At 41.4% G+C, this 72,089-nt stretch overlaps 3 protein-coding genes across 3 annotated transcripts; all 3 read left to right on the plus strand.

Moving 5' to 3' along the window:
• The first annotated feature begins 8,247 nt into the window (after positions 1–8,247).
• IL22 (interleukin 22) lies at positions 8,248–10,736 on the plus strand. Its single transcript, XM_082309161.1, has 5 exons — positions 8,248–8,531; positions 9,324–9,389; positions 9,486–9,629; positions 9,846–9,911; positions 10,331–10,736. The coding sequence occupies exons 1-5, from the start codon at positions 8,334–8,336 to the stop codon at positions 10,442–10,444; spliced, it is 588 nt and encodes a 195-aa protein (XP_082165287.1). The 5' UTR covers positions 8,248–8,333; the 3' UTR covers positions 10,445–10,736.
• Positions 10,737–25,908: 15,172 nt separating this feature from the next.
• IL26 (interleukin 26) lies at positions 25,909–32,443 on the plus strand (the record flags this gene model as incomplete). Its single annotated transcript, XM_082308906.1, has 5 exons — positions 25,909–26,079; positions 26,459–26,515; positions 27,966–28,097; positions 32,206–32,271; positions 32,357–32,443. The coding sequence occupies 5 exons, from the start codon at positions 25,909–25,911 to the stop codon at positions 32,441–32,443; spliced, it is 513 nt and encodes a 170-aa protein (XP_082165032.1).
• A 24,886-nt stretch (positions 32,444–57,329) lies between these two features.
• IFNG (interferon gamma) lies at positions 57,330–60,841 on the plus strand (the record flags this gene model as incomplete). Its single annotated transcript, XM_082309139.1, has 4 exons — positions 57,330–57,452; positions 59,390–59,458; positions 59,822–60,001; positions 60,716–60,841. 4 exons carry the CDS (start codon positions 57,330–57,332, stop codon positions 60,839–60,841), a joined length of 498 nt encoding a protein of 165 aa, XP_082165265.1.
• Positions 60,842–72,089: the final 11,248 nt, after the last annotated feature.

Genomic DNA, 72,089 nt, shown 5'->3' on the forward strand with positions numbered 1-72,089 from the left:
CCCAATTTAGAGATGAGAATGGAAGCCCCTGGTGTCTCACACATCATCATGACATTATTTTCCGTCTAAACAAATTTTAGCTTTTGCCTGAAGTGTTCTAATTGAATTTACTTTTGGACAGGAGTATTTAAGGGAAATGCAGAGAAAATACCTTTTTTGAGTAATGCTAGTGCAAAGCTTCTGAAGGATGCTCTTCTGCAGTCTTCAAGGCATATACAAAATTCTTTGTGCCTTCTTTCTGCTACTGTTGTTTATGGAGTTCAAGAGGGTTTTTTGTTTTGTTTTTCTGTATGTTTCAGACCTACCTTCAAACATGTTTCCTGTTGTGTTTTCCAGCAAACTGAACATGGAAAAAAAGTTCAAAAGTGCACCCGTTATTAATAATGACAGTTGCGTGCTGTACGGTGAATGTGTATTGTTTTCTGTCAAGGAAATCTTAGAAGCCTTGAAGTGGAGAGACCAAGTAGATAAACAAGGAGGAAGGCAGTTGCCAATAGGAGATATATCTAAGGAATAAACAGCTTTGGGAGCTTGTTGACTTAAGGTCAAGATTTACAAAACCAGCACATTAATAACGGGCCCAGTCAATAAATGTTGAATTGAACATCTTCAGCTTGTGTTCCCAAGTTGGGTATACCTGCTGGGTGAATCTTGCTGCTGGGAGTTCACAGCTCTCGACCGCCTGTAGAAGTAAATAAGCTGGCTCTTCCTTGCTGACCACTGCCAGCTGGGAAAAGGCCTTCCTTTGCCCAGTATTCCTGCTCATAAAGCGTTCCCCCAGCAAGACCACGAAGAGGAGACTTGATTCCAGCCTGTTGCTTCTCAAAAGCCTTCACGTCTTGCCAGATAATAAGCCTGTTGCCTGTCTGTGAAGGACGATGCTTGGTGGTCCTGTGGCATCTTGTTTGGGTGGAGGACTGAGAACTGCACAAGATTCACCTGGAGACTGGCAGCCCTTTGGGAAGGTGAGAACGGCCTGATAATCTTTACAGCTTACACACCTTTTGTTGGATCAGTTTATTCCATTCATGGGGCTGGAATAAAAGTACAAGAGCAAAAGCACTCATTTGCTGTTATGAGCTTGCTCTTTGCAGGGAGAGTTTGGTGGTACAGTTGTGGCAGCAAATCCTCCTTAGTGCAGACAGTTCTTCAGTGGAGGGGAAAAGGACAACGGAAGCTTCTCACTCCCTGCTTTCTTCAGAGGTCTTCTGGTAAGCGTGCATCAGCTTTGTAAATGTGACTGACTCATACTCATGCCAGCTTACCTCTCCTGAGGTAACTAAGGCAGTGACCTGTGCAGGTTTTGAGTGGGCCTCAAAGTTTTTCCTTTAAACTATGTTTATGTGTGATATACACACATATTATATGTGTGTCTGTGTATGTATATACATATGTGTGTGTATATATATATATATATATATTAAAAAAATAGGGTTTTGTTCAAGCTGACTTTGTTTAATACTGTCATGTGCTGGGGTGTCTCCAAAGCACCTACTCTAAGACTTGAAGTAGAATAGGAATGGCTGACAGGATCCAGAAAGCCTGCACTTGGATTTCTCCCTTCCTAGATCCCTTTCTGGTCGCTGGGTTGGCATGACACACACACGTACAGGCATCTGCGGACGTGCCCTGTTTTGGGCACCGAGCTCTCGCTCTGAGGTGTCTTGCGGGGCCAGGGGAAACCTGCCGAGGCTTGGTGCCCCCCGGCTGGAGCAAGTCCGTGAGTTCCCAGAAGAGTGCTCTCGTGAGGAGTGTGCTCCTTGCGTTTCCAGTGGGAAGCTGGCTCCAGCCTGTTTATGTATTTTAGCTTACACGACATGTGGCTAAAAACAGATAACCCAGGAAAACAGCATCCTAATTGCTAGGCTGTAGCTATTTTGTTTGGTCTCCTTTTGGCCCCATAAATCTCACATTCTTGACAATAGTCCCACTCCAACAGGAAACTCACTGACTCAGAGGCTCTCCTGGGAGATGGGCAATAGCATAACCTCGGGCTGGGGAAGGGCTGGGACATGGGCTGTTGACTTCCTAGGGATGGATACTAACTAGAAGACTACTGTTAACAACATGGGAACTGTCACCTCCTTCTCTAGCAGCTCTGTTGTACAGAATAGCTGAGCAGCCAGGAGCTCACCTTCAGGAGATGAGGCTGAGCTCAGAGCCTCAGTGGAAGTGCTGGTGTATGGGTAGTGTCTGGGCACAAGTACTTCACCTTAAATAATGTTGCTTCCCTTCAAAATGACTTTATTTAACTACTTGAGATGGTGTGGATTTATTACGTGAGAAAACTGATGGTACTTGGTAAATCAAGGTACATAATGCTGGGGCTACTTCTTAGTCAGAGTAACTGTTTGTCACTGAATTTTGGATTATAAACCAGCGTGCAAAATTCTGTTCCCAGTTAGAGTGCTTTTCTTTAAGATACACTATGTCAGTAATTCCACTTTGCCATGTCACTGAGTCACTGCTGTGCAACCACACCACATTAACAGGAAGCACAGAAGTTTCGGTTCACCTGATGTGACTATTTGCAAGACATAGTTGGATATATGTAGGTCACTATATAAAGTGACAGAGTCTCATAATACGTGCGTGATTTTACACTCTGAGTTAAAAGAACTAGCCATCTGGTGGAAGGGTTAATAGTGGTGCCTTTGGTGGCATGAGGCTGCATGCACTGAGATGGTCTTGAATTATCTTTTCTCCCGTCTGCATGAGCTAAGTGACGGCTCCTATTGGCAAGTCTTATTAAAACTTTTGTTTATGCTTTACTAATGTCGGCAGCAGTTGTCTGCAGAGGCAGGACCACTGGCCTAACATCTATTGCGCTTCCATTCACACTGGGGTTTTTTTGTTTGTTTGTTTTCATGTTAATCACTGAATCCTCCTGGCCCCGCAATAAGTTACCACATCAGTGGTCCTGGAGTAGCAGTGGTAACGTCAGTAGTATTCGTATAATGTCTCAACGTGTCTCTGGGTGGCTTTCTCTCGGACCTCTACTACACCGGTATATCTGAGGAGAGAATATAGTTATTTAAACCAAGGGTTTTTTTTTTTGTCCCAGAATGTAATTTAAAATTGAGACCACAATGAATTATTAGTTTCCTTCCACTTAGATTTTTTTATGATAAAAAAGACCAATTTTATGAAGTTTATTATATAGCATCTTACACTTAGAAGACCCAGAAATTATGTAAGACAACCAAGTGAAGGTCAGAAACAAAGATGTTTGATGAAATATCAGATATATAAGCAAAAGTGTTACTGTCAGAGGAAATGTGTTACTCACTGTGCAACAAAAGTGTTACTGTCAGGGGAGGGAGGTGAATTGCACGTCCTCTGCAAAAAGTCTGAGTCAGCAGTGTCTGTACTGAGATCTGACACAAGAGTCTTTTCCAAAGTCACCTAACGCTCCCAGGCTAAGCAATTTTCATGATAATACTACTTCTCCTTCCAAAAGATTCACAGTGTCTTACACAACATCAAACCTGTCATAAAAAAAGCAAAAATATAACCATCAAATGTTATATGTCCTCTTCCAATATCTGTGTTGATATAATTTCCTCCATAGAAAATTAATCCCTTCTGCCATTCCTAATGATCATGCCCAGAAGACGCTTGCCTCTGTACTACAATGTTTCCATCATGAATGGCTGAATTACAGAAAAGCTTATTTTCAAGTTTTATAAAGAAGAATCAACTTCCATTACTGGTGTTTTCATTGCTGGGTAGAGAGCTGTCTAAAATAAGGCTCTGCTGGAACTTGACCTGAAACATGTTTTAAGTCTCCTTTAATCTTTTCAAGCTTGAAAGTCTAGGCAAAAGCAGAGAACTGAGATAAAACACAACGAACTAGCTCACAAATGAGCTGGAACAAAGTGACGGGGATGACTGTGACCTGAAAGCTGAGGATGTCTCCAGATAGATTGCCTGTTCAGTTTTAGGCATTATGTGACCTGTGGTTCATTTGTATAGATGCTTAAGGGGGGAGAATTTCATCGCCAGATGAAGGACCCAAGAGGACGATATGCAGGCTCGCTCTTCCACATGCCTACTCTTGACAAGGTTTCTAGCCCAGTGTCCAATCCTGAAGATGTTTCTAATAATGCAATATAATCCTAGCTGACTGAAAATGTATTAAAGTTCAAGAAAATTCCTGCGTGCCAGCGTGCTGGTGATGGTACACAACAGAACATCAAAGTACAGTATTGGTTATTCACCTGTGGCCTCATTCAAAGTAAGAAGGAAGTGTCTGTGGCTTTTGAGGCAGACGTGATGTAGAGTTCCAGTCCTCCTCAAAAAATCCTCTTGTCTTCAATATGGGTCAAGAAGTCATTGTCGAGAATATTCAACCGCTATGGTTTCTTAATGAATTAGGGAAACTCCATGTAATTACACTTTAAAAGTTTATTGGTGAAGTCAGTGATAGGATAGGTGTTTAACTCTTGGAACGGCACTAGGGAGAAAATACAATTTGTGAACAATTTCAAAATTTTAAAAAATTAATTAGACGTAAAAAACAATGCAGAGGGTACTTCATAGAAATTCAGAGGTCTTTGGTAGTTTCAAATTAAAATAAAAGCATCGCAGGTATGTTTTCTTGTAAGACTTTTACATTTCAAATAGTACTACTAGCCTCAAACATTAAAAGTAACATTAAACTTATAAAAAGTGATAAAATTAAAAAGGAAAATTACTTTTTTTACCCATCACTCTTCTTCTTTCCCTTCCACCCCCTCCCTCCCCCCAAGTTTGGAGAGGTCTTTTTTGGGGGGTTGGGGGTTTTTTTTGTTTGTTTTGTCATTTTTTTTTCCCAAGAGAACATTTTATAAAGAAAATCTTGGGAGTACCGTGTATCATAAGACATCAGTAGTTCAGGCTGAAAGAGAAATTACTAAATTACCAGTTCCCATACCACTTGCTAGAATGCTTGACAATGTTGATGTAGGAAAGAATTAGTGAGAAAGGCTGCTCTTTTAAGATGCATTCGTCAGACGCAGTTTTTCCACCCTGTTCTTTCTCCCCGAAGTAAGACCCACCAGTGATGGTTTCAGCCAGGGTACCACATTTCAAATGAAATGCAGCTTTCCTTCCAGTGATCTCTTCTGCCAGCTCTACGGTTCAGAGCAGCCTCTTTGGAGAGGAGTGTCTAGGTAAGCAGTTCCTCCAAGGTTCACCTTCAGTGCTGGCTCAAGCCCTTATTTTTCAGAAGTTTATTGTATTCCCTCCTCAAATAGGAAGAAACAGAATTCTTGCTCAACTGCAGCAGAAAAGCCTCCAGTTCCTTCTTCCCTCTCTGAACTTCAGCTGAGGACTGGAGTAAGATCCAGTGGTAGGACTGCGCAGGTGTTTAGCCCCATCTTTCCGTGAGATGTAATGCCGGACGTGTATCTCCCACCCAGGGTGTGGTGAGCTACCACAGAAGAAGAGATGATAACACTGACTAGTCACATCCTTGTACAATGCAATCTCATAACAGGAATAGCAGACCCTGGGAGCGGGAGGCCTATCTCCACTTCCAAAGGAATTCTATTGACATGTTACAGGGAATAACTGCAGCCATGACTGTGGCTATACCATAACTCCGTGGTACATCCAGGACCAGCAGTCCTCTGCTGGATGGTGGCCGGGAAGAAGCCAGGAGTGGACTGACGAGCAGGGGAACCATAGAGTCTGCTAAAATTAGCATCCAGCAAGATTTTGAACGCTCATTTTTGGGCTGGACCACACGCAACAAGCTAGAGGGATAGAAGATAGGTCGTTATAACTCACAGCTGCAATCAAAAGGTTAAATAATGTGAAGGCTTTAGAAATGTCATAAAAAGGGAATTTGTGAAATATGAATTAACAAACTTACAATGGGCATTTCAGCATTTCAGTGTCATACCAGAGGCAGGGAGGTAAACTAAGCAAGTGAAATCAAGCTTTTTTAAAGCGTCAGGAGGACATCATGGCACAGCCAAAAAGTAGTATGACTCAGGGAGGTGGCTAACAACATAGATGGGAGAAAGAGAGCCTCATCAAGTCTAACTAAACATTTTCTGTGAAAAAGGTATGTATGTCCATGTGTATGGTTTCTAACACTAGAGAAGACAGAGAGAAAAGATCCTCTAACCACTGCATAAAAGAGGGCAGAAGAAAGATTCAGCACCTCATCCCTCTGCCTGATGTTGTTTAAATATCCGTCAGGAGGTGTGGGAAGCTTGGGGGCAGGTGGGCTCCTCGCAGCGGTTTGAACAGATGCGAGCGGCACAGCACCTGCTTGCCCAGGTCATGAACACTTTCTGTGGGATCAGAGCCACAAGAAGAGGTCAGGCAAGCTGGATCCGTGTCTGACAAGAGTAAGTGACCAAAGGGATGGAGAGGTGGCATCCAGAAGCGCGGGAGGACAGAGGGTCTGGTCCAGGAGGGGGGCTGTGTTCCCCCCCTCAGGGAGGGTCCAAATGCCCATTCGCGATTTTGTTCTTGGGACTGGGACTTCTGCTGGATGAGCTGGTGGAGAAGTGTGAGAAACCTCAGTTAGAAGCAGACTTTGGTTACCATACTGTGTTTAACACCTGGAGAGGAGTTTGTGGGATTGCACTTCTGGGGAGGCCAGTCCTTCAAAACAGCCTCTCTGTCTGGATTTCTCTCAGTTTGGTCTTTAATGTCTGCCTTTTGACTAATATAAGTCAGCCTCCCATCTTCTCATTAACCCGCTCCCCCACTGGGCCTATTGGCCTGGCAAATGAAAAGTTTATGGAAAAGAGTTTATAAACGTGTTCTTGAATAGCTTTGTGGTACATTTTGGGTGTGAATTAGGTTGTCAACATCCTGGGTCCGGACGTGCTTTCTGCTGCCCACTGCAGTCAGGATGCTGTTGGAGGCTGAGCATGGGAATGGGTGGGATACCCTGAGAAGGGGCATGGAAAGGGACATGCTGATGATGGCTCCAGGGTGAGGGGGTGCAGCTTCAAGGGTACAGAGCTGTGCATAACTGATGTGGCAGGTGTCTGAGCGCAACTGAGGCAGGACTGAGGCATGGAGAGATGGATTCATGCTGCGGATGCATCGGGGGAGGCTAAAGCAGAAACCTGCTGCCAGCCAGCCTTTAACTGCTTCCTTTCAGGTATAAGCAAAAGAGCTGGGTATTTCAGCCCAGAGGGTAGGGCTGATTATGGCTCCTGTCCAGAGAACCTCAGCCCTGAGGGGTGCAGCCCAGTGCCAGGGATGCCCCTGTTCACTCTCAAGAGGCAGAGCTGGAGCCTTGGTTTTCCAGGTTCGATTTCTCACATTTGTCACCTGTGTGCCCTGTGGGTATTAAACAACTGGGAGTTTGCATTTGTACCAGTTCTGTGTCTTCATGCATTACCATCCCAGCTGGGTTGGAAATTACTCTCTAAAAAGCATAGTTTCCCTTTAGCACACTGCATAATATTTCAGACTGAATGCAGCACTGCCTTTATGTTAGCAGAACAGGGTCAGGAACATGGAAATCACCTGGAAAAGTAATTGTATGACCACAGCTCTGGTCATTATCCCCAGTTACAGCCTGGAATATAGATAATTTTTTGGAAAATGGGAATTTGGAGATCAGGGATGTGATAAATGCAGTGTTGGTCCTACCTGGTTTCTGATCTCTCAAAGAGGATTGCACAGTGATGGGCAGATGGCTGGTGACTCCAGTGGGACATGATGTGGGAAAGGGTATTTGCAGGGTAGGAACTGTAGGTGGTCAGTGCTTTGGGTCTGGTGCAGTATCTGGCCACTTGTGTATACCAGTCAGCTCCAGTGGAGCACCAGTCTTTTACCACAGAAGATGAATAAAAATTAATGTAAATTACATTATCTGCCATCAAATTGCCAATCCAGTTAGTGTGTTACAATCAGGACAGAGGGCACAAGCCCATAAACTTCTCCAATATTTTTATGCAAAAAGAATTCAGGATTCCTGCCCTGGTAAAAGCCCCTGCTTTGCCCCACATTAAAATTTGGTTTATTTTATAAGAAACTAAAGATTGCAATGGCCTTGAAGTTGTATTTGTGGGTTTTGTAGTGGTTAGGTAGTTCTCAGAAGAGGATACTGGAAAGTAAGAGACTTGCTGATGTCATTTTTAATTTGCCACCAACACCCATAAAAAAAAAAGCCGAGAGAGATGTTGGTGACCCTATATAAGGTGCACCTTACCTCCTGCAGAGCACATCAAGAATCACAGCAAAGGTAAGGCTCGCAGCCTTTGTGCCTCTCTCACTTTGCCGTGCCCTCTCTCCCTGATGCTAACACTACTCTCTCTGATCAGTGCTGAGTTCTGTAGCTGCAACCTGCTGGGACAGACGACTTTGGATCGTGAGCCATGGCCTCCCTGCAGACCTTGACCAAGAGCTTCTCAGGATGGGTTGTCTTCTGCTGCTGTTGCTGTCTCCCTCTTCTTCTCACCAGTCCTCTGCCTCAGAAAGGATTGGCTTCTACTGCCCATCATGCCTGCAGGCTCAGGAAGATCAACTTCCAGCAGCCCTACATCAGGAATCGCACCTACACCTTGGCTAAAATGGTACAGTAACCCACGTGTCCTTCATGACAGGGTCTGAGGACCTCCTCCTCTACCAGCGCCCTGCTTTCTTGCCTTCAGCATTCCTCTCTCTTTCTTATGCCTTTGTCCAGAAAAAAACGTGCATTTGCAGTAAGGCAGAGCTTGGGCGTGTGGAGTGGGTCTGTTGCCCGCTGGTTGTGTAGCCAGGGGAAACCGCTGCCTCTTCTCCTCCTGCTTCCCAAGGGAAAGGCAGCCCCTGGCACAGCGCAGCTCCTTCTCTGGAGCAGCTGCTGCTAGACTGGGACGATTGTGAAACATGAGCTTAAATTTCTCTGTTTGCCCAGTCCACTTGGAGCTGGGCCTGCCCGTGACTCCAGCCATGGCCAGGCAGCTCCTCAGTCATTTTACAGTGCTCTGCTTGGGCTGGTTTCTTGGCTGCTCTTACCATGGGTGGGTCCCCCCTTGTGTACACCATCGAGTGCTGCAGCACCTCCCAGCAGCGCTGCAGGCTGCTGTGAGATCGGCCACCTGTGGCATCTGGCTTAGTCATCATAACCACTATGACATCTGATGTTTAAGAGGGGGACAGGAATTCAGACTTCTGCTTATTTATTTTCCAGTGATACTGACCTTGAATCTCACCCAATTAAGGGGAGAAACAGATACAATCTCCAAGCTTATCTACTTGTAACAGGCTATGGTGTTCATTCCCTCATTTCACCCGCACTACTATTGATGAAAACCTTAGGGTTTATTATTCATTTTTAGGTAAGGTTCCAATCCCCACCTGACTTTTCCTTTGTTCCCTCTCAGGCCAGGGTCTCAGACCAGGACACAGACAACAGGTTCATTGGGCAGCAGCTCTATCTTAACATCAAGGTAAGCCTTGCACCAGGAGGCTGCTCTTTGCGTCCTTCTGCAGCACTTGTTGATCTATTGCCATGATTTAACATGACCTCTCACTTGCATACATAGGAAAACAACCGCTGCTACATGATGAAGAGGATTGTGGAGATTGTAGTGAAAGATGTCCTCCTCACTGAGGCCAAGGACCAGTACCCATACGTTGAGGAGGTGGCACAGTTCTTGGCATCCCTGACCTCGGAGCTGAGCGCATGTGTGAGTAGCATTGGGTTTCTTTCCCTTCTCGTGACTCTTGTTGCTGCTCCTCAATCTCAGAATGCTGCAAAAAGCAGCCAAAGGCAGTGATATGACAACAAATCTCGGAGTTCAAAATATCAAAGTCGAGGTTAATAGAAAGGTGTGAAAAAGGAAAAAAAAGCGCATTGTTGCATACAGCTGCCAATGTTATGTATGGATGTTTTCTTTTTTTAGAAATTCACAGGACACAGAGAGCACATTGAAAACAACCTGGAAGAAATGAAGAGCAAAATGAAACAGGTACATTTTTTCCCAACATTTAAAAAGAGCAGTTCCAAACCCCAGTCTTTGAGTTGGATTAAGGCTGACCTAATTATGAAACAAACTCTGGAGATGATTATTTAGAAGGTGAAGCCTGCAGGGGCATTAAAGAGGGGATTAGTGATGTTTCCCCTTCCAGCCCTCCTTCACTTGCCCTGTTAACTCTCTGCATGTGTTATGGTAATTTAAAATTGTCCTTCAGAAATCAGGTTGCAGGTAACTGTATATGCTAGACTGGATTTGAATGAGCTAGTTTATATTTTATGGTATAATGACTCTAATAGAACTACTTGAAAGAATAAGGAGAGTAAATTCTTGATTCAGTTTCTGTGACAAGCCTAATTTTAATTTTCTGAGAAATAACGAGATGCTAAAACTTACATTCTGCTCTTTTCTAGTTGGGAGAAAATGGAAAGACTAAAGCCATTGGAGAACTGGATTTACTGTTTGACTACATAGAAAATGCCTGTACTGATGCCCCAAAGAAGGGAGGGAACAAGAAGAAAAACTGAAAGAATTTCAGATCAGGCTTGAGGAGATGTCTCCAAAAAAATCTTGCTATAACTCAGATTAATTAACTATTGTGGACCTCCCCTCCTCCCAGATGCAGTAGATTTTTTACCTGTGCCAAAACTAGCAAAGTAGGTGGGCACAGACAGGAAGCATGTTGCTGTCTTCTTTGAAAATGAAAACTCCAGGACAGTGATTGAGCTCCGTTTCAACACAGGGCATTAATTATTTTCAAAGGCGTGCTCCTGTCCTCCTCCTCTCCATTGGAATAAGGCAACTGCTTCTGTGTTTTATAGGCTGAGATTTGACACCTGTGAATCAGCTTTGGTCAATACAGGCAGTGATACGTAGCCAGGATGTTTTGAGCCATTTACTTGGAAATCTCTCTTGTATATGTTGCCCCCTTCTGACCTGTACCTGAAAAGCTGGTATTTCAGACTAATTCAGAAATTATTTTTGTCATTCATATTTAATGGTAACTTATTTTAAAGTAATAATTATACAGTACTTCTATTTATATAGATTAATTAAAAATATCGAAGGAAATGTATTTATGAAGCTGTACTAGAGGCTTTTAAGCGAACTATGAAATTAAAACTGCTGTGTGATATTTATAGGCAAATGGATTGTTTTATAAATGCTTACTCTTTAATTTATTATAATAAATATTTTGGTCCTCAAATATTGCCATTTACAGAGCTTTTCTCTTTTACTCAAACACAAGGGCAATGACACATATTGTGCCTGTGGGGCTGCTGGGCCAGTGGCTGTATTCTTGTATCCAGAAAGGACACAAGCTTGATCTGGGGACATGCTTCTTCACCATAAGGCTGAAATTTCAACTTACCGCAGGGCAGGGCTTAGCGGGGGGTGTGTGGGTCAGCCTTTCTTGTGGGGGGCAGTGGGAAAAATAGCATCAGTCCTGAGAGTCATTGGTTTGGTTCATTGATTCTGCCTCAGTACGCCCATAGACAAGATCCCATCTTGAACAGCTGCTGGTGAAAAGTCCCAAACTGTCCCTCCTGGGTCAGATGAGATGGAGACAAACAATCAGGCAGCAGTTGATAACCAAAAACTCAGAGTTCTCACTGGCCCGTAGGCAGGCTGAGCACAAATGGCACGCTGCAGCATCAGGGATTTGAGAGCACTTCAGAAGAGAAGTGCTTGGTGCCTACTCTCAATGCAAGCTCCCAGACAGAAAAAATCCAAAGTCACTGAAGAGCAGTTTAATCCATCATTATCAGGTCCTTCAGCAACATCCTCTGGGCAAAGACAGAGGAGTTGCTCTGGTTCAGCCAGGGACATTGGTGAAAAGAGGTGAAAAGCACCCAAACAGTGAGAAAGCCAGAGGAAATATATAATAGTGGATCGTCAGCAACTGGTGAAGACTTCTTGAGCAAGGCTTTACCATTTCTTCATCAGGGAAACAAGCATCCTGTCTGCATCTAAAAAAAATAAAAGTATGTCCTCAGATAAAAGACTCGGGGCAGCAGTGCAGGTGAGGAGGGTGAAGTTTTGCAAACACACCATATCAGGGACATTCATATGAAAAAATCTTGCTAAAAGGATATCTAGAAGACACCCCATGAACAGATACTGTAATATGGAAAAATGTTGGCAGGATATCTACCTTGATCTACCTTGGTAGCTTCATCAATTAAATTCAAAGAGAAATTAAAGTTAGTCCAAAAACAGCTAGTCTCAACATGTCTTATACCAGCTGTTGAAGTTAGACAGCGTTGAAGTGGGATTAAACTAACCCATGTTGTTCCTGAACCAGAGCGATTTTGAGATAAAATTGTCCATCCATACCTAATTTGAACGAGGTTTATGCGAATGGAAATTATAACACTTTCTTGCGGGAATTCACGTACTAGACTGGGATACGATCCATCTGGGTGATGGATGCCTGTTACCTGTCCAACTAGATGCGAACAACATGGTTTACTTTGCTTCACACTCTCATTTGCATCTCACAACATATGAATTACATGCCTGCTCACAGTCAAGGCAGAAGTGACCCAACAGGGACAACCAGCCAGGATTTGGTACCACATTACAGTGTCAGGGGTTTAACCTTTTGCTATATTCAGCAGGATATTTATTTTCTTTCTTGTGGGATAAGCAATGATGTTGTCAAGAGCTGTTGGCCAACATCCTTTTTTCTCTTATCACTCAAATTTGTCACAGCTGACAGCAAAGGGAGGGAAGTTAAGCACCGAATGGGGAGTTCATCTCACTGACCTTTGACAGGCACAGCCTATCCACAAGTTACATGAGGCTCCCTTTATAGTCAGTGGAGGATAACAGGAATTATACAAGTGTCATTCATCTCAACTACATTAGAGGTTTATAAAGACTGTGCCTTTGGACAGAATAACATAACTTTGCCCTAAAAGTACCTGTTTTCTTCTTTGATTATAAATAGAGACTAGACCATGAACCCTGCTGTTCCTCGTTGATGTCATCTCTTCACAAATGGATAATTAACTTATTTCCTTCTTCTACTTCCTTTAGGCCTCTTCCACATTGTCCTTGTTGAGCTGCCCTACCCAGAAATTTCAAATCAATCTCTCAGGCTTTCCACACTGGGGCTAAACCCAGATGAAAACCTATTTGTCCACAAAAGTGTAAAAACCGTCAACGGTTTATTAACTTCTCCAACCCTGAAAACCACCAGCTGGAAGACTCTACCATGCAAACCTCATGAGCTGGAGCCCTGGAAATGCCACACAGCAAATTTTGCAGAATCGCCTTCATGGGTTTTCTTGCAGGGCGCTTGTGAGTGTGTGAAGGATGGTGGGTGATGCTCAGATTTGAACAGACAAAGGAAGCAGAAGTCAGAGGAGGTTTCCCTTACAACCAGGGGAAATGTCTTGGACAAACAATTACTGACCAAAAGGAAATAAAGATGTAGTTTCAGTCAGGCAAGCTGGGTTTCAATTCAGTCAATAGTAACAGCTCAAAAAAGGAAAATCATGCTGAAATGTTTCGTTCTGACATTTTCTAAATAAAATATTTCAGTTTTACGCTTCAGAACAGTGTTTTGGTTTAGAATTTTATGTACATTTTCTTTCAAAGGTTGAAAAGAGGTTTGAAAGCAAAACGTGCTGTTTCATTTTGAGTTGGACAAGTGCTTTGGGCTGACCCAAAATGAATTTTTTTGGTTTAATTTTTCGGTTGGGTCACCGAAGAGAAACTCGGTTGTTCACACAATTCTAATTTCCGTTGCCCTATTTTCCTTTCCTCACCCTGCCTCCAAGTCATGGACTATTTGCAATTCCCAGAGGTCCGTGACTTGGCACTGTTAGGGAAGGCACCTGCTCCACATCCTTCATTGAGAACACCTCTGTTGTAGAGGCTTGAGGACCTCTTCCCAAGCAAAAATTGACAGTCGCCTACCGCCAAATTTGCATTTTGTTGGCTCTTCCTCCGCGTGCATTGGGTGACCAGAACAGGCATTTTTTTTGCTACACAGATAATTAGAAAACACTTAAACTACCTCTGAAACTTGATCTTGTGAAGACAGAGGAACCCAAAGCATGAATAGAAGTTTCCACATCCTGCTGGGTAAGTATTGGTGACAGTTTAAGAAATGTCTCTTAAATACTTCGCATGGAGTGTTACTCGGTTATGAAATTTACATAGTCAATGTCTGAATATGTACTCCTTAAGTGACCTAGAATAATAGAGGCTTGATATTTCCAATTTGCTGCTGGAAGCGTATTCTAGACAACGCAAAGAGCTGAAGCTATCCTGATGGTAAACCAGCGGCATGTGATTATGTCAGCCTGTGCTTTAAAGGACAATTAGCTAAACAATTAGCCGCTTTGAAGAAGGTATGGACTGCACTGAACAGCAGTAAAATGCCTGATAACCTTTTTAGTCACAGCCATCATCAGTACCCAATGGATGTTTGTAAAATTGGTGTAATCTGGAGCAGAACTGGCCTGCGAATGTGAAGCAGGATTGGCAGAGACATTACAGTCGATCTCAGGCTGATGAATGGTGCTGCCAGGAAGAAGGTAATGACCATGGAAAGAAGGAAAACCTACAATGCAGTTCTGGGGGACCCAGAGTATTTTTGGCAGTGCACTACCTGATGACATGTTACGTAAAGTAACATATTTAGGATGGAAAGTGATGCAGGCTCTCAGGGGATCCAGACCAGGATTGTACGCTGGCTGTTTTGTTAGGAAGTCTTATTTGGGTGAGGTAAATTGCAAAATACAAACTATGCTAAGGCTGATGACATTTCTGAGGCTACACATGCTTCTTAACACATATCCATTTGTGACACCTTTTTCTTGGTTAACACGCAGCTGCAGACCTTATCAGATGAACTGTATGAATTTCACCACTAGCAAAAGTGTTAAACAACTATGTAAGTGAAAAGATTTCTTCTGAAGTCTAGGAAATCACTCTCTCTGTTTAACCTTTAAATTCCAAATCCCTGGCCAAATTGACAGATATCACTTGCTATAATTTAATGTAGAATTCACTGATTAATGGTTTAGAAAAGAAGATATTCCCACATCTTTCCTCCTCTAAGGAGAAATTAAAAAAAAATATTTTGAAAAGAACTGTCCATTTATCTTCAGTGAATTAACTCATGAAACCCAAATGTAAACATTTTTTGAGTATGAAGGATTAAGGCACAGCATTAAATATTTCCAAGATCAGGCGATTTTTCTTCTCTAGGATTGAATAAAGAGAAAGGGCAAATCTTCTAAACTGAAAACATTTTCTGTTTTGCTCAGGGCAATGTGAATTGAAATATTTTGAAAAAACAAACTGAAAAATATGTCTTTGACTAGCTGACTTGAAACTGTGGTATGGTTGTTACTGCAAGAACCAGTAAGGTTCTTCAATGGAAATTGTAGCCCTAGTTTCAAATGACTGAATGCAAAATGATATTGTTTTCCAAAAACAGCAAAATTGCACTGATTTAAAGTTTATTTTGTCTTATTAGTTTCCAAAAGAGGGTCATTTCCGACTCCTACAGCACATTTAAGGGGTGGTGATGATGTTCATTAAACTGTGAAAGGAATGGGGCATTCATGTATCTGTGGTAAGGTCTAAAATCATGAAGATGATTGACTTTCTGATTTGTCTTTTGCATTAGCCCTTGATGTGTAAGAACTCCACAGTGGATTAGCTCATCGGGCATCTGGTCTTGCTCCACAGAAGATAGAAGCAAAACTATTGACTTCAAAGTGTATAAGATCAGGCTTGTCATTTGTGCATGTATCAAGTTTATACTACAAAGAAAAGATGAAAGATTTCAACACAGATGTTAAGATGGAAGTGATGAATTGGACTGCTCCAATGAAAGGCTTGTTCCAGAAAGTCCAATATATTGACACTTATTGGGGAAGCAGAGGTTCCAATATAAAGATTAGACACTGCTTGTCATTGCAGTGACCTTTTTTTGGTTGGTCTAGAACTATCTAGGCTTTGTCTTAGGTTAATACTTCTTATCAAATATGTCTCTCAAATTTCTGGTTTGACCAACCTTTCTCCTTTAGTAGTTATCCTTTATAATGTGACTCCTGCCAGTCTTGAATAGCAGAAGAAAATTCAGATTCTCTGTTTTTTTTTAATATTTTATCACAAAAAAAAAAGGGTAACTGAGATTTTAGGTAGATAATCGCAGATTTAGGGATTATCATCAACTCTGATGCTCATTTTTACTCTGATAAGTCAAAAATGGAGAATACTTGTTTGTCAAGCACAGCATTTGACAAACAATATGATTATTTTGTAGGCATTAACTTGTCAACTTCAACACAGCGATCATTGCTCCTTCATTAAGTTTAGAAAAGCATCCTGGTTTGACGGGACCAATGTGTGTCTTAGAAAATGCAAGACAGTTACTTGCATATGAAATGTCTGGTTTAACTCGACCTGTGAGGTTGAAGCCTCCAAAACAGGGAGCTGCTCAACTTTAGCATCATGCTCTCATTTTTAATCTGTCAATGATTTGGTTGTTACATGACAAGGACTTCTGGGTAGTGAGTGGGAACACAAAACAAATCAGTGACCAAGACTCTGATCCTACAAATTGGTAAAACACACAAATTTTCCTCATTTTGATAATAGCTTTGTATGAGTCATCTGCCCTAGCTTTGGTGCCAGAAAATTCTGAGGTGCTGCCCACAGGTCCCCGCAGAGCCCATTTCTAGCTGCATCAGCAGCAAGGGTGTTAGGCAGATGAGGGGTGGCGTCCTCGGAAGGCCTGGTCCCCTCCATCAGCCCGGGTGATGAGTACAGACTCAGACATCCAGCCTCCCATGGCCTATGGTTGGGCACGACAAATCCAAGGTGTGGACTTCAGGGTGTTATGTTGCTCATAGGTCAAGCTACTGTCAAGAGAAAGAACCAGAAACAAGCAGCTTTATTTATGCCATTTTACTTTGGAAACCTTTTGGCAGTAAGAATGTAAATTTAGATTTCGTTTTTCATTTCTTAACTGTTTTCCATTGGTACTTTTTACACTACTTGCAGTTATGATCTTCAGTTTATGTTAGTAACCCAGTGACACTGGAAATGAATAAATACTAAAGAATGTGTTTTAGGTGAGATGAACATGTGAGGTTTCTCTGAAAATAGGAAGAAGGGAGCAACTCATCTTTTCTACACTTCTGAAAAGTAAAACAGAGAATTTCTTAGAGCCGCAGCATGAAGTTTGGCTGGGAGAGTTAGGTTTATGCTGTAACCTCATTATCAGAACTGAGATAAGAGAAAGGTTGCAGATTGATAAATTATCTGTCTCCTGTTCTTTGCTGTGTGGCTACAGGAGTATATGATAAATGTTTGTTTTTCAGAAGTGACAGATTAGTAAAAAAAAACCTCAGTATGTTCAGAGGTTTGGGCAAACATTTCACATCTGGGATACTTTTCAGGGCTTGCCTGCAAGTTTTGAAACAGGTTAGCTGAATATCAAGGCAACAAATCTGATTTTTATGGAGCTGCTAAGCTGAATGAAGGGAAATCTGCTAGAAAAATGTTCCTTCCCATGGAAAGGAATTCTCATGTGGAAAAATTTGCTTTCAAATAATCTAATCTAAACCTGGAAATGTGAAGAAAAAATTTACAACCCTTGAAGAGCTTATTTGGTGTCTGGTATTGGCTCAAAATTCACTAAAATTTGCAGTGAGACTGATGATAAAAGCTTCTTCCCAAATAGGTACAAGTACTGAAAGTTTTTATTAGAGATGGGAAACAAGTCATTAAAATCAAGGCTGCCATGTGATTTTCCCAGTCCATACAGCGGGATATAGATTTAACCTCTTTCTGCTGATGTAACAAATACAAATAATTAGAAGAATGATGGCAAAGGAATTTTTTTTTCATTTTTTTTGTAGCAAATGGTAGCTCTGAAGCTTTGATTAAGACTGGAAGACTTTTTCCATTGGATTTTTTTTTTTTTCCTGCTGGTAGAAAATGGGTTTTGTGAAGAAATTAATGTTTTTGCTGTTTTTCTACATAAGTGTTGATTTTCTCCTGGAAACTCAAAAATTGGAAAGCCAAGTACTGATATTAAATTGTAAAAAAAAAAAAAAAAAAAAAAAGTTTTCCATGGTTGTTCACTGGAAATTATGGGTTCATGTTTTAAAAAATGAAAAGAAGTTCTTTTCATATGGAGAACATCAACACCTTTCTAATTAGTTTCACTTCACTCCTACAAGCATATTAAATGATCTAAAATTCTGTCACCGTTACAAAATTAATCAGATGTATGGGAGTTTGTAAAGTCAATGCACAGGTCTCTAATTGTAATTTTGCACATAAAGATTCACTAAAAACTTTGCTAAATCTACAAATATTAAGAGATGGAATATTTCTGATATGTTTAAGAAGCTCTTAAAGAAAGTGTTTGTTAAAACATCTCTTCCATAATTTAAAACATTGTGCATGTTTTTACATATTGTGTTACAGACTAAATAAAGAGTAAAGTCTAAAAATAGGCTAAAGAGAGAAACTTTAGACAAGCAAGCTATCCAAAGTTAGATATAACCAGTATTTTACTTTTTCCTAAGTAAGTTTCTAAAATAAATAGGAATGTAGGAAATGCGAACTTCATTATTATGTCCTTGGTTTCTAGATCTAACCACTGTCATCATTAATATCTGCTGAATTAGATTTAATGATATTAATTGCAAGAAGCAATGCTATCTTTTAGATGGTAACACAAAGTTTCCCCATCATTTTAATTGGAAAAGAACCCCCAAATTTCCCTGATCTAAAGTGAAAATCTCAATGCATATTTTGACATGTGGCATCGTTCTTTCTCTCTAAGTGCTACTTATATTTTGTGATATTTTATTTTTCTATGACTTTTAGGAGTCTTTACAATACAATCTCTTTTTTATAAACACTGCCAACAAGAAACCCAGATTTTACTCCATCCTCAGAAACTTCTCTAGTGCTCATTTATGTTGCCTGTGCCACAGGATTTCATATGCTTTGGAAAATGAACCTTTCATGAGTAATTTATTATTCAGCTCCTATATCTTCTCTAGCAAAAAAGTGCCAGATATGATCATATCTGATATATAATTAAATAATTAAATAAGTAAACCTTCCACAAAAAATGTCCCTACTGATGAGATTTATTGAAAGCACCACTTCACAAAGAAGGCAGCTACACAGTGGGAAGCAGAGAAGCCCAGCGACATGAAGTGGTTATTGAACAAAAGCTGGGGAGATGGCACCATGGCAGCAATCTCTGACTGAAGGTCACAGACTTCACAGGGCTTGAGGACTACTTCCAAGGGAAAAGTAACTGAGGGAAGCACCTTTGTTACCAATAGGTTTAAGTTCACCGGAGGCAGAACGGCACCTCCAATAGAAAAATGCTCTGGAATATCATTTTGTTGCCTACCGCGATGTTGCTTCCCTCGCTTCCATTCTCTGGCGCTACTGTTGGAGAACCGAGGTCGCAGCTGTTCTGCGGCAGTCAGTCCAACTATGGAAATACAGTGCAAGCAAACATTTCCCACATAGTTTTTTTATTTTTTAAATGAAAGGCTATTCTTGCCAATAAAGATCAACTATAATGATTTTTTTTAATGTAGTATGTTTTGCTGCTGGCCGTTAACATGGCCGTGCCAGCTGAAAGATTCAATGCCAGTATTGTTCACCAGCACCTGGTTAGGTTACTTATACCTCTGTGTGTCCTAACTTATCACTGTAGTTTCCGAATATTGCCCAGAAATTCTATTATTTCATTACTATTTTAAATTGCATTTCAAAATTTGTTTCTCACAGGACTTTACATTCATGACACAGCCACCTCTGAGTGGTCTGCTCAATTAATGTCTTAAATAATGTCCTTTTCCAACACCAAGAAATCTTTCCGGGATGGAGGCTGTAGTTTCTGCAGCTTCACAATCTTTTAGCCCAGCTCCCAGTTGACATTATTCATAAAAAGCCATATGGGCACCCTGTGCTGGCATTGCCAAGATGCTCAGGGATGTCCTGGATTAAGAATGCAGAGGGGAAAAACCTTTAAAAATTAAATTTGAAAAGAGAAGCAGGCAAGAAGGGTAAAAAAAATCAGGGGGAGAGTGAAAACTGAAAAATGGTGCACAAAGGTAGAAGGAGAGAGAAGTTTTTCAGTATAAGAGTGGTGCTATGTAAACTGACCCACTTCTACTAGCCTAGCAGCTGTGGGCATCCTCCTCCCCCAGAACCAGGCCCAGGTTTCCACCCGATTTGCTTTTTCCTTTCATAGTTTTAGTACAGCCTTTTTATAAAGCCATGATGAAATTACAGGAGAAAGCAGGTCACAGGCTCTTGAACACTCCTCTATGTCACAAGAGAAAATGAAGAGTTTGGAATAGCTGCCTGCCTACGTGGGCAAGCTGAGGTGTCTGTTACTGCCGAGCACATCTGTACACTCTGCAGAAATACCGCTGTACAGGGATTTCCTAGTGTGAGTTTGGCGGTAGCAGACAAATGTTTTCTAAAGAGTTTGGGGACTGAATCACTGTCGTTAAGTGAGATCACTTGACTGGTTGATGGGAACGATGTGAATATACTCGAACACTTTTTCATATCTCTTTCTCCCATAATCTCTTTTCTCAAAGAGCGGGTCTACCCATCAGACTACAAGAATGTGACTAGTAAAGGCTACATACATAAAGGTTTTATGTCAAATTTAGCTCCATGTCTAGCCATGAAGTGACTACTGATTTTAATTACACAGCTGGAGCCATTTGAAGATACTCAGGGAGTGCTGAGCATTCTTTCAAAGTAGCTAATCGTTGGCCATAAAAATTACTACTGCTTTGAAAACTTAAACTCTTGTCTATTTTCTGTGCACAGAGGGAAAATTGTGGGTTTAGTACCTTGGTGATTTCAAACTGGACCCTGAATATAGTATGTAATCCATCTCTGAAAAGACTGAATGTGCTGGGACCTTCATATCAGATGGCTGAAGTAAAACTAGCTTGACAGACAATTGTCAGCCATCTGTCACCAAACCGAAACACAGAACCAGGCCAGCAGCACAGGGAGATCCACCACTTGAACCAGTCTGTGCCATTTCTTGAAGGTGAGAGGAGATTAACAGTATGTCTTATAGCAATTCACATTTGAGGCTTACTCAAAAGATGTTACTCATAAAGTGCAAAGAGATGCAAATGCCCAGAGGAAATGTAATTGGGCTTCGGTTTTGGTTTGGGTTTGGTTTTTTTTTTTGGTTTGGTTTGTCTTCTTCATCTAGGTTTGAGTCTGATTTCTGCTTTACTTAATGCCTTAAAATTTTTATGAAGTTTGTCTAAGGCATAGAGTGAAGAAATTCTGAGTGTGGTGAATATGTGGTCCTGGTGGTGGAGGGCCGCAGAGATAATTAAGGGACTGAAGCGTCTTTCATCTGAGGAGAGGCAGCAAGAGCTGGGACTCTTCAGCCTGGAGAAGAGAACGGTCAGGGTGACCTTATCAATGTGTATAAATACCTGAGGGGGGGAGTAAAGAAGAGAGCCAGGCTCCTCTCAGTGGTGCCCAGCGACAGGACAAGAGGCAACAGGCATAAATTAAAATGCATGAAATTCCATCTGAACACAATAAGACAGTTTTTTTACTGTGAGGGTGACCAAACATTGGCATGGATTGTGCAGAGAGGTTGTGGAGTCCCATCTTTGGAGATATTCAAAACCTGACTGGATACAACCCTGGGCAACTGTCTCTATGTAGCCCTGCTTGAGCAGGAGGGTTGGACAAGGTGACCTCCAGAAGTCCCTTCCAACCTTAACCTTTGTTGCTCATCTACAAAGGCAGCTGAGGAGCACCCGCACAGGCACCCTGTAGTGTGGATGTGTCATGGGAACAAGTGTAGTGATTTCGTAGTTAGGGATGAGAAAGGCACCGGACTGATACCCAAAACTAGGCATCCAACGTTTTTAGCTTTCTTTACACTGTCCCACTTTCAGTTATGTAGGGTTTTTTCCTAACCAGAGCAGTGTATGTACAATATTTAAGCAGGAGCTGCTAGTACCGTTTGTTCACGCTATTCTGTTGTTCCCCTGCCTTTTACGACTATTGAAGCTGATGGTAGTGAATCGTTGGGTGCCTATGTGCTGAGTTTGCATGGGTAATTTAGGTACCCGTGTCTGAAAAACTGGCTCATAATTGTTCAGTAATTGTACAAAATCAATAGCAGCTTTAAAGGTTCCTATTATGATAATTGAAGGTTGCAAGAAACAGTGTTTAAACACTGGTGGGTATTTTGTGCTTACCTATGTGCCTATGTTCATTACAACCATGTTCAGAAAATTGCAGAATTAGTTTTGGATGCTAGGAGCTGCTCCGTTCCAAACTTCTCTCTCCAATGGAGGCTTTAAGGTATCTCAATTTCTTATGTCCTACAGTAGTATTGTCACCCTCAGTTTTATTGGAAAATCTCACTAGACTTCATTGTTACTCATCAAATCACATTTCTGAGCACAAATAATGCAGCTCTTCATGTAGACCTATTATTTTTCAGAAGACCAAAGTGAATTAAACAGGATAAGGGAACAAAAGGAATAGTAGAGAATAGTCTTAAGAGACAGCATAACATTAGCAGCAGCTAAGCAAACATGAGTAACGTTTATAGGAAGTACACAGCTAATTTAGTTCTAGCTATACTAACAGGAAATAAAATAAACAGAAAATGTGAAAGGTGAGAAGATTCAGAAGTAAGAAACTAGACAAGGTTTTTTATGGATGGAGATCAGAAAGCCAATTAAGCTGCAAAACAACCAGTAGATATGATTACTACCTTAAACAGACTAACAGAACTTTGCAGCAGTGCTAGATGTATCTGTTCATTCTACATACGTCAAGAGAATTTAATATTAATAATGTCTACTGAACTCATATAGATCAAGACAATTCCATGGTTCACAATAAGACAGTGAAGGATCTTCTCCAGGCTGGTGGTCTTATGCACTCTATGTGGAGCACAGGTCACAAACAGCCTTCTTTGAAACTTAGTCCCTAGCCAGGGTAAATCAGGCAAGACTTTCTTCTCTAGTAAGTTGACTACTCTGTTAGTTTTTCTTATTCTTTTTTCTTAGTTATTTTCTTTCTCTTTCATTCTCATGATCATAAAATGTACATGTTTTTTATTAATGTAATGCATGACCTTTGTATGTATTATCAGTACTGTATCGTTCCTTAAGTATTCATTGATACTGTACACCTAAAACTTTCCATATGGAGAGAGCATATTTCCTTTGGGGCAGGCTCCTTGAGCTCCTGTAGTTCCCAGCCTAGGTCTGGAAGTCAACATGCTTGGTGCCGTGTTTTGTTGTCCTCAGAGTGGCTCTGGATATATCAGTTCCACTGCCCATAGAAAGCTTTGCAGATCTTTTCTGTCTTCATTGCTAAAAGGGCTGGAGTCCCTAAATTCATTTCTTCCTCTGCTTCATATAACTTTAAAATACTGAATAATACCGGTACTTTGGTATTCTATATTATTTATACCATAATTATGTCTGAGTGCCAAAGTGGCACTAAAATCCAGTGTACAAAACACTATACGAGACCCCAAAAGAAAAGACCATCTTTGTTCTGACAAGTAATGGATGAGAAAGTTAAAGAATATTAGCTATTCTCTGACTAGTAATTAAGTCAGCATATCAAAAAATGTGGAAGTGTAACTCATTTTACAGGATTCAATATTAAAGGGTACCCACCATCCTTCTATGGCAGGAAAGATAGGAAAGCCCTATTTCCTTTTTATTTATTTATTTATTTATTTATTTATTTATTTATTTTAAACATGATCACCATGCATCTGCATCCATCTGCATCCTTTTACACTACTCATTTGAAAAGTTGGCCAATTCAGTAAGATGTTTGCTGATTCACGTGCGGAGGTCTCTAGAGCCCAATGGAACAGTGTCACTGCTGCAGCCCTCTAAGCATGGTGATAGGAGCTCACAGAACAGACAAAATGAAACTTGTGGGCTCAAGGGTTTTCCAGCAACATCAGAAGTTTCAGAGATATTGAAAATTATTGATTTTCTTGTGAAAAACCATTACAGACTGGCTACATGACCCGTTTATTCCATTTAGAGGAAAACTGTTGACCAGGGAGTACCACACCTTAGGGAACCCAAGGCAGTTTTGCATTCTGACTCTGCTCTTACTGTCACCCAAGATCCTCTTCTAAGAACAAACTAGGAGAAAGTGGCTAATCTGCTGTCCACATACCTTGTATGCTGAGGTTAGGTGCACCTCATCTGGCAAGCCTGACAGCATTTAGAGAGTTTAAGTACAGATCACAGTTCAAATGAGCACTAAAATGCATATAGGGCCTCTGGTGGTCTCCATCATCTCCATTTTCCAAAAGTCTAAGCCCTGCTCCCCTTGTTGGTCCTCTTTGTCCCTGGACCCTTCAGCACTTCAGTGCTGGTGAAGCTACTGGGATGCGTGGATGGTCCTATAGTAAAATACAATTCCCAGAGCTGTTACAGGTGGGATCCTTGAAGCTGGATGTGAGTCCAGCTTGCCCTGGAGGCTGCGTGCATGTTTGTTTGTGTAAATGGCCAGTGGGATCAAGGCTGGGTGAGTTTATTATTCAGCTCATCTCACCCTTCTTCCTCCCAAAGCCAGCTCCTGCCCCTGGCACAAGTGTGCTAGTGGTGCCATAGAGAGGTATACAGCTCTGCTGCTGGCCCTGGCAACTCAATGTCCCTTTGAGTGGTATCAGTTGTAGTTTAAATAACTTTCTATGATTTGATCAAGGCCTTCTGTGTTGCTCTTGAAATAGCAAAGGAGTAAAAAACTCTGTCCTGGGTGAACATTTCAAGAGCTTGCTTTTACTTCCAACAAAAATAGTATCACTGTAGGCTGAAGCATTGCTATGCTGGACCAAAAACTGCTTTCTCCCTCTTTTGCATACACCTCAGCCAGTCCCAGGGGTCTTGACATTTGAGTTACATCCTTCTTTGGCTTAACAGCCTCACATTGCTGGTGTCACTTCAGCATTTCCAAGTCTATCCTTAGTGTGATGTTCCTTGTATGTCTGGAATGGTACCTGAGAAACCCTCAGCATCTGGCTGTCTCAGAAATAGGCTCAATCCCTGTTTGAGCAACTCTGTAGAAGAGTGACCATCTGACTCTAGGGGTTTACTTTTACCACATCCATGGTGGGTATGCTGGGACCTTGCACATTATTTCCCAGTGCCTGTGGCTTTTAGCAGGCTCATGAGCCAACTTGACAGCCAGGCATGCCCTGGTCCTTCAACAGAACCCTCCCTGGAGCTCTCCCTTCCACACTAAACAGTCTGCTGCTTCTACTGGGGCAAATTCTGCCCTGGCAAAAAATTAATTACAGGGATTAAAATAGGCAGCAAACTCCTTTGCTACTAGCTGCTGTACCCCTGAAACAAAACAATTCTCAAACACTGGACAGTGAATTTTAAAGGCAGTGCCATCCAACTTCCTTACAGATAACTGATTTTCTAATGCTTCTTGGGATAAATTAGCAAAGATTTTTTTCTCTCCGCGCCATTAGCTTTCAGAAAAGTGCTGCCATAAGGTTTTGTGGAAAAATAAAAAAAAAAAATTCACACATTTGGTATACTTTTTTACGAAACCAAACTAACTAGCTCAACTACTTTTTCCTCACTTGACCACCACTTAAATGAAAGAAGACTTCTCACATGAGAGGGAAGTTCTTCTTTCTTGGAAACCTTGACCCTGCTGCCAGTAAATATGGAGATATCATTTAGAAAAACGTCACAGATGACTGTGGTCAAATTTGTTGAAAGTGGAGCAAGATGTATAAAAAAGCACAGCAACAATACTGATCAGCCAGCACATGAGCAATAGGTTATCTACGTGAGCATCTCAGTGCAGAAGCTGCTTTGAGGGTTAACAAAATTAGGTTAACCTCTGTCATCTAACCAGTCTTGCTGTATCACATACGCTGCTGTGACTATAGAGGCACGAAGATTTGGGAGCGAAGATGAAAGTATATTCTATTTTCAGATCTGGGCGTTTTTTAGTTCTGCTTTGTCTTTTCACTGTGGAAGGCAAAAAGTCACCTACAGGAAAGCATACCTGCCGAAAAGGACTCCTCTCTCAAGTGACAGAGAACCTGTATATCAAGGCAACTAGTTTAAAATCATCTGTTCCTGTAAGTTGATCCCACTAGTTGAAAAGTTTATTTTATTTATAGATGCTTCTTCACCTGCTTCATTACCGAGCACCTGGAAACTTTAATAAGCCAAGTGATCTCTACAGTCCTGAGAGACAGGGTAAAGTCGCTACTCCTTTTGTAAAGATGGGAAAAAGGAAGATGCATAGAGTGGTGGGATGAGTTTGCCCAGGAGTTTGCCACGGAAGAAGTTTGTAGCTAGGTTGATTGGAACACAGATTTGCTGAGTCCTCATCCTACATCTGAGTAAGATGATGATTATTATTATTACTACTAAGTTTTTGTACAAACCAGACTTAAAACTGTGTATCCCTTCCTCTCCTTTGGTTAATTAATACTAGCACATTATATTTTACAGAAGGATCTCATCAAGAACACAAGACTGCTTAAAAAGACAACAAAAGTGCTGTTCATGGTAAGATTTATACTACTGGTTTTCCATTTTCTTACTTTGATTTTCCTTTGGTCAGTAGAGATAGGAATGCATGGTCAAAAGGAATGACAGCCGACCCAAAAATCATGTGTTTAATTGGGAAGGACATTATATTTATGAGAGTCATATGTTTAACGAAGTCTTCTGCTTAGAGGAAGAGTGTTATCTCTGCCCCATAGAAACGGATTTTCCTCTGGGACACAAGGGGAGAGTTGAGCGTGGTACAGGGAGAAAGAGGTGGATTTGGAAACCCTGGCTGGAGGAAATTCTCTCTAGGTCGTTGCAGTGGTGCTCTGCCAGGAGACTTGGGGTAAGGGTGTCTGTCATGTTGGGGAAGGAGCGTGCTTGTGGTAGCACTTGCTCCTCCTGTGAGCGCTTGGCTGCATGCAATCCTCCCCAGCAATGCTTTCCAGGCACCAAGCCATTCACATGAGGGCCAGAGCCACAGCGGCCATCTCAGCAGCTGAGACACCTTCTGCTGAGGGTGTGTGGTACCATGGATAGCCTAGGGATGCGGCAGAGCAGCCAGGACACCCAAGTCGCTGCTTTGGGCTTTGATCTCTGCAGGTGCACTGGAAGAGGGAGATCAGAGTTCCCCGATGCGATTCAGCATGGGAGGGAGACACTAAACTTGGGGTGCCTATTTGTAAGTGACTACAAGTGTGTGAGATATTTTCACTTGCTTAATGCAGAGATCTAGGAGGGCTAACTGAGTCAGTTTATCCTTAAGTAGAGACCTACTGGCCTTTGAACTCCCCTGGATCTCATTGGTTACCTTGGGACTGAAGGTTCCTTGCTTGCCTGTGGGACCTACACAGGGACACCTGCATTTGGGTGGCTTAATCTTCCTCCTGTGGAAATTTTACACCTGATACTTGGCTCCATTGCCTAAAAATAGGAATATAGCCATTTCAAATACCTTTGGGTATCCAAGAGATCCCACAGGGCAGGCAGATATGACACAGGGTGTACAGGATGACCGGTCTCTTCTGGAGCAGCAGTTGGAGATGGGTGGGATATTCTACAGCACCTTGAATGGTATGGGACACTGACATGGAGGAATGGGACAATGACACCCACAGTGACTCCTACAATTTGGTCAAGATGGTCTCACTTAACTCCTCAATTTATCTTCCATTTATTCTTTGTGTGTTAAATAGATTTGTTGCCGTGACTTCTGTTTGTGTTTGGTCTTACCAATACTCCTTTGGCTGCCAGCACAGCCTCCTCTTGCCTTTCCTTCAGAAACCACAGGGGTACATTGAGCTATTTAAGAAAAAGGAAGCAATCCAATGGGATACTAAAATTCATGAAAATGTTTTTATTGATTATATGCTTTCTAAACACATATATTTTTATGAGGCTGAGGTTTTAGGCTGAAGTTGACTTGTGAGGTTTTCATTTGGCAACTCCTTACTTGCTTTGTTTTCAGACAAACTGCAGTGTTCGAGATCAGCTCCTCTCCTTCTACGTGAAAAATGTTTTCAGTCATCTTGGAGTAGGAAGTGACAAGCTGTACTTTATTAGTGCCTTCCAGGTCCTGCAAGCGAACATGAATGCCTGTGTGAGTATATTCCTGACAGCCAAACTAACTTTGTCCAGCTGAAAGGTTAGGGAAGGGCTCCACCACAGTTTTTCTGCAGGTGGAGAGGGTGACTCAGAGTCACAGCGTGTCCCACATTACAGAGGACCCAACTTCCCGAGGGCTTCCCCGCTGGGGCCGGGGAAGTTTAACACCACTTGTTTCCTCCCAGAGTGAGCTTGCGGGGAGCGGGCGAGGTGGTGGAGATACCATGGAGACAAGCCACTTCCCTGCTGCTGATGTCACCTTGTGCTGTCCTCTCAGCACCAAAGCTGCAAAGAGACAGGGTAATCACAGGGAGAAATGTGGCTCCTCAAGTTTCCACGGTGTAACACTGGTTATGCTTTCCTTCTTCAACAGCATACCCACTGGACGTGTGTAATCTTTACTCACATGTCATCTCTGCTCCTCTATACCGAATTTTGAAAGAGCTGGTGGTGTCTCATGAGTAAGCAGGGACTGCAATTATGAAGCATATTGGAGCAGTTTCCATGCGTTGGCTATGCCCGCAGTTGGAGCAGGTTGTCAGGGAGTGATGCTGCCCACTGGCAAGATGTCCCTAGAGTGGACCCAGGTGTCCCAGGGAAGAGGCACTTTTACCAACACTGTGTCATCATCCCACCCTGTGAATAGCAGGACAACAGTTAAAGCACACTTCTGCCCATGCAAATATGCATACTAACATACTATGATGCTAAGACAACACTGTCACTTGTGGATCATTTCTCTTCTTGTCCTATTTTTAAGGGTAGATGAATAACAACAGCATATGCCTTAAAACCTGATGTCCTATGGCTATTTTTTTTCCTCCCCTAAACCTGCAGTCCTCACAAGTCACAGTGTCCCAAAAAGTGGAATGTGACTTAGGGTGAAATATAGCCATGGATATCCAGGCAAATGTCTACAGTAATTTTAAAAAGCGAGGGCAGGATGAGAAGTCAATGAAATGTTAATGAATTAAAACTTTGTCTAATCTGAATTGTGTGGTAGCATGGAAGAAAGGGACATTGGCTCTACATGCACACAAATATTTGCAATGCAAGAATAAGCAGCTTCAGAGATCTCTTTGCAGTGCTATAGCTCAGAACACAACCAGAATATTTGTATAACGTAAAAAGATTCAAATCTCAGTGGGAAAAAACTTTACCAGCATCCAGGGTTTTCATTTAAAACCGTGCTAAACTGTTGCAATTTACAGTCATTATTCACAGCATTCAACACACTGCTGTTGTTATCTGTGTCTGTCAAAATTCCAGATATTCTATGCTGTATTATATATATTACTTTACAGAGAATTCATTCTTGTCTGGAAAACCAATTGCACCCTATACAAGTGCCAGTACACACAGAGGAGTTCAGACTGTCAACTGTGACTGAATTCAGAATATCAGTTATTCTGAAATACCATCAGTGACTGGAGCTCGCTATGTAACTTAGTAATACATTTACTTCTGTGCTGTATGGAGACAAAATGCCGCACATTTCTTAAAGCTCCTGCATTATTTTTCATAATTAGTGCCAGTGTTCTACCCAAAACAAGTCTAAACATAACAATTTACATTTCTGGATCTTAAAAAATGCTATTAGGAGAGAAAAGACTTCCTCTAGTAGCAGAAAAACAATAGCTCTTTGAGAAATGATGGCTTGTCCTGATTTTCTAGGAGACATCCTGTTTCTGGAAACTAATATTTTTTGAAGTATTTGTATTAATTCAAAGCCAACGATATGAAACCACACGAAAGAATAATAGAAACTGTGAACAGAATGAAAGTAATGGACCCTTTGCTAATACTAAGTTTGGGATTTCTCCATCAGATTATTCCTCAATAAATTAGCAAACTCATTCGTCCATCTAGACAAGCTCTTTGATTTTTATTATCTAGTTGAGTTATAAGATGTTTACAGAAAGGATTTCCACCATGGCAACATACTTATGTAATGAATTTGTTACCTTTCAAGGACAAAGTTCTTTATACAATTGAGGGAAACAGTGATATCTTTATATATATACCCACCCCGTATTCTTTCATAAACTGAGGGTCTAATTCTGCCAGCTAGAGACAGGCATGCTATTTAAAAATCCTAACACTATTTGTCTCCAAACCACTTCCAAAGAATTTGTACTATATTATTATTACAATTCTCACTCTGCTAGTTCTTAGTTTTGTCCAAACAAGGAAATATTAATATTTTCCAATGATTTAGGAGCCTGAGCCCTGTTTTTCAAAAACACATGGGTACTAAAATCTCTAAATCCCTTTTCTGCAGTGAAGTCAGGCCCTTTCATTTAGAGTATGACTGCACGGTAAAGAGAACAGATATTTTTTCTTGAACACTGGGAGCATCCACCTGCAGCACTACTGGCCTCAGCAAAAGCCTGTTTACTTCTTCATGTACCCTATTGAGTCGGCAACAGTGCCAAGAACAGTATGAAGTCGCTTCTGAGGATGGACTTATGTTCCTACATCAGTAGCAGATTACAGAAGCTTTTCCTTGCATTTGAGTGGAGTGCAGAAAGGCAATATATTCACTGCAGGATTTTTAACCATTGATCTATTATTGTAGGCAGAGCTTGTAGACCTCTAGCAGAGATTGCGGTGTCGCTCGCAATAAGCAAGCTTACTTGCTTGTTCATTTGTATGCTTGCTCATTTATTTACTTGCTCTTTTTGCAGGAAGAACAGAGTTTGTAATGTGTGTTACTATTCAAGCCAGCATAGTCAGTTAAGGTCAGTTCTGCTACTAAATGATTTCTGTGGAAATCGGCATCGTACAAGCTGACCTTAAAAAAGAAAAAAAGCCCCAAAGTCAAAAAGAACTGCCCTAGTTAGAAGATTTTTAAAGGTTTAAAAATTAAAGTTGTTTTTAATTATACTTTCATCCTGTGAGGTGACTTTAAGAAGCACAAAAGGTGACTTGAAAGAGAAAATGTTTGTTGTTTCTTTTTAAAACCCCCGAGTGAGGTAGAAAGAAGAACTAACCATCCATTTTAGTAGAGCCGCCTCTTTTCATATGAGTTCAGGACCTTTTGCCTTTTCAAACATGTTGTCCTTGTTTGTATGTTGGAAAACATCAGATTTTTCCATTTTTTCCCTGAAAGAATAATTCTCCCCATGGAAAGCCTGGAGAGCTGAGGAGTCAGCAAGCTGTGCTGCTCAGAGAGTTCAGCCAGGCAGCTCCAGAAAGCACAGCTGGACCAGTTTTGGCCATCAGAGCTGGGTGGTGAGGACAGGACCAAGCCCAGCAGGGCACCCCGGGGCTATTCCCATTCCTGGCAGCCCTCTGGGCTGGACCCACTGTGCCTTGGCTGGCTGGGTTAAACCCAGGGTGCAGCCTTCGGGTCCTGTAAGATGAACTGATCGACCCTTTCCTTCCTAAAACCAGCTTCCAACTCAAATCTTGCAGTGATAACGGAGTCCTGTGTCTCTGATATCACCGTGGGGGTAGAGGGATGCCAGAACTTACAAGTAAGACATTGTTGGCTGGTTTGGATGGGATGCCTGGGATCTGTGTAGGGTCTTGCTGGCAAAACTTCCAGTGATCTTAACGGAAAACTTAGCTTGACAAAAGGGTGTAGGATTAGCCTGTAATTGGCCAGAGAGTGGAGAAGGATGGGCAGGAAAATATGGGGAAGCATACATTAACTTTATAAACTTTATAAACATATTTGAAGGATTGCCAAAATGTGCGAAATTGCCCTCTGTGCTTTGCAAAGGTCTTTGGCCCTTAGCCTCGCCTTCTCTAAAGGTTCAAAGTTAAAGGGCCTTGAATCTTAGAGCTAGGCTGCACTGTACAAAAGCTGTGACTGCAACTGATGTAAAGATCCCTGAGATAAATAGAAAGTGTTTAATAAGAAGGTTTAGTGGTACTCATATTACAGTTTTTTGTGCTGTGAACACAACTTTCCAGGAAGCACACAGGTGAAACAACACATTTGTAGTAGCAGGAGGTGCTGAAACAATGCTGCATTCACACATTTTACCAGTAGTCCTATGGTGCCACACTGTGGGTTGGACTCTTCCTCACCACTATGTCTTTACATCAGCATCTTTGCTGCAACAAGCTCTTTTGGTTTCTTCTCATCCCTTCAGCTTCCATGTGCTCCATCCACAAGGTTAACTTCTGCAGTCAAAAAATTAAGGAAAACATTTCTTAAGGTAAGAGCAGGAGGTGCTGGCTCCCAGCTGCACTGTTCAAGGGCTGTGGGTGGTTTCTTTTCTAACATCTTTATCTTCTTGACAGCTTGGAGAGAAGGGAATCTACAAGGCTATCCATGAGCTGGATATTCTCCTTCCCTGGATTCAGGCCTACATACAAACCATCGTATGAAGAACGAGGAAGCAACAGACAACACGCTGCCTCTGTGCTAAGAACAGATCCTTACCCAAAAGGCCTGAAAATCAACCGAGAGCTGGATGTACAATGGACCTGGCAGTAACTCCGTCCCACTGAAGGAAAGCCTCTGTAATACAGTGGCATAAAGAGGGATTTTTCAAGAGCTTTCACGGTTGGCCTGGCATAGCAGCTACGCCTGTCCTGTAGTATGAGAGCAGCCTCCGGAGCAGTTACCGCATGATGTACTTCCCGTCCTGCCTGCCTGCCTGTCATCTGCCTCGCGGGCAGCCCCTGGACACATTGCACGAGCGTAACTTGAAATCTGCTATCGTGCGGATCAGACACAATGTCCCATGTGCTGTGGGCATGATCTGTCCATGCCTTGTGCCACCCTGTGTGATTACAATTCAAAGCAACGAGGACCACTTTTGAAAATCCCTCCCCTAAGCTATACTACTTTTTTTTTTGTTATAGCTATATAACAATATACACAAGCCATTCTACATATAAATAAGAAAATTAATTATATACTGCTTATCATTATTATTAATTTAAGGTAATAATTGATCCCTAATAAACATACTCCAGTCAATCTCAAAACTTTGGTCTATGATTCATGCATGACCTTCAGATGCCACATACTCTACACGAGATCACGCAATGCAGAAAACACAATAAATGGATTGCCTTTGACTAGGATTGCGAAATGATTTGAGAGAGATTTATGGGAAGTTGTTACTCAAATGATGGTAATGGTTGCCAAAGTATCTTTCATACAGTACAGAATGAAGATGGAGTTCTAGTTTTCTCACATTTTTAAAGATTTATCAGAAGAAACTATCTAAGTGATGAAAATATTTCCAATCAGTATGTCTGCATTTCCACAGGAGTGAGATTCTGCAAAATTTCGGTTCTCATAGTGCTAGTATCTCAGGGGCGTTGAATATATCGGTGTGCTGACACTGAAGAACCTGAGCCAGTTCCTCCTCTGTTGTGGCCTTCTACAGACCAGGGGTAGTGGTTGGTCTCTGACAGTGATCTTTTGATTCCAGGGTCCAACTACATGTGCCCTCTGAACAGGCTATGGTCAGCGCACCTTCATTTTTATTCCTTCAGGGACCACTCAGAAATCCTCTGGGGTCCCCGCACAGGTGGTAGCCAGAGCAGTAGGAGGCAGCCTGGCTATCCCCACTCCTGAACTCATGAAAGGGCCACCACTGCTGCTAGTGGGCTGTTGATCTTCATCCAGGTGAGTTGTTAGTGGCTGGTGACGGTTGAGGAGAGAGAAGAGCATCATCTCTTCTTTAAACTTGCAAATCGCTGTCCAGCACCCTGAAGGAGAGAAAGTATGAAGCTATGAGTGAATCCAGCTTGTGACCTGCTTCTGTTGGGATCAGAGCTATGTGCTAGCTCGTACTCCAGCAGTTCCTTACAACCCCACCTCACCTCTCCCTGCCTGCAAACTGTGTGTGACTTGTCCTTTCTGATGCCTGTGAGACCTGGAGTGTGGCTGGCTTTCTTTTCCAGCTTCTCCATAGCTTTGCAATACACTGCATCAGCACTGGCCACTTGTGGCAAAGCCAAAGAAAAGCAATATTAAATTGCAGTGTGCAAGTTACTCATTAGTATCCTCTACTTTGTTAAAAAAAAGGAAGGATGCCATCATTTTGGGAACCTGCCAAAGCATTCAGCAAATCTCAGCAACAGCAGCTTCTGATGGCAATACACTATTTTTAAGCATTGGTGCTTTATATAACAAATTATCTCAGACAGGTGCAAAGGCTTATCTTCAATGAGAACTCAAGGCAATTTCTTTATACTTACATTTAATATGAAGAATGGTGGAATAAAGACATGAACCTTTCAGCACAAGCAATGACCTGTCATACCATTGGCTTTCTAGCTTTGTATTCTAGCAATTTAATATCAAGGAATTATATTAGTTACATGTTGAAATATAGGACATTTTTCTGTTAAAGTACAATGGTGGATGCTCTTGGGAAATACGACTGACTGCCTATGGTGCCGGGAGAGCAATAACAGCATTCACTTCATGCGCTCAGTGTATTCTGGAGTTCAGCAGTCAGTGCCACGGCGCTGGTACACATCTTCTGCAGGGGCCTCTTGATGTCGCTGTGTTGGCTTTAGTCATCACATATTAAACATCCCAGTTCAGAGGAGCTGACTAGGTGTGCCTGTTAATGCATTAGGGTAAACACTGGAGATGTTTTAGTCTAACACTTATGTAAAGAAATGTTCATATGTGGTAGTTTCTGTTTGCTGAGTGTTTTCTCGTTACCACGATTTCACCTGATTATGTATATCCCACAGGTTTGGTAAAAAGAAGGGTTGACTCGAAGAACTCTTAAAGGAGGAAAAAAATTCAACAGTGTTTGCCATGGACAATTCTCAGGTAAATTCCATTTCTCATTCCTCTTCCAAAGATGGAAAATCAGTTATGCAGACAAAAGGAAATACGATACATGAGTAAACCAATGTTAGCTCTCACATAACTAGTCAGATGGTGACTGAAAACCTTTCTATCCAGAGTTCCTATTTTTTGACCTGTATTATTTTCACATCGTTTTCAATCATCTCCAGCTTCCTCAGCCATTGACATGAAAGGACAGAGCTTGGGAACAGGCTGCCCAGGTGACCATGGTAGGAGTAAAAGAGAAGAGGGAGAATATTTTGTAAGATAAATTCAGTTGCAAACTGTCCTATAAAAGCTAGTCAGTAAATAATTCTCAAAAACCTCCAACTAAAAAACCAGATAAAAGGACCCAGCCAGTGAGGAATATATCATCTGCTAAAATTGTTCCTAATACCCTGGCCCTATAAATTTAAACCCGTTCCTTGTGAAGGATAATATACATGCATGACAAAAAAAAAATGTTCTTATGCATATACCTTCCTACTCTGGGAGACAGCAAACCTAATGTGCTCTCCTACATGGTGATTTTAAATTTGATGGGGACCTGCCAATCCAGAACACATAGAGAGTTATATAAAAGGAGCAGGTGAGGTGAGGAAAGCTGCCTTATGCCCCTTATTCCAGAGGAATACCAGATCCAGCTGAATGCCTTGCATGTTTAGCAACGAGACACGGATTTAATCCTCTATTTTATTAGTTGTGTTATATTATTTCATTATTTGTTATTAGTAGAGGGAGTTGCACTACATGACACACCAGGTTTTGTTGCAGTACCTTACTAGGCAACTGTATTTTATTTGAGCAAACTATATCATAAAACAAAGAAAGTCTGAACTTAGCATTCCTGGCTCCGAGGTTTAACCTGCAAATTATTTAGATCTTACTGAATTTCCTTTTTTTTTTCTGTTTTGGAACACTCTCCTTATACAGTAAGATGACACCTAGGAGACTAATGAGACTGAAATGCAGTCCTAACTCTCTCTTTTAGATTTCATGAAGCTGGTTGTTGCCAAAATAACACATTCAGGGAGAAGAAGCAGGGAAAGCCAGCCCAGTGTTTTAATTAACAAGAGGCTGCAGAGATAGACCAGGGCAAACACAGGATCCTGCCGCCCGAAAGGGCAGGACCCATCCTGGCCACACACGGCTGGATTGGGAGCCTGAAGGTTTCCCGGGGCACGATGCTCACTCCAGGGTGAGCGGGGGGACCCCAGGGTGAGCTGGGCAGCGGGGGGACCCAAGGAAAGGGAGGTGTAACTGGCTGAGGATACATTCACTTGCTCACCTGTAAAAGCAAAACTCCATCGTTTCAAACGCTTGCCCTGCAGGTGGACTACTGCAGCGCAGTCCCGCTGTCCTGTGGAGTCAATATTCAACATCAGCTTGCAGGGTTGGGGCAAATGTCTAACTAATACAAGGGGGCTGCAACTCAACATACTTTTTTTTTCAGTTAAAACCAAAATGGTTAATTAAAGGGACAGTGGCAAAGGTGGTACATCTAATGTCGTGGTCTTTTTCAAGCATGTAATTTAATTTTCATTTAACATGGTGTCCTTTTTCATGGATTTTTCACACAGTTCATCCATTTGTTCGTGAGATTTAGGTTTGCTTTCTGTTTTAATGGATTTTGTCCAAACTCTGGTGTATGGAATAGAAAACTGACCATGGGCACGGCCTCACCAGCCTTCATCAGATGTCACTGTCCAGTCCTTGACACTGGCAAGGAGCAGTAGCTGGGATCTGGGGGCTCAGTGCAGGGGTCCCCACGGCTGCAGGAGAAGGAGGGGCTGCTGCTTCTCTGCTGCAGAAGGGAGCCTGTGACACCTGCAAACAGAAAAAGTTCCACATTTAATTCAGAGGATCTGTGGGAAATGTTTTCAGGTGATTCAGGTTGCTGAAGATTTTTCTTGTGGAATTTTGCTGAGCTACCACACCCAGCGAGTGGGATTTTCAGGTTTGTTGGTTTTTTTTTTTCTTTTTTCTCCCCTCATGGATGTTCAGAGTTGAAAAAGAAGAACTCCAGAAGCAGTCTACAATGATTGTGTGTGGATTATTTGTATTTTCTGTTGTGCTAAGGTGCAAAGGTGGATATGAGCTAAGTGGCTAAAAATAATTTCAGAAAATGAGCACGGCCACCTGTTTTTCCAAGGGATGCAGAGGTACAGAGGTGACACACACAGAGACAGATGAACTTTGAAATGGGCCTAAGTGGATCAGATAGCTAATTTTTACACATTCCAGCTGGATTTAAGTGATTTGTCTAATTACGTATCAACCCACAAGTAGCACCTTCTTCCCTGGTGACTGGCACGGTGCCCCGTGGTGGAGGGGTGAGGAAGGGCAAGCCCGGACACCACGCTGCATTCCCAGGGGTCAGTCTCTGGGCATGGTGCATGCCTTCATGCAGTAATGCAAATCACATTTCCAAAGCAATTAAACACTCCTGAATGAAAAGCAAAATACGGCACCTGCAAAATAAAGGTCATTATTTAATAAAGAAGTCTTGTGATAAATGACACATGCCATAGACAGGCCACTTAGCAACAAATATTGTGTTGTATCGGCACAAAAGCATAGCAAAATAATTAGCACTAAATATATTTAACTGGTGATTTGAAGTAATAAGTATGGACAAAAGCTTACTGCCTTTTAAAGCTGGATGAGTAAAGGAAAGCTTTTTAATTTTTCAGATGAAACTCTAGGTGTCACTCTTAGAAAACAAGACTCATATTGGTCCCAGTTTATTTCTGACTCTTCAGTTGATGGAGAAAGTGTTAGAGCGTGTTTCATAAGTAGTTTCCTTGGATGGAAAACCGAGATAGATATGCAGTTGGATTAGAAGTTTGGTTTTTTTTTAATTCAATTGCCACAAACTTAGAATTGAAATTAAAAAACGCAGAAGAAGAAAGATGGGCATATAGCCAAAGACTAGGGTTATAAATCAGATATGAATTCAGTCCCTGGTTTTAATACAGACTTCTTATGTGACTGCAGGCAAGTTGCTTCATTAAGGTACTGCTCTCCTTTGGCAAATGGAAAAATTGTCTATCAATTATTTGCCTAAGTTAATTTGTCTTTGCTTTGAGTACAGAAATCCTCAGAAAGAAATTAATACCTGTGTAGTGTTAATTGTTGTTGGTATTGCTTCGCGTGGCTTGTCCTATCACAGTGTTTTGGTCTTTTTGGAGTAGTGACTCTTATTACACAGAAAAAAGTATTTTGTGACTGTTACTGCAAAGGGAAGACTGAAAAATGTTTGGCTGTGTATTAAAATTGTCACTAGCTCATAACTTTTTGAAAAATACTGATCTAGTGGAAAGTGGCAGCTGCACATGCAGTTTTGGCGTTATGTAAATAATACAGCAACAGTCAGCAAAGACAATTTCCATCACAGACAAGACCATGTACAAATTTTCTCTATTTTCCCTGAAGTGCTTTTTTCTCTCAAATGCAAAATGTTCAGAGCAGAGACTATCCCTTACTAAGTAATTTCTGCTATAACCAGAACCATCTACAGCAAATTCCTGATCTCAGCTGGAGCCCTGAGGTGATGTTATAACGTAGCCCTTGGCAAACACTGGGATAGTTTCCCTCAGACAGCATTAGAAGGAAGATAATTTTTCTTGAAACATGGGAATAAGAATGGGATTTGGACAATGATGTAACTTGTGTTGGATTTGGCCATTTGGTCACTGTTTCTTCACGCCCACAACATACATCAGTTTCTAGAGACTGCAATAGCAGCCTCCTCACTGCAAAGACGCACCCTCAGTAAGTTTGCAGACAACACCAAGTTGGGTGGAAGTGTTGATCTGCTGGAGGGTAGGAAGGGTCTACAGAGGGACCTGGACAGGCTGGATCAATGGGCCGAGGCCAACTGTATGAGGTTCAACAAGGCCAAGTGCCGGGTCCTGCACTTGGGTCACAACAACCCCATGCAATGCTACAGGCTGGGGGAGGAGCGGCTGGAGAGCTGCCCAAAGGAAAAGGACCTGGGTGTGTTGGTCGACAGTCGCCTGAACATGAGCCAGCAGTGTGCTCAGGTGGCCAAGAGGGCCAATGTCATCCTGGCTTGTATCAGGAATAGTGTGGCCAGCAGGACCAGGGAGGTGATAGTGCCCCTGTACTCGGCACTGGTGAGGCCGCACCTCGAGTACTGTGTTTGGTTTTGGGCCCCTCACTACAAGAAGGACACTGAGGTGCTGGAGCGTGTCCAAAGAAGGGCAATGAAGCTGGTGAAGGGTCTAGAGAACAAGTCATGTGAGGAGCACCTGAGGGAGCTGGGGTTGTTTAGTCTGGAGAAGAGGAGGGTGAGGGGAGACCTTATTGCTCTCTACAACTACCTGAAAGGAGGTTGTAATGAAGTGTGGGTCGGTCTCTTCTCCCAAGTAACAAGGGATAGGACAAGAGGAAACAACCTCTAGCTGCGCCAGGGGAGGCTTAGGTTGGATATTAGGAAAAACTTCTTCACCAAAAGAGTAGTCAGGCACTGGAACAGGCTGCCCAGGGAAGCGGTTGAGTCTCCATCCCTGGAGGTATTTAAAAGACGTGTAGGTGTAGCACTGGAACAGGCTGCCCAGGGAAGCGGTTGAGTCTCCATCCCTGGAGGTATTTAAAAGACGTGTAGGTGTAGTGCTTAGGGACATGGTTTAGTGGTGGACTTGGCAGTGTTAGGTTAACTGTTGGACTTGATGATCTTAAGAGTCTTTTCCAACCTTAACGATTCTATGATTCTGTGATGCATGCCCAAAGGTGAAATGCATGGACTTTTGGCCTAGTGATTAATAAAAATGCTTCCCAACATAGCCCCTGTAGCCACTGAGCCCAGGTACCACTTGAGTCATCTTCCCCCTCAGCAACTGTGGGGCATTCGATGAGAGAGGGCTGCGAAGAGAAAGGATGCCTGGGCAGGCAGTGCTGTTACGGGAATGGAAAGGTTACAGCAGCATTCACATAGTCTTGCTGTGGTCACTCTGCGGCTTCCCCCAACTCTAGAAAAGCTTCTTTGTATTGTAAATGACGACTGCCACCGGGCTCCTGAAAACCAACAGGAGCTGCTGAGCTGTGGGAGACTCACTCTCCAGGAACATATGTGGAGAATGGTCTTACCTTAATTCATTTAAAAATTACATTTTCATTTAAAAATCAATATTTAGCTTGATATTCCTATTCTGTTGGCTCCAGTGGAAGAGAAATTAGGAAATATAAAGGCAGGCAGTAGGTCTGAGGAACATTGCCAGCGGGAAAAGGGAGGTAATGGAAATACAATACCATTGAGTGAAGCTGGAGACTGTCATGGAATAAAGATGCTGGTGACATATGTTGGGAGTAGGTTTGAATGCTAAATTGCAAAACATTATGCATAATGTTTTTTTACTCTTGTGGATGGGGTTGCAGCTCTGAAATGCAGCAGTAGTCATAAAGCCACAAGGCCACAGGGTAAATGAGGCTGCCAGGGGGCCTCCAGAGGCCTGTGGTCTGACCTGCTCAAGGAGGTCAGACCAGGCTGCCCAGGGCTTTATCCAGTTCGACTTTGAAAATTGCTGATAGTGGCCATAGAAAGCTGACTTTGAAGGGCCATTGCATCATTTCTGGACAGAGTAAAGTGTTATAGAGCTGGATGCAGCCACAGTGTGAGCAGTGGGACTGTGCAGCTGCAGAGATGCTGTCCCATCACCAAACCATGCACATCACACCTGTCGGTCCCCTCATTTGCCCTGGCAAACCCAACTCTGTGTCCAGATGTAACTAAATCAAATACAGTCCTGCAGTAACTGTTGGCTGTCAGTGCCTCTGTGAAAAGGGCAGTTGAAGAGCAAGGGGCTTTTTTGCCATAGTAGAAAGGAAAACTACAAGCAACTGTCTGGCCACAAAACCTTTGTGCAAGGTGAAAGACAAACTGCAGGAGATTGTCAAGTCCTGCAAGAGGAAAGGGTCGAATGAATTTTGAAATGCAATTAAGGCAGATGAGAAGTCACAGATGTTTCTCTTTTGTAAGTTACTTCTGAAGAAGATTGCAGGCCCCTTGCCATTGATGCTGAGGCTTTTGGTCCCAGGCACTGGGGTGGAAACCAGCCCTCTCTTGCTCTTGGTCCCACTCCTCTCCTTGTGGCATGGGCACCGCCAGGGAGGTTTTTTCTTGTGTCGATCATGAAAGGGGCACGCAGATCTCCCTGCTCCTTGGCCATTGACTTTGGCTGGCCCCAGAGTGCCTCCCCAGCTCTCCCCAGGTCAAGATGCCCTTTTTAGTGATGTGTCACCTCCTGGTGAGGGAAAGCAGATTTCTGGCTCAGCAGTCTGGCAAAGCAGTGGAAGAACATGCCATGATAAAATATTTAAGTAATAACAGCTACTTGATTACCATTCCTTGATTTTTGAATTCTCAGAGATAAAAACCTGAGAAAATCTAAAAACACAGTTTAGTGAGAGAGGGCATGTAAAGGGAGAGGGAACCAGAGGAAGCTGGCATGGGAGTGTGGGAGAAGAAGAGTGACAATGGGTGAGTAGAGGAGCCTGGGGTGTTTGGCTCTTAGCCGTAGCCTCAGTGTGTTACTATATTTTGCACATAAAAAAATCTGTTTAAACACAGCAGGGAGTGGAGCTTCCAGTAGCTGGAGTTGCAGAGAAAATAATGAAATTCAATTAGAGATTACGAATGAGATTGTATTAGATACTAATTTCATTACTGGTATAAAAAGAGTGTCCAAAATAGTCTATAATTGTGATAGCGGTAGGGGCAGAACCTATAATTTTCAAATAGTGAGAGGGCAACATAATGTTTCTAATGAAAAGGATCAAATTAATTTCCATTAAATAAACCTGAGGAACCTTGTGGAGAGATTCTTGCTGTTTCTGCAGTCCATTCTGTTTCTGGAAAGGTCTGTATTCACTTTGTGCTCTTTTAATTATCTCAGTAATGAGTTAATCAATTGCAATTCATCCTCTCTGAACAACACACAAAAATTGCAAGTAAGTTTGGAGGAAGATCATGCATGTGCTCAGATGCAGTACCCCATGGCGCTGAAGCGGTGGCATCAAAAGCCATGCTGTCTTCTGTCCAGGCAGGGGTTGAAATCTGCAAAAGTGGCTCTGCCACTGAAGAAGGTCTGCAGCAGTTTGTTTAATGAGCTTCACTGAAGCTGTCCGTAGTCTTGTTACAGACATCACAGTGGAAGCTGAAATTTTTCTTTTAGACCAAAGGTGCCACAGAGAAAACTCCCTTGGGCCTTGGGCTGCACTAGGTGCTTCTGCAGCAGCAGCAAATGGGGCCCCTTCCAACACTCCCCGCAAAATCACAGGCTGTGACAGCCTGAGAAACAGAAGAAGAGAACTTCACAAGGATGCTACCTGGCCTTGGGGTCAGCAGCTGTGCTACCTGCCTGCTTTGGCCTCAGATCCCATCACCAGCCAAACTTCTGCAGCCAGTTGTGGAGGTAGGTGGTTTGCCATGTCTCCTGATCTACCAAAACCCAAGCTGGACAAGCTGAATGCTGCAAACATTTTATCTGAAGCTTAAGCAGTTACCTGGTGAAAACTGGTGGTCCAGTGTCAGCTGGGTACACAAAATTTAATTTTCCTTTGAGGTTTGGTTTTGTTTTCCAAACAGCCTTTTAGTCAATTATCATATTTTTCTTCTCTTTAAGGCCTCAAAGACCTTTAGATGCATGACATAATAGCACAGTTTTGGCTTATTAGCATGTATCACTTGTTAATGTTAACTGATTGATGCTTTTCCTACCACTTTCCCCCAGCGCTGATCGTTTAAGTCATTTTGGTACTCATGGTGCAACCGTGCTTTTGACCGAGCTGATGAGAAGGAAATAACTTCCTTGAAGAAGCAAAGGTGCAGAGGGGGTTTTTGTTTGCTTGTTTCTCCTAAAGATTCAATGAACAGTAGTTAGCAGCAAAATACATCACGGTGGTTTTATCATTGCAGATGAAGCTCGGTAGCCCGTGTCCATCGTTAATAAAGCATCATCAATTATTTCCTGTTTTCTCCCTCCCCTCATGAAAGAAGTGGTTTGTGCCCGCCGAGCTCGTCCCTAACCACGAGCAAAGAACCCACTGACGTCTCCTAGACAAATTTTGTCATGTCAGTGTAAATGTTTTCTCTGTTCCTGTATAACGATTAGGGAATAACCAGTAGCACTTTCCAAGTGATGAAGAAAGCTCGCAGAGATAAACCACAGGCATGGTAAATTAGTCACTTGATAAAACTATTTACAATCGAGCCTCCTAGATGTGAGGAAAAAATTTTTTTTTGTGAATGAGAAACCACACGCTGTCAGTGGAAAAGGCAGCCTGTTTTTCTACCCGCAGCAGGGGAAAGAGTGTTTCACGTACAACGACGCCCCACGAGGGCTTGCAGATGTGAATCCGAAGCTGGCGGACAACTGTGGCGGCATCTGGAGAAGGGCAACCCACGCCAGCCATCAATTCAGAGTTTCTCGGGTGGGTACCAGGCATCGCCCCCGCTCCTGGGAGGCTCCCCTGCCCTCCCCTTCCTCCCTTCTGCGGAGGGGAGCTGCAACGTGGATGGCAATGTGGTGGCCGTGCCGCTTCTCAGTTTCAGGCTATTTCTGGCATTTCGGGGCAACTTTGACATCAGCGCAGGAATGGGAGTGGGTTTCTTGCTCTGTGAAATGTTGGGGGGGTTTTAGAAAAATTTCCCATTCTACTTGAGCAAAGCCAAGGGCGTTCAAAGCCTGGAGAAAATTGCAGCATTGCAAATGGCTACAAACAGGGGTTACAGCACCGGGTGCAGGGCTGCAACCTGAGTCAGTGGCTCAGCCTCTCTGAGACAAGTAACTTGGGTTTACATCCCCTGCACTCCCAAAAAGGCCTGCTGATACCAAAGGATGATCAAGGCGAATATCTCGCTGATATGAACCACGCTCAGCTGAGAGATATGTTCAGCACAGTATGTTTTCAGACCACAGAAAGCAACATCCTGATGCTTATTCCTCTGTAGAGGAAAACCAAGTGAATCTTTGGGGGAGGTTTTATAGATGGAAGGGAAGAGGGCACACTGATGTGCTGGGTGGCTACAATCTAATAAAGAGTATTTCCCAGATCCAAACTCGAGGATGGGTGTTTTGGTGACTGTCAAAAGACTTAAGAATTGTTATGAACTGCTTGTGTTGTACTATGGCAAAAAGAGTGAAGATAGGTGCTCAACTCATTCACGAATGAGGACTACTGAGAGGAAAGAGGAAGATGTTGTAACTTCTTGCATGTGTTTTCACTATTGGTTTTCTGAGTCTGCTCCAACTTTTGGAAACATTGGAATATTGCAAAGGATTTAAAGGAGAGTTATAAGAAAATGTGCCCTCTGGTAAAAACAAGACATTAAACATATCAGTTCAATCCCATTCATGAGAGGGAAGATAAAAAAATCAGCTAGACTGCAGTTCATCTACAAAAGCAACTTTATAAGAAACACCAGGGTTCTCCAGTCAGACGGAAGAAAGCACAACAAGGATTTACTCCTCGGTAGTAAAATCAGGAAATCCAGTTTGCCTGGAACTAGCAATAAGACAGCCACTCACCAGAACAGTCGATGTAAATGATCATTTTTAAGACTGTAAATGGAAACCGTGCAGTTGTTTTTTATAAGCTGCATCCACCAGTTACTGAGCTCAGAGGTGGAATGAGATACTTTGAAGAAGTTTTATACCTGTGATCATTCCTTGTTCTTTTGGGAAGGCTGTTCTGGAATCTCACACTCTGATTGTCAGAAGTCTTCCATCTTTTGGTCTAAATTTACCCATGGCCAATTTATAGCCATTTCATCCAGTATTAATTTATTCTGTTAGCTTACTTGACTTACTGAATTTGCTGTTTTCCCACTCTAATGTAGTTCAGATAACAATTACGTCTTCTCTCAGCCTTTGTTTTTCTGAAGTTGAACAAGCCAGACTTCTAGACTTCTTTTATAAAACAGGAGCTTTTTATTTGTTGTTATATAACTCATCTATATAGCGCAGGGTTAACCCACAACTGTACATTGGCATTATTTCCTTCCTCCCTCTTCTGGAAATAACTTGCCCGATTAACCTTTGCAGCGTCCATTTCCATCACAGCATCGCCTCGATGGTTCCTGTGATGAGCAGTGGCACCATGGGGTTGTTCTCATCCTCCAAAGGGTGACCTCCCTGCTTCTTCTGCCTAGAAGCCACACACCTAGACTGGCACTTGTACAGTCACATTTCTCCCTATTTTATGAATTCCATCCTCAAGTAAATCAAGTTCTTCTCGTTTCAATCTGCCTTTGATTAAACCCAAGCTGCATTTTACTGTTTCCCCTCCTTGTCTTTAATGGTCGATTATTTCATAATTTTTTCTAAAGCCTTGCACACCACTCTTGTCAGATGACATGTCCCTATCTGCCTTGCTTGTTAGTTCTCCTTTTCTTAATGAGTTACTGCATTTGCTGTTCTGAAAGTGCTACTACTCATTTGATAGGTTGATTAAAATATCTTCCTACTGCAGCTGCGTTTTTAGGTGTCCATTTGTTTGGCTTGTTTTCTTGATGGGAGAACCTTTAACTCTACCTTCTTGCTTCTGCTTTTGCCTTAGAGGAGATCATTTCCATTCTTGTCTCTTATCAGTCATCTTGACTTTACTTCTGTGTTCTGTGTCAGCAACTCTCAAAATGATCTTGCTCACTCTCTGCATTCACTAATGCTTCTTAATGTCCCTGTCCATATTAAAAATTGAGATGACTTGTCTAGTTAGTTTTTGGGCTACAACATATACAATCATCCAGTCCAGTCTTAACCTGTACCAGCCTCACTTCTTTCCTTATGCTTCTCTTGTTTACATGATGATGGCATGATTTGCTATTTTTCTACTTCTGTTTGCACATGGACTGATCTGGTGTGAATTTGGGAAGTTCTTTCACACCCTTTTTTGACATCCAAGATGCAGTTGTCACTGCTGATCAGTCCTTCTTTTTGTCCCTCAGGGTCCTGCTATGTCCCTGCTATGTCCCTGCTGTTCCTGAGGAGGTGGTTGGGTTGGCTGCTCTCAGCAGACCTACACTCCTGTCTGTCACATTTTTCTTCTTTACTTTTGAGGCAGATTCTAAAGAATTTTGCACTTTTGACTTGAGAAACTCCAGTCTTGCTTCATGTTTACTTTTACCTTCAGACCCACTGATGAGTTCTAACATGTCAAAAGGTTTCTTTTTGAAATGAAAATATCGTTAACTGAAAAGTTACAACTCGTGTAACAACATCAAGCCTTATTCAGAGAATTAACATCTGCCATAATGATACCTTTCCCAGTAATACTTACCTTCTCAGTCATACTGTATTTTATTATATTTTATCTTTATCCAACCATAGCGGATAGGTCCGCGGATAGCGGACACCTTATGTGACTCCAGAAGAATGTGTTTTACTAGGATATTTTACCCAGCCCCATTTTGTTTTCTCCAAGATGTTCCTTCAGACATTTTGACCATTGGTTTCTTTTGTGACATACAAAATTTCTTCATCACCCTGCTTTTACTTCTGCTTTTCCTAAACTTTGTTGTCTGTGCTCTAGGCATGTCTGCTACTTCACTATCTCATTTTCATTATTTCTGTAGTGCTTCTGGAGTTACTCTAAGACCTACAGACTTCCTAAGGCTGTGGATATCAACAAAGCATAACCTTGTGATTCAAGGTGACTAGAAAAACAGCGTGAATCCATTCCTTCTTCAGCTAATCAACACTGCATTATCGCCGAATCCTTGACATACAGTTCCTGCAAAGACTTCCTTGGAAGCAGAGGAGGAGCTGATACATCCCACCACAGCCTCTTTTGAATGTAATTCAAGATGCAATGCCAGAAATTATAGGGTTTTTTAATAGGTTTCCATGTGTGCCGAGGTATGAGAAGATTCATAACTACTTTTAAATATTTAATTGCTTCTTCCACAAATATTTATTTCTGTACACCTTTCTGTCTACTTGTGCCTGATTATTGTGGTTCAGGGTTTAGTACAAGCAACATTTTAATGTCCTGCTTCCCATTGCTTAGACCATTCAACTTCAGTGCTTAAATATTTCAAATAAGATATCAGAAACTGTTGCAAGCTATCATCTCATGTATTCATTAGCAAAAGAAGCAATACTATCAGAGCAGATCTGTACAGTTTAAAAAAAATGGCATTGAGGACCCAATTTCACACTGCATTTGTTTTAAGTTTATTTTGAACTAGCTCTAGTCTGGTCCTGTGGCCTGAGCTCCTGTTAACAATCGGAGAACATCAAGTGAGTTTCTGAAAACATCTTCCAGTTTTAGTTTATCCAAAAGGAACTCATTTTTGCAGGCTCCAAGAGTGCTCCCAAATGCAACCCAAAGTATGGTGAGTGGGGATGATCAGGAGACTAGTTTTAAATTTCCATGCGTAGAACAAATGGCACACTACTGTAGAAGATCTCACTGATATGTCATTTTACCTTCTATGGAAAGGAAAAAAAATATCAGCTAATCTAATATTTCTTTGGGTATTTTTTTAGCAACTATAGAACCAAAATTGCTGCGTTTAAAAAGAAAAATCTCTTATGGAAAGGGGAGAGCATTTCAAGTGTGCTGATGGAAACCAGAGCTGGTGTGCCTGAACTCTGAGCCCTTTGCAACTGAAATTCAACTTGTAGATCTGCTTTGGCAAAGCTTTGAAAGGACTGTTGTCTTTTACCTGTATATGTGGAGACAGAGATAGTACACCACAGCTCAAGCGTGGTGTGTCATAGCTCCTCTGCTACTGATATCCACACTTGCTAAATTAGAATAAAACAACCCTAGCTGTGGTAGCACATGCTACAGTTTCCCCTTCAATTTTGCCGCACAGATATGCACAGAATAGACTGATGTGGGAAACCAGAGGTATTGAAAAAGGATGAAGTAAGAGTCCAGAGCCCTGTACACATTAATATGAAACAATAAGATTAATTTAAATGGGAGGGTAAGGATCCTTTCATAACTGTTTTTCATAACTTCTGGAAGTTTTTCATAACTGCCATATAGACTTTCCTAGATATTAACTAACTCTTGAGTAATTGATGGAATGAACATGCTTTCACAACAATCAAATAGTTGTGTTAGGAAAGCTATTCCCCTCCCTACAGTAATTAACTCATATAGATACTTTCAAATATCAACACGTGGTCCATGATTAGTAGAAAAATCTTGCTGTTGTTTAGCTGTCAATTTTAATGAAAGCGGTAGTGGCTAAATTAGCTGTGAGACTTCTGAGTCTCTCAAATTTGGATCAAATTGCTGACTCTGTTCAAAAGTTACTGATGAGGAAGGAACTGACAGCTAGAGAAACTGCATAAGTTTCGTTTCCTTAGGAAAAAAGATTAACAACCCAGCCCGCCACGGTACTTACGTTTTGATTACTTTAAAATATGCTACTTGAGATTGTATTTTGTTCTTCTCCAACATGTGTTTGTTTTATTATCTTTTTAGAAGCTTGCTTTATTTTAGTTTGGGGGCAGAGACTCATTAACCTCTTCAAAAAGGCAACAGAAACTACTTAGTTCTCTCATTTCTTGGTCTTTTAAGTATTTATCACTAGCTAATTAAATCTTTACGCAGCCTAAAGTGAACTAAAGGGTGTCCACTCAGAGCACTTCATAGTTGTTAGTCCAGGCCTTTGAAAAAAGAAGACATGTGACTTTAAAATAAAGTGCATCTACACTCGACCCACAGTAGCTCTTCTATAGGCAGCCTTATTTCCTGTGGAGATGAAAAGGAAATGTACTTAGGGTGTGAAGCACTTCTTCGTTTTTTAACTACTAAAAAGCAGAGGTCTCGCATATTTCTCCTTTCACTTTAAATTCTGAATCTAACTGGAAAGTCTTTGCTAGCAAATTGCTTTCAAGAAGTCCAGTTCTAAGTAAAATGTCATCTGTGGATGGATTGCTTGTACGCCTGATTTTCTGGTGTGCTCATAAGTGTTCTGGAGGCAGGACAGAAACAGGTAGGACCAAATCTGCATACTGATTTGTTTTTTTCTGTGAGTAAAGATGACTGGCTCGCTTAGTCACACAATTATGAATGGCACTAAAGAGCATGGTGGGCAAGGGGAATCCCCGCCAAACTGTCTCCTGGATTGTTTTAGAAGAAAGGGTTGCATCACGCAGAAGATTTCTGCTAGGAAACCTCCTGTGGATGTTTCCAAATGGTCATGACAAAAAAAGCCCACTCTGTAGGCTGGTTTGAAACGTTTCATGGATATTTTCTTACTGATGCTTGAAATAGATCATTGAGTTAACCTCCAACATACACCCATACCTACGCGCTTGTGTTTGCATGTACATACATGATATTTAACTACTATAAATTGTGTAAGGGATAACATGTGAAAATGATCAGATTTTCCCCCCAAATGCTCACATTTCAACTTAGAATATTCAATAAGAAATTAAAACATTACAGGATTGCTTTCACTAGTGTTTTCCTCCAAATTTAAGTATGAGTATTAATTTCCAACAATAAACGTGTCTGTACACTAAAGGTACTTAATCTGTGAAAATAAATGCAACTGTACAATGAAAACATGAATGGCACTTGAATTCCTTGCTAAAAACTAGACCAAAAAAACTCTGACGCGAATAAAAGCCCACGACGCAGAAAATCAACAGAAGGAGAAGGAATGAATCACAAAACAACGCACAGAGAAAATTTGGTAAACATAATGGGAGGAAGATGAGTGGGGCTGGCTCTCCAACAGGATGAAAGTCTAAAAAGTACCGTTTGGATATAGTATTGAGAATGTGTGGAAAGTATTATGTTGCTCGGAGGGCTATGATTTCCAAGGTTATCGATCTGCAACAAATTTTCATCGGAGTCCCTGCTGTTTCAGGAGGTTGCAAGCTGGCCTGTGATGAGGTCAATGGAGACCCCTAACTGGATTCACCCAGCGCATACTGAAACCGACAGCTGATCCACGACTAGCATCCTTTGGTCTCCTCTCTTTAAAAATAACATGGTCCTTTTGAAAGGGTGCCGTGAGGTATTATCGCAGATATCTGGATGCAGAAGTTCAGATGGCTTTTTGGCTTCTTTTGAAGGTGAATCTGATCCTATGAAAATGAAACTGAATAGCGGACTGTGAAAATACCAGAGGTCTCTCTGGATGGAGAGTTAATGTATAGAGGAAAACATGCTCTCATTTACCAGGAACTGGGGAAAGACACTGTGAGCAAAACATGTGATGTTTTTTCTATCTATTAACATACAGCAAAGGTAGACATATGCATGTATTTTCACAGGAAACAGCAGAAAGTCAGATCCACAGAACACAGTCAGGCCAAATTACAATGGAATTGTTTTCTTAATGAATTATTTCTCTTAAAGTGAATTAAAATGTTACCTTAAAACTAATGGAAATATTTGTGGAAAAGGTTATGGAAAGACTAGCATGCTGGCTTTATGAAGAGCAGGGCTATTAGGGAAGAATTAGAAAACCTTGGAAGATCACTTTCAGGAGAACAGTTTTAATAAAATATGTCTTTATTTTGTAGAAGACTTTACACCCACCAAGGCACAAAGTGCCTTATCTGAAGTCAGTGTGTTGTACTGATAGCATTGGATTGGTAATATTGCCTAGTTAACATTAAAAATCATCAGTATGAATGTTGTAGGTGCCACTAGCGCCTACAAAGGCTAGGTGGAAGTATTTCAAAAGTCTTTAGGAAGAACTCTGAAACAATTACGATTAAATTGTAATTTTTTCTATTTGCCTTATTATGCTTTCAGAAGTTCTTGTTTTCAATATTTTCCCTGCAACCATGATGATTAAAAAGTGATTAGGAAAAAATCTCAACCCCAAATCTCTAAAATAAACCCTGTGATTCATGAAATCCCATAAGACAAGAAGCTGGGGCTTTAAAAAGGAAACAAATACTCTAAGATTCATGATATAATGCTCAGAACCGGCAGTACCTCCGGCAGTGCCTCCAAAGGATATTATGGTGCTGAAAACAGAAAACTTTAAAGAGTAAGTGTTTTATTCTTCTTGGAAGAATGAAGAAGAACTGGTGAAAATGAAAGGTTTTATGTGGAAAAACCCATAGACACTCTGCGGTTGTAGCGCAGGAGGTATTTTATGCAACGCCAGCCATACTTTAGGCTGCTGCCATGCCAACAGTTATGCTGCTTTTCCATTGATACGGAATTAAACTAAAATTGAATAAGATTTGGAATCTTCTTCTATTTTACAGGTAATAAATTTTAATACGGAGTTCAATATGTGAAAAGACTCCAAACTGTAGAAGCATAGGGTAAAAACGCACACCATGTTTTTCCATTACTGTCTTCTACAATGCCATCATAGTTTTTGATACTTCACTACAAGAAAAACAGCGTTTTAGGATTGTATCTCCCTTTCTCATGGTTAGCTCCCACTGGTAACTCATAGTTTATTAATCATTCATACATGCAGACTGTGTTTTTTGGAGAACCGGGAAACAAGTTTGTACCAACCTGAAATATGGCACAAGAAACAAGGAGGACACTTTGGTCTCCATTACATAGTGCTGTCCATGCACAATCAGCAATGAGGAAACATATGTTATAGGTCCCTCTGTCCAGTCTCAGAGTTCCTCATGCACATCAGTTCAACAGCCTTTCAAGGAAAGAGAAGGGAGACAACATTATGCTCATTTTTATAAACAGGGACACTAACTGCTGTTAATGGGGACACATGCTCTGAGAAAAATATTGCTTGTCATCTCCATACGCTCCAGAAAATTATTTTAACACAGGTCCTGAATAGTCACATTATACTATTACTGGAGTCTCTAGAAAATACAGAGCCGATAGTCTTATAGTTAGGAGTGGCCCAAAAGTCCACAGCAGTGTGTGAGAAAGGCCAGCCCAGAAGAGCTATTCACAGCTATCCTTTTCTTCCCGGGCAAGGCAAAATCTTAAACTCTTACTTACAGGAGGGATGAGTACTCAGACCATGAGGGGGCAGTTATTTCCTCTTACTAATTCAGAAAGTAATCATTAGTGTTTTGTGGGGAAAGGTTTTCCCAACCTATAAACTTTTTTCCATCCCACATGGGGTTACCAAATTGAAATTCTGAAGGGAAGTATGAAAGAGATGTCATGTGTCAGTCAAGGTACCATGATTTTAATAATTTTGAACTTATACTCTAATCACTTAAAGTTGTACCCATCAGCTCATTATCTATCTGGACGTCTGTCTCTCTAGATGTCTAACACCACCGGGTGTTAGTTTCCTCTTCCTTCCCTTTCTTTGGAAGACTTGGCGGCTAATGTGTGTGAGAAATTTTGTGAGTGGAAAGAGGGATCAATAATATACATTTTCCCATTGCCGACTTCATGCAGACAGGAGTTTGTAAGGGAGGCCAAAGGGTCTTTCTTGTGTCATATTTCAGATGGTACAAAATGGTTTTCCAGTTCTCTCAAACAATAGCATTTCCAAAAAGTGCTTGGAATGGGCAGGATAGAGTATTTTGTTTAGAAAAATGTCAAAACAGTTCATTTTGAGAATTTCAGAACTTCCCCCTGCCCCAAAATTTTTTTCTTATAAAACAACGTAGCTGTTTTCTGCCAACATTATCGCTAATGATCATTGGAAACATCTTCTAAATCACAGAGATCCAGTGGTCACAAGGAGTAGACAGCTACATCCTCCATGATGTGTAGCACTGATGAAACATATCCATATCTGTAGGAGAGCAGTAGGGTTTTTTTTTGTGGTAGGGAAAAATGTTAGTCTTACAGTGTGTTTGTAAGGGTCAGTTGTAAAGTCGTGAAGCCTGATTATCAAGACATCTACTTTGCAGATAGCGGTAACATGAATTACAATATTTAGTAATTACGTAGCACTGGTACAATGCATATGCAAACTTTAATCACTTAAACCCCTTACACCCGCCCCCACCCCCAGCATTGTGAAGGAGGAACCAAAGGAATTATTTCTGTTGCTTTATAGGAAAAGGAGGCTAAGAGATGAAGTGTGATGTAAGGTCAGAATGACAACTCAGAGAGGGTTTTCCAACCCTGAGCTGCTTTCCTTGGGCGGTGGTAATAGAGGAAGCCACTGAGTTTTAGAGAAACGAAAGTCTGGCAGAGATCTGCCAGGCTAGTAAGGGTAGTTCCTTACTAACCACTCAGCCAGCATGCTGAGGAGTACGCATAAAACAAAAAATGAAAGGGAAAAACCTTTAATCAGTGGTCATAGTGAAATTTGACATGACTTTGCAGGGATATAATTGGGTAATTGGTGTAAGGTGTTGTATGAACAGAAGGGTGTGAAACCTCTGCTTTGCATGAGACGTCAGATGACTTCCAGTCAGCAAAATGAAAAAATGCCTTTGTTTCATTTCCTACTGTGTTTGGAACAGATGACAGTCCAGCTGTGACTATGGAGCCACACAGAAGGACCACTCCAATTCTATGAGGCACACAACTTTTCAATACTATTCTGGCACCTCTTTCAGCTAGATTAGGACTAGTGCTCAGGCAAAGAGCTTGTGTTAGTGTTGAGTGTTCAGTTCCTTCCAGCATACACTCAATAGATATCTACCAAGGAACATGGATAAAAAATTGGATGCTCTTAGGCCCTTGGCTCTGTCTAGTAAAGGGCAGATATTTGCAGGATACCTCCTATTTTGTTTGTAACCATGTTGATGTTCAGGAAAGGGAGTGCAGAGGAGCCATCTGAACCTGAGCCTTCCTCACAACCTGACTGCTCACAGTTCTTGGGCAACAAGACATACACTGGACAACGGTGATCTGTTTCATCACTTCTGGGTAGAATGGGAAGCAGAATAGGGCTGGGAGGGATGCAGGACCGCTGGGACTCAAGGACTTTCATGTATCTGACCATCTCCTGTAGGCTATGGCCTAGTTTCAAAATGATTTGGAGAGACGTGATGGTGTGCGCCAATAGAAGAGAACATTGTGAGACAAGCAAGTCAACATTAACATGGTACCATTTATTCAAATGTAAAGGATTTGGAAAAGGAATCCTATATTTCTGTATTAGAATACATTTCTGTCCAGCTGATGATTTGCCAAAGAACATTCAACCCTTTGTGTGAGAATTTGAATGTGGAGATGAGTAGAAGGCATGAATCTAGCCTCCACAGGCAGGAGAGGGTACCTGGAAGTCAGAACCGCACTTGGGAGATAGCATGACAGAGCCAGACATCATGGCTTTCTTCTTCTTTGCTCTTTCCTTAATTCCTTGCCTCAGTTTATGATATAATATTTGTAGTGCTGCTTAGTGGGCAAAGGACCACAATGGGACTGGGAGACCCTATCTTCCTACCTGCAAAATTGGATGCTTGACAGTTGCCTCCTCTGAAAGGTGATAAAATTAGCCATATAACCCCCCAAAACTTTAACCAATATCTACAAAAGGTGAGTTGGAAAAATCCTTTCTTTCTGATATTTCATCCTCCTGTTATTCTTAAAAGTTTAGTAGTAATGGGAGACCAAAGGGAGATCACCTGAGCCTGCTGTGGATGAGATGCGTGTCTGACAGGTTTAACAAGGCAGTCTAATCCAGTGCAGTCACTCTGGATGAATAGTTCTCTGCAGAGGAGGGCAGTGTTACTGACTTAATCTTTCAGCTCCTGGAATTACATCTTCTGCTTGGCTGGATAATAACAGCAATTAGTTGTGTTCGGTTGTGTTGTGATTTGTCCTCAACATGTTAAGAAGACTGAGCTGTTTGAGTAAAGAATCTCTCCCAAACTCCTTACTCACAGCTCTTTGCACAATCTCTAGTAATTCAACAGAAAAGCATTGCTCAAATTAGGACCTGTAATAGCAAAAATTGGGCTTGATGACCCAGTCCCTCTTCCAGTTGTATGTTTCTGACAGCATAAAGAGTGCCATATGTAACAGGAGTCATTTTCCTTCTGCCACTCAGCATCTGTGTTCCAACACTTTGCCAAAGAATTGGTCCATAGGCTCATGGCCAGTTGATGTGCCTCAGCACGTGTCTCCTAACTTGTAAAATATGCTTGGTTTTCCTGTATGTATAAAACTACATTTAGCTGTGCCACAACATGCCATTTGACTGTGCCTGCCTTGCAAAGCAATCCAGGTTTCAACATTACCAATAGGTTTATTCAGTGCGCTGACATTTGTGCATCCACTTTGAATTGTGAGTCCACTTTGAATCTTGGTGGGACCTCCACTTTGTCACCATTCCTGGAGGTATTTAAAAGACGTGTAGGTGTGGCACTTAGGAACATGGTTTAGTGGTGGACTTAGTAGTGTTAGGTTAACGGTTGGACTGGGTGATCTTAAGAGTCTTTTCCAACCTAAATGATTGATTCTATGATTCTAATTTCTAGCATAGAATCATAGAATCAGAATGGTTTGGGTTGGAAGGGACCTTTGAAGGTCGCCTAGTCCAACCCCTCTGCCATGGGCAGGCATGATAACTTTGCATTTTTTTACAGCGCTTTGAAGCACCCTTGAATAGCATTATCACCTCACCTCCATGTCAACACTTACAGCAATCAATTTATTGCTTAACGAGTTTTAATTTCATAGAATCATAGAATGGTTTTGGTTGGAAGGGACCTTGAAGATCATGTAGTTCTAACTCCTCTGCCATGGGCAGGGACACCTTTCACTAGACCAGATTGCTCAAAGCCCCATCCAGCCTGGCCTTGAACATTTCCAGGGAGGGGGCATCCACAACTTCTATGGGCAACCTGTTCCAGTGCCTCACCACCCTCATAGAAAAGAACTTCTTCCTTATATCTAATCTAAATCCACCATCTTTCAGTTTGTAGCCATTACCCCTTGTCCTATCACTATGCTCCCTTGTAAAAAGTCCATTTCCAGCTTTCCTAAACTAAAACCAAGATGGGCATTGCATAGTGCTACTACCCCAAGCAGATTACAAGCCTAATTTTTGTGCAGTACTGCACCTGTTGTGAGATGTGTGCCATCTGTCTACACTGCTATTCCCAGGGAATTTTAGCATCCAGCTTTTGAGCCTGTGATTGCTGGTGGAATTTGGTTCTTGTCTCTGCAAAATGGCAATTCCCTGTTTGCAATGGTAGTAGTGGGCTAGATCTATTCCACAGATGGAGGTTCTCTTTCAAGCTGCAGATGAAAAATATATTATGGCATTAGTGGTCATTTGCTGAGATAGGAGGTGCTGCAGGGGAAGGGGCCAGCTTCTGGGAAGGAATACCCAAAGAGCCACATGGGGCTGTGCTGGAGAGCTCAAATCATACCTCTTGGGGGACAGTTTAATTCTCATCTCTTTCTAATGAGCTACAGACATCCTCATCTGCAGCCTGTGTGAACTGAGCCCACAAGTGCCCTCTTCCTGATCATCTCACATTTCTTTTTCCCTATGGGCTCTTTCTTTCTTTCCCTTGTAGGCTCCTGCCTACCCTACATTCATATACTACAGTCTAAAATCACTCTGATTTCTTCTAAGACTATTCACAGTAAGCTCTTTTCCCATGATATCCATCGAAGCAGAGTTCAATTCTTATACAAAAACCTTTTCCCTAGCTATCCTCAATACAGTTGTTTCAGGGGTCTGTATGCACTGGAGACCATCCTGTCTGTCTTCTTCAACTGTTTTTTTTTTTGGTCCATGTCTTTCTGTTTTCATATTCTACACACATAAGTACAAATGAATGGGCAGGTGGGGAATTTTAATTGTTGTCAAGCAGAAATGAGTGTCTTGAGTACTAAATACTCTGCTCTTGCAGATAGTAGACAACCATAGAGAAATTTAATATGATGCATCATTGCATTCATGCTGGAACCTCATTTTCCCTGAATCTATTTTGAATCTGGAGGTGAAGAATGAGAAAGCAGCAGAAATGCGCTTTAGACCATGGAAAGAATGCAAATAGTGTTTCACAAAAGGACAGCAGTAGGGAGAACGTTTAGATCTCTAAGTGATTCTGAAGAATGCCATGGCAATCTCAGTGGTTACTTTAAAAGAATACCAGAAATGAGTTGGCTGTTATACTGACCCTTTAACCACACGATATGATTTTTTTCAGATAGCATGTGAGAATATGCTTGAGCCACCATGCGTACTCCTCAATCAGTATAATTTCCCCCTTTCCCTAACCACGTGTAAAAGACACTTCAGAATCTGCCACGTAAATGTTACCCATTGACGAACCACTGAAAATTTTTCCAGGACCATGCTTTAAGAAAGATGCTTTCGAGGGATTCCCTTGATTAGCCAAAAACGAAGGGTTCTTATCTAACACTATCTTGTCTAAATATACACAGCCTGTGATGACGAAATAAAAAATTTCAAGACCAGGTATAAATACCACTGACAGGCAGATGAAGTTCATTCGTCTACTTTCTTCTAATAGAAGATTGAACTATTAGAAGTTGAAGCTCGCTGCTTTTAGAACTGACATCTCCCAGAACCTATCTGAGCATTTTAACTGAACCATTGCCAAGAAAATGACTTGCCAGACCTACAGCTTGTTTGTTCTGTCTGTCATCATGATTTATTTTGGACGTTTTGGAAATAGCTTAATTCTTGCTCAACTTCAAAATGATATAGACCAACTGAAAGCTGACTTTGTAAGTATGGTCTTCTACTGCATTTCTCTTCTCCTTCTGCTTGTGCTTTAGATACAGTCCAGACTTGAGCACTGCTTGACATAGTCAATGTGTACCAATAGAAGATAACCATGGAACAAATTTTTTGGTTATACCTTTTTTTAAACAAGATTATGGACAATTTCTTTGGTTTTGCTAACCTCTTTCACTAACATGATTCAGTTTTTCAATAGTCATAGTTAATGTAGCAGTTTGCATTTATTTCAGGGGCACTCTTCCTTTCACGAGAGCTTCTCCTAGCTCCATTCAGTCTTTGATTACATGGAATGCTTTATAACAAGAAATCTTAATGCAATTTATGATGAATGAATGAATCTTGATTCAATTCTATTCAGATGCAATTTACTGGCACTTTTTTAGTTTTAGGTTAGCAATGTTAATGGGGGATTTAGTATTAGTTAGCAATATAAACAAAACAAAGAAGAATCCTTTTGCTTTAAAAAATACATCTGGTACTTATTATTAGTAGTGTGTTGCCCAAAGGTGGTTCCTACTGCTTATTCTTTTGCATCCTCCAGCCATTGTGCTTCCATATCTGTGACTATGATCCAGCATGGGAATGTTATCCGGCATGATATTACTTCTTTTCAGGCAGAATTTTGATAATTTGATGACTAATGTTAATTCACCTATCTTCATCTAGGCGTCATTAAAGTAGTTCACAGTTGACTTCAGCTGGGATTAGTCATAGAGATAACAGATCTATAACAGAGTCACTTCTAATTAACAGCTTTTATTCTCAATATATTTTTGTTTTTGTTTTTTTTTTTTCCTTAAATGCATGAAAGTAACTGCAAGAGTCTGCTCCTATTTTCAGCTCTGATTTTGTCAGAATTTTGTGCATATGAAAGTTGAAATTTAGTAGTCAAAAAATCAGTGTTTGCAGATTGATAGGAAACTGCCTGTAAAATTGGCATTCTATCTTAAATTTGTCATTAGCATAGATCAGAGAGATTCTCACTAGAATATATATAACTCTATCAGAGACATCCTGAGCTGTGATGAGCTTCTTGCATTGACATTAAAAACGCCGGTTCACAGCAGGTGCTCCCCACCTTTCAGAAGAATAGCAAAACAAGGTTTGGCAATGTGCTCAGCACGGAGAGCCAATCAGCCTACAAGGTTTCTGTCAGCCTGCAAGTTTTCCCTTTGCACTCACTGTATTTAAATTACTGAGCAGACAAAAAAGGAAACAGTGACTGTTGTATACAACAAGAAAAAAAAAAGCGCACACACAAGAGGAAATGATTCAATTTACCTTTCCTTGGTAGGAGAGTTGTGTTGCTCTTTGTTTCCTAGAATCTGCCACAGTGTGTGGCTCACATCTGATGGTTAAACTCCATCCCTGTGAGCCTCTCAGTAGCCCACTAACCTTGTATATCCCCACGCCTGACTGTGGGCTACTGGGTTATTCTCCAGTTCTACAAACTGTAGTTTTACAGTAAAGTTAATTTGTTCTTGTTCCATATGAGATTTTACTAAGACTGGATAAATTCAAGGCCATGGACTACATACTGGTGGACTTTGACTTACCAAAAAACATGCCAAAATCAGATCTGAAAATTTTCTAGCCAGTTACTATGCTTATGAAGTTTAATTTTCAGCTGTCAGTACCAAAACTTGCAAGGAGAATTTGGCAAAATAGATGGTGCTAAATGTTTCTATTCAGATGAGTTATAGCAGGAGAAGACATTGAAAAGCAGAATAATGCCATTTCTGGTTCTAGGCAGTCATTTAATATGATTTGGTGCTTATAGAAGTGAAAGCATTGTAATAGTTATAGGCCAGTGGTGTAAAAATCACATCTCTGTTTTTTACTGCTTATTTGAATAGAGAATGCAAATTTGCCTTGTGATAAGTATTGTTTGTATAACAGATATGTTTGTTCTTTGTTGCAGAACTCAAGCCATTCAGACGTAGCTGATGGTGGACCTATTTTTACAGAGAAACTGATAAACTGGACAGAGGTGAGTCAGAACCAGATGTGACAAATTATCTCGGGTGCTTTGCAGGGCACTTTTGTTACAAAGCAGCACCCAGGGCCAGCGTAACCAGCTGGGGTAGAACGAACTCAAGCAGAGGCTGTTTCGGTAGCTTGCAAATGAGGAAACAATCCCCATAAAAGTGCTTCCCGTAAGGATAAGGTGCTTTATACTGCACCGTGAACTGATCATGAGGTACTGCCAAGCCCAGGAGATGAGTTGCAGCATCTTCTTTATCATCCTGTTTCAAGCAGCAGTGAGAACCGCTGCATGCTGCATTTTAGCTTCATTCATTTTCCTTCTGATGGACACTCACAGACCTTTCTTTCTGACTGTGTTTTTCAACAGAGAAATGAAAAAAGGATCATCCTGAGTCAGATTGTTTCCATGTACTTGGAAATGCTTGAAAACGCTGACAAGTCAAAGGCGCACGTCAGGCACATAGCTGAGGAGCTCTATACTCTGAAAGAGAGCCTTCCTGATGGCTTAAAGAAGATGAAGGACCTCACGGACCTGGCAAAGCTTCAGGTAAGGCTCTTCCTCTGCCTCCAAGGCTCATGACATGATATTTTCCAGTTGAGATTTGAGTGTGACTCAAGCCAATAATGCTTCAGTAACCCATCTGGTAACCCCCGTCTAGCTCAGTTCACACTGGAAAACCTAATGTTTCCAGCTGCAGGGGTTGCTGCGAGTCTGTGGTGTGGGGTGGCAGCGCAGGGGCCGCCCTCCCTGGGTCTTGCCGGAGTCTGGCACAGAGGTGCCAGCAGCACTGCCGTGTCATCTGTGCACCAGAGCTGCCACTGACACGGCTCTTTCTGGTTTAGAAATTGGGTGGGAAAGTTATGCCTGGCTATGGCATGCCTCCACGGGCTTTGGAGGCACTTGGCTTATTGAGTGAGTGCCAATGGCATGAACCACCAAGCTCTGCAGAAGTTCGCAGCCAATACCCTGGTGGAGTTAGGTGCTTGTCGGTAACTCATATATCAACACAATAACTACAGAGTAGCTCAGTTTCACAGAATATAGCCAGTCTGTGGCAAGTCACAAAGTAGCGCAGAAAGTGAAAAATAAAAATCTGTGACAAAGTGGCTCTTTGTTGTAGGAATTAGGTAGTAGAGTAATTGGAAACTGCAGATGTCCATCTGGTTTACCCTGGTAGCAGTGTAGCCTGTGGGATGTGATCAGTAAATAATTATAGCTCTTGGCATGACCTCCATTCTGTTTGTTTCTTACTTATAACAGATGAGTGACTTGAAAATTCAACGCAAAGCTGTGAATGAGCTGTTCAGCGTCTTACAAAAACTGGTGGAGACTCCAACTTCTCTCAAAAGGAAAAGGAGCCAGCCTCAGAGGAGGTGCAAATGCTAATGACATCATATGACCTTTTGTACTGAGTTATTGTGCAAATTTTGTTATGATGCACATTTTTTATTTCAATCTTTTTATTGAGTTTTTATACATTTATTTATTAATATTTAAGTATTTTAAATAATTATTTATAAAGAAACACCAATCAAAGTATTTATTCCTCCTACTACTATATAAGAAATTACTTTGTCTTAAAATCCTGTCTATCTGTCATATGTTTGTTGACCTGAAAATACAGAACGAGGCAATGTTTACCCAGTTTCCATATGGAAATCCTGAAATGACATGATACGGTACCCAGCTTTCCATCTGGTGCTGTCTTTAGAGAGGGATCTTGTAAGATTAGTCTCATCATTCATGTATTTGGCATGGAGATGCAAGCACCAATATGGGGAAGTTTCTGTACTCAGGAAATTCATTCAACTCAGATATTCATATCTGCTTACTTCTAAGCATATCTAAATCCAAACCAAGCAAATAGACATGCTTAAAGATAAGCAAATGCTGAAGCACTTTTCTGAACCAGGGGATTGATGATTAATTGCTGGTAATTATTGTTATGCACTGAAGTTACCAGGAGGCCAGGCTACTTAGCAACTCCAGGAAATGTGACTAACTGTATTGCACTGACTTAACTTCAACTCACTGATTTTAAGAAGTTCTGTATTTTTTTGTACTGAATTATTTAAATGTGTCTGATGTAACTTTATTTATTTGGAGGTAGTAGTATGGAAGTTTTTATCTCAAGGACTATATTTTTGTACTGGAATATTATTTAAAACTTTGGATTTCTCAATGGAAACTTTTTGAAATTTGGATATTAAATAAAAAAAAAAATACAGTATGCTCGCATATTTATTCACTATGTGAAAAGTAGAATGCTGATCTTGCTCTATGTTGTCACAAAAGATGGCCCTGCCCAGATATAAAAAAACATATTTTATTTCCTCCTGCCTTTCCAAGATTTGGGAATGGATAATGTTTTTGAAGAAATCTGGCAGAAAGGTCTAAAATTCCCAAGCTCTTCAAGTCCTGCTTGTATCTGGATGAGGAAACATCATTTTGCTTATAAGGAGGTTTTGAGCATTTGAAATTTGTTGCTACTCTGATTTAAAATAAAAGATACTTTCAGATTTCTCTGCAAGTCAAAGTTATGGAGCCTAGATCAAGGTCAGCCCATCTGCTGGGCTCTCTGCAAGTGGTACAAGCTGGAGGCCTGGGGCTGCTCGGGCTTTGGCCAGTCTCAGAGGCTTGGGTTTGGGCTTGGTGGGGGGGAGTTGGTGGAGCTTCCAAACTCTCAGGTCCTCAAAGGTTTACCAAGCAAATTATCTGGGGGCAGACTGGTTAGGCTGACTGGGAATGGGGCAGCTTTTCCTTGGGATTCCTGCCAACATGGGACCTGCAGCTCCGCACTGAACTTTGGCTGAATCAGCAAATTCCAGAAATAGCACCCTGCGGAGCCCAAAGTTTTAGTTGTAATAAGCCCAACAAGCTTAGTTGTAATTGTTGCAGCCCTTCCTACTCCCATGGGCCCAGCTGCCTCATCTGGTGTAAGACACCTTCATTCGTATCCTTATTTTACACTCATAACAAAGTGACTCAGTAATCCTGGAGACTTGAACTGATTTTGAAGGAAACAGCTGTTCTTGTTTGTACTCATCACAGACATTTGTATGCATGTGATCTGCAAGTGAAGTAATGCTGTAGGATTTCTCCCGTTCCAGGACTAAGCATGAGAAGCCTCAGTATGCATTTAACATAGGCAATGTGTCCTTCTGTGCACGTGCCCTTTCATGAGGTGCTACTTAAAGAGACTAGCTCTCCTCCAGGGAAGGAAAGCCAGCTGTAGCAACTTCTAATAAAAAGAAGTAAAAGAGAGAAAGAGAGAGAGAGAGAGAGAGAGAGAAAGAGAAGAGAAGGTTAAAGTTTCATTACAGATTGGCAGTGAGACAGTGAGTCTCCTCACTGCTCCTGATTAAATTAATACTTTATTTTTTTTAATTTAAAGCCAGGAATGGTTAGGAGCTACTTTATTAGACTGTAAACTGAAAGTCTACAGTCTTTCCACACCTTGCCAAAGCAGTCTATGGAAAAACGATTAAGGCCATTGCTATACATCCAGCAGGAATAACATTTACCCATTCATCCTGCCTTAGTTGTGTGCCATTAGCATGTGCCTTAGCCTGTGCCATTTTCTGTGCTGTGTTGGCCCATGCATTCCTGCTGTTACCCTGTTAAATCTGGCTCAAAACAGCAAGGGTTTTGGGGGGAGGTTATTGCTCAGTCACATAATTTCCCAGTTTCTTCTCATCCTAGTTCTGGGTAGCAGAAGCAGAGAAGTAAGGAGGGAATGAGCAGCTGGGAGATGGAGTAGCAGCTGGCACTGCTGGAAAAAATGTGTTTGTACACTCTGATTTCAGTAGTTTGGCGGTTTGGGGTTTTGTTTGTTTGGCTGGTTGTTTCGTTTGTTTTTTTGGGTTTTTTGTTTTGTTTTGTTTTGTTTTTTTATTTCAAAGTATCCTTATTTCCAATTGGAAATTTTTAAAGCATCTTTAAACCTTTCATGTTAAATCTGACACCAGACATTGCTGCCATAGTTACCTAAACACTCAAAGGAATCCAAATAATTTGTTTCTCATATTGGCCTCTACCTGAGTTTTCCCTACCCAGTGTATGTCTGTGTGACCCATTTCTACAGGGTGATTAAGATAAACTGCTGAAGTAACCATTCCTCATTTTGCTCTGTTAATGTGATAATTGCATTCGAGAAGAACATCATAAAAATCAGCCTCACCAAGACCACATTTTTTTCCCTCAGTTCTGTACCACAGAAATGAGGTGAAACACTTTTAACGTGAAAACCTGTCATCTCTTCTCTCACATCCACGGGAGTCCTGGATCTCCTCTTCTATGTCAGTCCTCACTATATCCAAGTGAGGAAGGCTTTTCCAGCTAAGCTAAATTTAAGTGTGAAATAAATTTTAATGGCTACCCTAAATATTTCCAAAGAGAAACATAACAGAAGTGTTGGACATTTTTACTGACAGTCAGAGAATTTTTTTCCAGCTACGCAACCTGAGAAAGAGAGTTAATAGATGCGCATGCACAGGAGTGAAAAGATATTATCTACTATCTAGTAGTTAAAATTAGAAAGAGAAAAAATCAAAAGAAAAGACAGAATTGTCTCAGAAAGTTGCTGTGGTTTATGCATCACTTCTGCAGCATATTGTTTCTGTCCTTACTCTCTATTCCTGCATATTATCAGCACTGATTTTAATGTGCCATTTTATCGCCATGCCACTCAGTATTTTGAAGTCCTTTAATAGTTCTTTGCAGCTGGACCTCCTCTCTGGTATCCCGAATAACTTAGTGCATCAGCAAACTTAGTACATCAGTAAAAAGAAAGTGAGGACTTTCTTATAACATAATAGCTTAACTTCCTTGGTAACTTTATGGTAAGACTCAGCTGATATTCTTTTGAAGATCCAAGGACATGATGCTATTTTGGCTCCCCCTTGTCTGTGTATTCACTGGCTCTTCAGTAAACTCTAGTATAACCAAGAAGTGTGGTATATCCTGTCACAAATGTCATATTCACTGTTCTCTTGTACGCCACATTTATCCATGGGCCCACTCTGTCTCGGTATTGCATGGTAGGGATGTCAGTTTTACTGGTTTGAAGTTTTCTGGAATTCCCCTGAGGCCTTTTAGAAAATTAATAGCCAATAAGCCCACTTTGTGCATCCCTGGTGTAGAGGCAGAGTCAAGAGCAGGTTGTATCCCCCACACCCCACAGTCCATAGTTCAGCTGTTTCACCCTTGAGTCCTGCAGGATTCCTGGGTGAAGGCCGTCAGCTCAAATCTGTCCTTGCGGTCATAATCTTCCTCCACTAGTCTAGGAGTGACCGTGGGTTTTTTTTGGTCAGTGGGAAGAAGGAATAATAAGAAAGTCTAAAAAGGTCTGGAGGTGGAAAAAAACCAAACCTGGTAGACGGGTGTGGAATTTTAGCCCAAAATAGCTATTCATGCAAAAACTCTCACCTCTCTGCTGTCTTGTGTGGGACAGAGAAGTGGTAACAGCAACTACTGCAATGCATAGGATGTGTGTAGGCTGCTGAAGTAAGTGAAGAGCAGCATAACGGTCTAGCAACAGCAACAAATACAACTTCTGGGTGCATTATGTAGCAGTTGGTCCTGATGCAAGATAGCAAAATAAGGCCACCCATCTTCTAGCTTCCTCTTTTACTCTTTTCTTTCCAAGGTTCTCTCTCACAGTGAGCAAACTCTTCATGGAAGCAATAAGGAAGGTCTATGCCAAAAATTTACCTGCAGAAGTAAGCAGGGTAATTCCTTGATCCATGGCAAAACCAGCTGTGGCTGTATGGTGGTCACATCATGCCAGAGGGAAATCAAAATAAAAGAGGGCTCAGTTCCCCATTGCACAAAGGAGGTAGGATCTTCCTACACCACTCCATGCTCACTGCTACCTCACAGGCAAACGTGTTGTTTGCGAGATTTACCCCTAAATAACAGGTCTGAGGTGTGCTTGACCTTACAAAACAGGAAGCAAGCCAGTTGAGTAAACCTGGTCTCTAAATCAACCCAAGGCTGTGAGTTATTGCCACTCCAACACCTTTTGGTTGCATGCATTTAGTGTTTCACAGGATCAGGTCCTATACAGAATTGCATCTCCTTTTAAGTCATATGTCTGCTGAGTACATGGAGATACACAGCATGCACATGTGATACAATATACAGTTTTTGGTCAATGATACATACAGAAGTATGTTGTTCAGAGATGGCTGAGGATTTCTCTGTGTTCATGGCTGGATACATTATTCTTTTCAGTGTGCTGCCTATAGGATCATGCTCATAAGGAGCTGGCAGTTTTCTGGAAGATGCTATTAACAGGAATAAATGACACTCAGTACTTCTTCACGGATTGGATCTGTGTTATTAAACAAGATGCAATAAAATATATCTATTTGCATAATGATTTCCATAGAAAAGTATTCTTGAAAAGTGTATCATCATATACAATGAACCTAAAGTCAACGACACTTTGAAGGAAAGTCATTCCACAACTCACGATTTTATGTTATCCTCAGGCTGTTAATGTCACCAGTGGTGCGGAAATTCCCCTACACTCACCCTTCTTATAGGCTCCTGAAGGTCAAACAACAGATGTGGCTCACTGGCGTCTCTCCCTCTAGGGCATGCACAACTCTGTCCTCAGTCCACTTTCATGTCCCCCTGCATTATCATCCTGTGTCCTCCTCCACAGATTTCTGGTTGCATCCTCAAAGACTGTAGGTGTCAATGATCTATGTTTTTATAAGAACAAATTTAGACTTCCCATTTTAGCTTCATCTTTAGAAGGACCATTGAACAGAAACACTATGCAAATAGTGCTTTTCTATCAAATAAAAATTTGTTTTCAGGGATTCATAAAATACTTCCTCCCCACTCGAGCTGTATTTACATGACTACATTATTTCAAGGAAACATGATGCTAAATTGAGTGGTGCAACTAAAGTTTAAAATATCTACCTGAATTGAAAATTTGGCTACCAGGCTAAACAAATGCTAAAGAACTCAGTCTTACTCAATTTATTGCAATGACAATGTGCAATTCTTTACTGTCACTAGTGAATAACCAGTTGGATGCTTTTCACTTGAAGTATATAATTCCTCGTGCAGCTGGTGCCGCTTGAGGTTTCTGTTATGGGTTGATGGATTTAAAAATTCACAAAAGTCAATAGAAAAATTCCTTTTGATTTAAAAGTGATTTGAATTGGGTAATTGGATTCTGGATATCGATATCAAGCTTTTCTTTTTTTTTTAATTTTACCTTGAGTGGTGGGCCCAAACAAATGACTTTAATAAAAAGAAGAGTGTAAAAGAGGTGGAGACTTTAGTATAGATCCTGTACTTCCATGATGTTGTATCAAAAAGAACCGCCAGCGTTCACATTATTTGCTGAGAATATTCTTGTTTTCCCTAAATAGTCTCAAAATTCCTCACATTTGCACCTGGTATCCAGTCTTGAGAAGTATGAAGAATGTGGGTTGCTTCACATCATCAGAAACCCGCTACACACCGCGGGCTTTATTTAATTTGGATGGTCCAGCCTTGCAGTCTTTTGGTTCCTGAATCATGCTTCTCTTTTGGCCACTCCAGACACTCAGGGAACACCTTTTACTTAATGCTGGACAGATTTTATTCCTCACTGTAAAGCTAAACTCTTTTGGTTTTGATCACAAATAAATGTGCTAAAGTCCTTTCCCTTGTTTAGCCCAGTAGAAGGTTTAGAATAAAATGGCTGTGAATTTATGGAAGGGCCATAATTTATTGATAAATGACAAAATTCTCAAGGTACATAAAATACCAGAAAACAATTAATTTAAAATGTGTACAGTATTTTTCAGAGATTTGTAGAAAATATATAAAATGCTGTCATTTGCCCTATGTCATTCATGTGCTTGTTCTCTCCATTTGTAAATTAACAGAGAAGTTTAAGAAAAATGATGTATGAACTAACAAATTGTGAGAATTCTTATCTGAAACAAACAAGCAGTGATGAAAGTCCATACGTGTTACCCCGCTGGTGATGTTCATGTTGCCTATCAACTGTTTTTTTTCCACAGACTTTGTAAAAATTATTTGCTTCTTGAACACTGCAAAAAATAGCTTGGTATACTTCTGAGATGGTATTTATCAGAAGTGGCTAGTGACATGGATATAAATGGAAAAAACTATTCATTTTAAAACCTTGAACTAGTCTTAGTAAGCTAGCTCTTCATTTTCAGAGAGTTCTTATGAATTCTAAAATTACATATAGACCAACTGCACAAATGTTACATGAACACACTGTAGGGAAAGAACAGCAATTAAAAGAAGAAACTCTCATGCATTTGTGCCTGTATCTCCAAAATAAGCTATACACAGATGGACAAAACAAGTATCTTTTAACCTGTACGAGGAAAACCAGAGTCTCAGATGAAAAGTAAAAGTCACTTCGGCTAAGTAGTTTCTGTCCAGCGATAGAAGTTGCTTCCCAAAAAGCATTTCACATGACATAAGAAAAAAAAAAAAATTACAAACCCAAATATAATTTCATTTGCACTTTTTGCAGAAATGATGTTTGACTACCCATGGAACCCACCTACTGAAATCCTTGTCTCAAACCAGAAGGGCTCTTTGAGGACACGGGAAGAGCTGTCTGATGTCTAGACTCTGACTAGAGCCAAGGAATAGCTCTAGCCTGAAGGTCTGTCCTCCTTCTACAATTTTTTAATAGCTCTAGGCACTCTTTTTATCCATACAGCACTCATTTCACATATTTTTTATTTTGCTAGACCATGTATGTCAATTCACATATTTTCAATTTTGCTAGGCCATTTTCTACTGCAAAGGGGCTTTTCTCATAAATTTTCTGAAACTATGTGAGAAAATGGCTGACAATATAGAAGAAGAATTTTCAAGAAGAGGCTTTTAATACTTATTTGTCAGCATGATCCATCTTTTCCAGGACAAGGCGCTTGTATGCATTTCTCTAAGGCATTTCTGAAAGCGCAACACAGTGATGTGGCAGGGATCCTGGGAAGCACAGAGTCAGGATCTTCATCTGAGTCAGCACTTGCCTCTAGGTGGGCAAAATATGAAATACATCTGCCCTGCCCCTCTTCTCACATGGAAAGCTCTGCTCCTGCTGGTTCCTGTGCTCCCCAGTAGCTTCTCTGGCCTCATATTCAGAGTGAATGAGCTACAGCTGAGCATCCGCTTAGTGGTTCAGATAGGAAAATGAGCAAGGGTTTGGACTGGTTTTAACCTTCGTCCTCAGTCCTTGTTTCTGTTTCAAATTTCCACTGCTTTCCTGTGGCTTCTTTTTAACTAGACATTTTTATCTCTGGTCACCTGGCCCTCTTTTTCTCCCACTCCCAGGAAAGTTCTCTTAATTTTTTCCCCTGCTTGGCCCTTTCCAGAACCCAGCCTTCCCGAGTCAATGAATAGGGCCAAAACTCATCCTTCTTTGCAGATCTCTTTTCAGAACCTACTGCCTCCCAGGAGATGTGACCCAGATAATGCCGGCTGAGCACAAGGGAAATCTCTATCAGATGAATGTATGGGTGTTTGTATTAATACATGCATGTCTATTTTCAGAAAAGCCCAAACCACCCTTTCTCCACCCTCAGCCCCCCTATTTTAAGAAGAATGCACATTGTTCAACCACGCACTTTAGCAGTTTCTAAAAATATTTATTTGACTATTATGACCATCCTCCTCTTCTGTCTATTCTTTATTCTTTTTATCACACTCACTTGCATACTGGGTTTATGAAACTTAGTAGCACCTTGTGAGCTACTATCAAATATTGTTAGCTAATTCAGTTGAGGTGATACTGTTATGCTCTGTCCCTTTCATCTTTTATGGTATCCATTAATTGCAGAGATTCTTACTCACCCACATAAGAAATAATGAGTCTAACAATTAAGTGTGGGAGTTTTACTTCTTGTCTGGCTATTTCTTACCTGTAGCTAATTGGTTTTATCTTCATAGGAAAGTCTGTGGGTTTTGCTCCTTTTTACTGTTACTGTTTTCTTACTGGTAGTTATTCTCTGTTTGTCTCTGTTTGAGTTAGAAGACTCCTCCTGTACAATACCTCCTCAGCCACAGGAATACGCAAAGACATGTACAGCAAATTCAGTGTCAAAGTGCCTTTTGCTATTCTGACATACCAGCATGAGCACTGTTACTGTTTTTCACCTCCAAGGAGGACTGAGAGGGGATAGATGGCCTGGAGTTTAAAAATGTCTGACTGAGGGTTAGCCCGAGAAGAAAGATGAATTTCCTTTTCATTATAGTTCTGCTTTGCCACCCCAAAGCACAGACACAAAACATTTTATCTTACTGAGAGATGCACACACTCATGCAACTTGCCCCAAACCCAGCTTTTCTGCAGTAGAATTAATCCATTTGTTCTTAGCACTTGGATTACACACCGGATTTTAACCATTAAATAAAACTGTTGAAAAGGAAATGCTAGCTTTCATATGTTTGAGAAGGCTGTGGTGAGGGGAAGGTCTGCAATGAAATTCAGAAGAAAAGGTCCAATGCAGTAGCACCATCAGATAGCTTGGTTTTGTATCACCACATCTGTCTAAGAGTGCCTGAGGCAAGCCAAATTTTCTTTCCACCAGACACACAATTTTAAGAATTGCTGACCTGTGTGGACAGAAATTCACCTCTGGGCTGAGCAACAAAGGACCTGCCAGGAACATTGCATGTAGCTCAGCTCCAATCCCCCCTGCTCCCCGCCTTCAGCTTGCACAGGTGGCTAAAACAACAGAAAACCAAACCATAGACCTCATAAAATGGAGGGTAACTGCTACCATAGCTCACAGCGAAGCATGGCTCAAAGGAGCTGTGGATTCGCTCCGTATCTCTAATATACAGCATTACATACCTGCTCTTGCTGGACCGCTTGCAAGCAGAGATGGTCTAGCCAACTGTAACAATTTTGAGGTGAACAATCTTTTATTAAGAAGAGGAATGAATCCCACCATGATCTTACTCAGTTGTGGTCAAAGCTAAGCAGTAAGCACAGTTTGCAACAAAGGAGCAAGGAGTTAAAATGCAACACATTAAAGTAGCACTTAAATGATCTTATTTGGGTGTTCTTTGGTGTAGCTGTTTGTAGAAAAAAAAGGCACTAAATTAGTCACAGCGCTATTGAACAAGTTGTCTGGCTGACTCATAAAAGCAAAGTGACAACAAAGTAATAAAAAATATGAGCAACAAAAAACAGTTTGTGGTTACTTTTCCAAGATAGTAAAGAAAACAGAGAAAAGGAGTGGCTAATGTCAAGTCAAGGGTGATTATTACTACAAAGGCATAGAGAGAGACTGTATCACCCATTGACTGATAATGTTTTATACGAAAAAAATTAATGGTTCATATTCTTTTAAAATCAGACTTTAAAAAAATACATTAAAAGGGATGTCACCCATGGTAATTAAAAATTGCTCAGACATCTGTATTGCAGATGCAGAAAGGCAGGGCAAATGAACATCATGGAAAAGGATTCTCTCAGCTGAAGAAAGAGAAGGAAAATGTGACTGGAGATAAACACGTGTAGGCACAAAGCGATTGTCAGTGTTCACCTTACAGCCACAAGTGAACAGAGGAACACATCTCAAGTGAGCCCACCCAGGGATGGGTACCCATGAGGGAACAGGTGTGTGGTCCACTCTCTGGGAGACTGAGGAAGGTGGCCCAAGGGTCTGTGGTTGCATCCTGACACAGGCCAATTGCTGTGATCTCCTTTAATGCGGCAGGTGAGTCATTACCTCCACAGCTGAGGGGTAAATCAACCCACCTTCAGGGGCTGTCGCTAAGGATGGGGTGTGTGTGTGAGTGTGTGGAGCATTACAGCATCTGCACTTGGTGCCTGCTACCTCAGGAGAGGCTGAATTCATTGAATGTTTCCATCCAGCTCTTCAAGCCTTCCTCTCCTGCCCCCACCTGTTTTTCAAGGAAGGTAACATTTTTCCATAAGTGGAAACTTATACACATTGACCTACCCATGTTTAATATCTTACACTAAAAGAGCAATTTATGTCTGTAATTTAATTAATTCTGTATTTTCTAGGCTGGTTTACTCATTTGCTGTTAAGCTGGAGCGGTAATTACATGTGTGACTTCAGCTGGAAATGACTCATTTTCACATTCTTGAGCAGTTATCACCGCAGCGTTGGGGTTACCGTCCTATAATAAACCTATTTGCTGAGCAAACAGGATTCCCAAGAGAGGACAAACTGGACTGCAGAAGCTGTGGGAATAGTTCATTACTCTTGCAGAATTTTAGGATTTGTTAATTTACACTGTACAAAAGCAAAATTTTATGCCATAGCCTACCTGGCAAGACTCATTTACTTTTGTTTAAGATGGAATTTGGAGTTTCCCAGCTGGAGCTCTGGGTTGCAATGTTTTGTTGTTATCATTTTTGGGAAGGATGAAAATAAAAAGTGAGCTTTTTTCTTACTTTTTTTTTGTTCCAAGTTGCTTATGCCGTAGGGTTAGATATTTAATATTACACTCATATTCCTCTTGACATAGATAGCAAGGTAGATATCTCAAAATGAAGGCAACAAGGCTGGTGAGATCATTTACAAGAGAAATTCAGAGGTACAACAGGGACCTTGGAAGGTTTGCATTTCACTTCTCCACACCCCTTTTAATGAAAAAG

Source organism: Platalea leucorodia (genome assembly GCF_965183815.1).
Source record: "Platalea leucorodia genome assembly, chromosome: 4".
Classification (NCBI taxonomy): domain Eukaryota; kingdom Metazoa; phylum Chordata; class Aves; order Pelecaniformes; family Threskiornithidae; genus Platalea; species Platalea leucorodia.

Coding starts and splice junctions, on each gene's coding strand:
- IL22 (XM_082309161.1), top strand. CDS start 8,334: ATGGCCTCCCTGCAGACCTTGACCAAGAGCTTCTCAGGATGGGTTGTC. Junction 9,630..9,845: donor CCTCGGAGCTGAGCGCATGT/GTGAGTAGCATT, acceptor TTCTTTTTTTAG/AAATTCACAGGACACAGAGA. Junction 9,912..10,330: donor TGAAGAGCAAAATGAAACAG/GTACATTTTTTC, acceptor GCTCTTTTCTAG/TTGGGAGAAAATGGAAAGAC.